The sequence below is a fragment of the Crinia signifera genome, chromosome 3 (genome assembly GCF_055691185.1).
Source record: "Crinia signifera chromosome 3, ASM5569118v1, whole genome shotgun sequence".
NCBI lineage: Eukaryota > Metazoa > Chordata > Amphibia > Anura > Myobatrachidae > Crinia > Crinia signifera.
Genome location: NC_139219.1, coordinates 225,219,812 through 225,291,900, shown reverse-complemented (window position 1 = coordinate 225,291,900; position 72,089 = coordinate 225,219,812). Strand labels below are relative to the sequence as shown.

At 42.7% G+C, this 72,089-nt stretch overlaps 1 protein-coding gene across 1 annotated transcript; it reads left to right on the top strand.

Moving 5' to 3' along the window:
* The first annotated feature begins 16,658 nt into the window (after positions 1–16,658).
* Positions 16,659–41,028, top strand: CLDN1 (claudin 1). The gene is made up of 4 exons (XM_083174733.1): positions 16,659–16,984; positions 36,915–37,079; positions 38,025–38,109; positions 39,141–41,028. Exons 1-4 carry the CDS (start codon positions 16,762–16,764, stop codon positions 39,301–39,303), a joined length of 636 nt encoding a protein of 211 aa, XP_083030859.1. The 5' UTR covers positions 16,659–16,761; the 3' UTR covers positions 39,304–41,028.
* The last annotated feature ends 31,061 nt before the right edge of the window (positions 41,029–72,089 follow it).

Here is a 72,089-nt window from a genome sequence, read left to right as displayed (position 1 = left end):
ATAAATAAATAATGGGGTTTTATATATATATATATATATATATTGAAATAACAGTAGTTCAATGTTAGTAGTCTTAGAAAGGGTTAGATAGGCAACATAAATTTCAGATCCATATGGAATATCCATAAAATATATAGAGCCTGATGTATAGCTACATGCCTAGGGTCAATAAGATGTATCTATTACTAGAGAGAAGATAAGGTAACATGAAACACATTGGGTCTGTATCTAATATCTCGTAACATATAGTTTGAGTTGTGAGGAACCCGGAGAGGTATTTAGGGCCAATGGAAGCTCAATCAAATAACACTATTGAGCTCCACGGCTTCATTTAGGCCATTCGTAAAAAGGGAGTCCATCCGGTACATCCAATGGACCTCTTTCTTGCATAAAGATTTGAAGCGGTCACCGCCCCTTGTTGTTGTTGGAATGGATTCAACTCCTGTTAGGGTTAAGGAACCAGGATCTCCATTATGTACATCAGCAAAGTGTTGTGAGACACTATGTGTGGACAACTTGTTTAGAATGTTCCGCCTGTGTTCTAGGAATCTCTGTTTAAGGGGGCGGGTGGTCCGACCCACATAACAGAGATCACAGGCACAGCGCAGAACATAGATGACATAACAAGTGTTACAATTTATGAAGTTTTTAATATGATAGGTGAGGTCCTCACCATTCATATAGATACTATTGCATTTTTTAGGTACAAATTGACATGTGAGGCAGCGATTTGTCCCACATTTGAAAAAAACGTTTTGTTTGGGTTTTAGCCAAGTAAGTCCATTGGGGTTCTCTTTCTTGGGATTGGAGGAGGGAGGTAGAAGGCTTGGAGCGAGGAGACTTTTCAAGGATCGATTCTTTTTAAAGATAAATTTGGGTTTTTGGGGTAATGCGTCATCTAATAGGGGGTCGTTTTAAGTATATTATAATTTTTTGAGATAATATTTTTGATTTTTAAGTAATGGTCATTAAATTTAGAGATAAAAGCTAACTCGTTATTATTTTGTTTTGTTTTGGTATTATTGATCTCAGTTTTCTTTTTTAGGAGACTTGATCTCTCTATTGTACCGGTCTCGGAGAGGGCTTTTTTCAAAATAAAGTCAGGGTAGTTTCGATCCCTGAATGCGCCAGTTAGTTCATTCGCTTGTTTTAAAAAAACGGAATGGTCAGAGCAGTTCCTTTTAAGTCGTAACAGTTGACCTTTGGGTATATTGCGTTTCCATGCTGGATGTTACGAGCTGGAAAAATTTAAGAAGTTGTTTGTACTCACTTCTTTAAAAAAATGTACTGGTGGAGATTGAGTTGTCTTTAATCTCAAGGGTCAAATCCAAAAAATCAATTTTATGGTTATCAAATGAGTGGGTGAAATGTAAATTAAAAGTGTTAGTGTTAAGGTGATCAACGAAAGAAAGTGCTTGTGACAAGTCCCCATCCCAAATAATAAACAAGTCATCAATGTAGCGGCCATACAGGACCAGATTCGCACCGAACGGTCCCCCCCATATGAGACTGTCCTCCACCTCACCCATATAGAGGTTTGCGTAGCTCGGCGCGAATCTGGTCCCCATGGCCGTACCCATCACCTGTAGGTAAAAAGTATCAAGGAAAGTAAAAAAATTGTGGGTGAGGATGAAATTAATAGAATCCGTGATAAATTGTCTGTGTCTCTCCTCAAGGTCACCATCTCTGTTGAGTTTGGCTTCTATACAACGAACCCCCAAATTATGAAGGATATGTGTGTATAGGCTCTGTACATCTAATGTCAGGAAGGCATATGTGTCCTTCCATATTATAGTTTGTATTTTTTCTAAGAAATGGGTTGAGTCTCTGATTTGGGACCACATTAAATGAAGCTGCTGGCACGTGAACCCGGGGCACCGCTACTAATTTATGCACAGTACAGCTCAGTAAGAAGCGACCCTCCCGCCCTGCACTGTGAAGAAGGGCTGTGTAGTCTGGTTTCCCTGCTGGGAGGAGGATGCAGATCTTCTCACTAGCTCTCTGAGAAGAAGCAGAGGAGATCTCAGGTGCAGTTGTCTGCGGGCGCCCGGCGGGCTTGGGGAAGCAATCCTCCCTCCCTGCACTGTGAAGAAGGGCTGTGGAGTCTGGTTTCCCTGCTAGGACAAGGAGGCGGAGCTTTCTCACTAGCTCACGGAGAAGAAGCAGAGTAGATCTCGGCTGCTGCTCTCTGCAGAGAGCCACGGCGGGTCCCAGAACAAATAAAGCCACATGCCGTAATGCCAATTACACATAAGGGCACACATGATGAGCATTACATACTATATAACAAACCATAATGCCCAAAACACATTTGACACATAAGTGCCATTTACCTACATCTTCATTGCTGGGAACTTCATGCTCGATTCCAGGGGCTTCATGCTGGATGCCAAGGGGCTTCATGCTCCTTGCCAAGGGGAACTGAAATTGCTTATTGCCAAGGGGGAATGAAATAGCTTGTTGCCAAGGGGGACTGAAATAGCTCATTGCCAAGGGGGACTAAAATTGCTCGTTGCCAAGGGGGACTTAAATACCTTGTTGCCAAGGGGGACTGAAATAGCTCATTGCCAAGGGGGACAAAATAGCTTGTTGTCGAGGGGGACTAAATAGCTCTTTGCCAAGGAGGACTGCAGCCTGCCCCCCCTCCCCGCTGTGCCCAGCTGAGCTGCCCTGTCTGCCGCTATTTTCAATTAATTCTTCCGCTGAACTGATACACAATAGGCGCTCGCAGTCCAGCAGCCACCAATGCTGCTTTTGATTGGGTGCTGGACCGCAAGCGCCTATTGGCTAGGAGTCCAGTGGGAAACTTAATTGAAAATGGCGGCAGACAGGGCAGCTCAGCAGGGCACAGCAGGGAGCGGGCGAGACGACGGCACAGTTTGCCGTGCAGGGCTCTGGTGTCCTGAGATCTTTCGGCGCATTGTGCTCTGCGAGTTATATACTGTAGGCTTGATTTTGTCATGCAATAAAAAAGCATTGATACAGCTTGAAACCTGTGTTTTAAGAATCTTTAGTAAATGTACCCATTAAAGTTTTGTTAAGATTTTATAAAAAATAACCTCAGCACTTTTGTTGAATGAACACGTCTGGTTAGCAATATCGGAAACACCAGTTCTCTCACTTGCTGTCCCTGTCCAAAGCTCTTTGTTGATTAACTGTAAGGTGACAGACAAGACAATTCTAAAAGACAGTTATATCTAATGGCAAAGCTGAACACTGAGGCCATTGAAATCTAACAAGTGAATTCTCTATCCTAAGAGAACATTAGCTGCACAACCTGTTATTGAAGTCATCAGTTTGATCCTTTTTGTAGGTGTACTTGAACAGTGATTCACTTTCTGAAAATAAGCTTTCTGTTCGGGAATTTAAGTGCTGAGACTATGAACAACTTCATTTTAAAGTAACAATTTCAGCGCATCTAATTCTGGTTCACTTGCAAAAGCAAATTCTCTCTCTAATGGACAAAACTATGTGCACTGCAAGTGGGGCAGATGTAACATGTGCAGAGAGAGTTAGATTTGGGTGGGGTTTGAACTTCAAACTGATATGTATATTGCAGTATAAAATAAAGCAGCCAGTATTTACTGTGCACAGAAACAAAATAACACCCAAATTTAACTCTCTCTGCACATATTACATGTGTCCCACCTGCAGTGCACATGTTTTTGTCCATTGAGTGAATTTGGTTTTGCAAGTGAACCAGAATCAGGCGCCATGGCCATTCTGCAAATACAGCGCATTTACGTGGCTTGGACGGGCTAGAGGAAGGCAGCAGCTTCCCGGAGCTCCTGCTACATATCCTGTCAAATATCCTATTTTACCCCCACTGACGGCTCTGGCACTTGTCTCGACTGTGGGACCACTTATCTGACCATCCGGTGCTCCAGCTGGTGTGCTGCGACGACTTCTCTACACCGCCTAGGCTGATTTCTCATTTGCGGCCTACTGATACACCGGACCCCGGAAGCTAGGGATCTGCAGGCTGAGTTTCCCCGCGCCGGACACAGTCTCCTGCTGAATAGCGCCCTGCTTAAGGTGACCCGGCAGGCTGGGAGGGTGTGGGCTGGCGAACTCTCCGGTAAGTTTAGCGGAGGTAGCGAGAAGTCGTCTCTTCTGGGATGCACTGCTGCTGACTGCGCTGGAGGGACCGGCACCATCTTGCCTTGATCATCGGAGCGCAGAGCTGTGGTGCTTGATACAGACCGCCTAAGATCCAGTGGATAACAGCCGTGGTGGGGTTTAGAGGCATTTGTTATATCCCCCGTTTTCATCCTCTGCAGCTACCAGGGATCCCCGCAGTGACAGTGCCTTAATAGTATAATTGGTGAGCTGACACCATTTCACTGGCCTGGACATTGATCTACGAATCTGCTGACAGTGATCTACTTTAGGTGAATCCCTAGCCGGACCACTCTACATATTCCTATAGTAGATCCCCTGAGTCACTTGTTCTTTAGATAAAAATGGAACCCTTTGCTACACAAATCCTACATGCTACAGATGTGGCCAGGTACATCATGGTTTACAACGCGCTTTTGAGGGCTCTGACTCGCGAGTTGCAGATTGCGTTATGTCCTGCGTTATGTACCACGCCATGTAATACATAGTTTACCACTGGGTGACTAATGCTCCACGTTAAGACTTTACGCTACGGATTTTGTCCTTACTTTACGGACAGAGTTTTTGTATTTTATTCGCAGCCGCAGTGACGTATGGTCATGTATGTAATTGGTACAGAAGCCATGCTAACCTTTGCTATTGCTGGATGACTACTTAAAACATTATTTGAGGACCTACAGTATCATACTTTACACTACGGATTTTGTCCTTACTTTATGGACAGAGTTATTTTATATTATTCGCAGCCGCAGTGACGTACGGTAATTTATGTAATTGGTGCAGAAGCCATGCTAACCTTTGCTATTGCTGGATGACTACTTCAAACATTATTTGAAGACCTACAGTATCATACGGAGCATGTCATACAGTACGTACAATACTGTACTTTATGGGGCATGTCTTGTATTGGACGTTGCTGTACAGTATATCACACACCAAGGGAGCGAAGATAATCACAGGCAACAGTGGCCTAGCGGGTAGAGGCACAGCTTCACTATGTCAGTATCAGTAGTTCGATCCTCAGTTGGTTACAATATATTTTCATTTTTTAAACGTACTTTTTTTTTTTTTAAACCAATACAGGTACTGTAGTTACAGTAGTTGGTGCTTATCAAATTCTTTCGGACTTTTCCACAAACAAAAATTCACAATGGCAGGCCTCCATGTACACAATAGTTAATACCCATACATACTGCGCTACAGAGAACGTTTTTTATTTTTCGCAAAATAGATTTAGCTTTTCAGGTAAAAGTCCTTGCTTTGAGGACCGTGTTTCGGTATTAAATTCGCTTCTCCAGCTTTTCAAGGCTACACATGTCCCTGGTTCAGAGTGCTACTGTGTGAACTTACCTTTGCTAAACAGCCACGACTTTTCACTACGGATTTTGTCCTAACTTTATGGACATGTATATAGAATCTCTCACTGCTTGGATGATATGCGAAGAGGTGTCTCCTATTCTTTTCATGCCCCTGGCAGCTGTGATTTGGGAACTGCGTGTGATATTCCCAGGAAGGAGCGAGCCGACGGCACAGTTTGTGGTGCAGGGCTCTGGCGTCCTGAGATCTTTCGGCGCCCTGTGCGCTGCGAGTTATATACTGTAGGCTTGATATTGTGATGCAATAAAAAAGCATTGATACAGCTTGAAACCTGTGTTCAGTCATACAAGTATGTACTGTACTGGGCATATATGCAGGTACATTTACTAAAGATTCTACAAATTAAAAGAGATGATGTTGCCCATGACAACCTATCAGATTATGTGTATTATCTCCTAAAATGCATTAGAGAAATAATGGACATAATCTGGTTGGTTGCTATGGGCAACATCATCTTTTTTTATTTTAAGAATCTTTAGTAAATTTACCTATTAAAGTTTTGTTAAGATTTTATAAAATTAACCTCAGCACTTTTGTTGAATGTGGTGGGGTTTGGAGGCATTCTTTTCATGCCCCTGGCAGCTGTGATTTGGGAACTGCGTGTGATATTCCCAGAAAGGAGCTGGTGAAATATTTCGTTTTTATCCTTTCCTTCTACTTAAATGGATTGCACGATACTCCTGGATTTTGACTTTCTTATGTCCCAGATATTCCTCGAATGATTCTCATGAGAAACACAACCCACATGGGAAGATGGTTCATCAGGGTACTAAAAATTGGCCAGATTAGGGACTCATTTCAACTCATAGTTTATGTATATATTACTCCTTCTCATGTTCCCTAGCGTGTTCCCAAGTCATATATGCTTTATGTAGCTGTATTTTATTTTTATTGTTTTATTTTTAATTTTTTCTTATATTGTCTTGCTACAAGTGGCTCTGTAGTACAGACCACAAGGACAGCGCAGGAAATAGACGACGTGCGTCGAGGTACAAGTCACCACCTGCCTGATGGGAATTTTCGTGCCTGAGTGCGGGTGGTTGAATGTCTCACCCACTTCCATGAAGCTGCAGCAGGTGCAGCCTGTGCACCTGTAGCAGCCTGGCTTCTTGGTAAGAAAGTTACTGGGCTGGGCGGCTTTGTAGGCAGATATATCATTATGCACCAGCCAATCTTTCAGATTGTGGGTGCGTGCATAACTGGGCATGATGCTATACTCTCTGAGGCCTCTGATGTCCCTATCAGAGGTTACCATCAGGCAGGTGGTGACTTGTACCTCGACGCACGTCATCTATTTCCTGCGCTGTCCTTGTGGTCTGTACTACATTGGTAAGACCACAAGGCAGTTCAAGGAAAGGATGGCGATGCATCGCTCTTCGATCCGCCAATCACTTAGTGGCAAGAAAATCGATGCGGAACAGCCAGTGGCACGCCACTTCCGTGAGCGTGGCCACGGCTTATCCACTCTACGGTATAAAATTATAGAACAGGTCCCCAAAAAAATCAGAGGAGGAAATAGGCCCAAAATCCTCCTACAACACGAATCTAGGTGGATTTTTAAGTTGAGAACGGTAGCTCCTGAGGGCTTAAATGAAAATTTACCCCTATCATGTTTCTTGTGACCATGGTCTGCAATACATGTTTATTGTGATTCTTTTTTTATGCTTTGATCTATTTCCCTCTGCTGAGGTTCCATGTTTTTGTCATATTTTTTCATGTATTTCCATTTACTCATATTGCTTGCACTTAGTGCTTTTGCCCTTTGTGAATGGTTACTTTTTTCACTCGATTACTGCCAGTTAGGCACATCACGTGTTCCATGGACACGGTCATGCTCTACCAGTGGGCACTTTTGTTTTTGCCAGCTTTGCCTACACATAGGACAGTCCCAGTATCACCTTAAGAGTATTATTTAGACATTTATTATGTCAGGAGAATACACTGACATGTTCTATACAGCAGTGTTTCTTTGTTTTTCTATGGATACTAGCCATCCGATTTAATACATTGGCTGATTATTTAGATATAGTACTGTCCCGAAGTGCAGGTTCCTTGCATAGGTTATTGTATTTTACATGTATTTTAAATGTATGTATTTACGTATTTTCTGTTCACTTGTTTCAGTGTGGTTGCTAGGCAACCGGTCTCCGGATCCCGGCATTCCCTGGCTGTGCATTAGCACAACAGTGAGCGTCATCACGTGCACCCCGTTGCGTGCGTCGCCGGCTGGTGACGGAGATGGACTCGGAAGTAGGAGACGGGAGTTAACACACGGTGTCTGGTATATAAGGTATGTTTTTGCATTATTTGAACGATCTTGACAAAGGTTAATAAACCGAAACGTTGATCGGACGCTGTTGCTGCAGTTCCTGAGTTTATTGAGTCCACAGAGTGCCGCTCCCCAACCTCCGTTCATCGGACCTCTTTCCTGCATAGTAGCCGGTTAGGCTACAGAGAAGGCACCAGGGCGATTACCGTTGCACAGTGGGAGTGCCGGGTCATCTCGCAATATATATATATATATATATATATTTATATTAATCCTCCCCCTGCAGTTACCCATTGACCAAGTTTATACTGCCTTTGCTCTGTGTTTTGACAGTGTAATATTCTCCCGTGCAGTTTGCATTCACATATGACAAGTGGAAGGGGGCCCCACTGTCTTAAGTGACCCAGTCCCCCCGAAGGCTTAATTAGGCCTTGGATCTCATACAGAGACATAACTCTTAGATGATCTGATAAAATTCACATTATCATTTCAGTAAAAAAAGAAGTGCATTCATTGGCTGTAAGTATCACTGTTGATAACAACCAGATGGTGACTTTTTGATATACCAAAGCACCCAACAGAAATATGCTGCTTCAGACACAAAGTTGTCACCCAAAATGCTTAATTAGAGGTCTCCCTTAATGGTGTTAACCCTTAACCCTGACACTGTTTAAAAAAAAATTATATAAAAATGCATTTGTAGTGGTAATTCAAATTAATCTTTATTGGTGGCAAAACCTAAAGTTATGTAAAGTTATCTGGATAAAAAGTTCATGCGATCTAAAAGGCCCATCATTTACTCTGTCAAACTCAAGTTCCCTTGGGTTAATAAGTACGATGTGGCTTCTCCTTTAGTGAATACATCTTTAAAATAAATCCTTGGTCAATAGATGGAAAAAATGAGGATATGAATTTTTGTAGCACCAATCTAATCTCGAAATAATTTAAGGGACGAGGGACGCAATATTAGAGATTCCCTAATTAAAATGGATACATCTAAAAGTGGATGTATCTAAAATTGATAAACCATCTACTGTACCTTTCTTTTTTAAACTATATGAAAATTGGGTTTGAATTGCTTTAAATGTATGTGTGTTATCTGTACATTTTTAATTGCAGGTGATTAGATTTCTTATTTGCACAATGGAAAAACTGTAGATCCATCATCAATTAAGATATTATTCCAGCTAAGCAATCTATCATTTATTTTCCCCGTTGTGGGCAAACATATGTCAGCCAAATAGAAAGGAAAATTAATCAGTGGGTGGTGGCTCATTGTTCTGTCATCCAGAACGATGGTACCAATGAGCAGCCAGTTGCCCACAACTTTGCCTTGAAAAATCATCCTTTAGCGAGTTTGTGCTACAGGATGATTGATCACATTCTTCCTTTACTAAGAGGAGGTAACCACTCCCTAAAATTATTTCTCATTTGGATGTTGTTTACCCCAAATTAAAGTATTTCTTATGCCTGCTATTTCTGATTGCCGATTTACATCGAAAGCATTTTTATATATTGATATTTTAGTGCATTAATATTTTAGTATATAATTGCTTAGTAATAATATTGTTTAGTGCACATTGTGTTGTTTTATGTATCAGGTTCTTTATTCTCCAATATTTCTGTTACCTTTGAGTTTGTTTATGGTAACCTTGGTGATGGGTTTTACAGACTGGATACGCTGCAGTCACACTTTTGTGCAATTTCGTCATACAATTGCACCTCCGAATGGGTGATCAATTCTGGAATTTGGAGACTGCATTCAGGTGGTGCATCAAAATGTGTATAAGGTATATCATGTTTGCTCTGTATTTTCATCCTGATGACAGTTATAAAGCACATTGAAATAAGATCCATCTGATTCATCCGTCATTACTCTACACCAATCAATCCTCATCTGAAGCAGTCTATTTCACACCCCCTCCTTTTACGTGTCTGATGGCGCCATCTTTCCAGTGATATATTTTGAAAGATGGGTTTTTATAGCAAAAACTACATTGTGCCAAAGTTCTTGCTCTCTTCTGCAAATGCACCATCTTTGTAAATATATGACCAGAAAGATGGCACTGCCAGAACAGGGATGAAAAGCCTGCTGCAGAAGCCCATAAAATACCCCAGATTGTATTGTACTTTAACCCGTTGGGTGCCAAGTGAATTTGTCAAAATAGGTGTGAAAATTGCCAAGCAAACATTTGTATTCATCATAATGACCTGTGATAATTACATTATAAAGGGAATATAATCTTTTTTTCACACAACATGTTTTATTTGAATTTATATAACAAATGTGAGTGACGCTGGCATTTTCAGCTATTTTGCACATCTCTCACAGAGATGTTGGCACTCAAAGGGTCAAACACTTTTAAAAAAACACAGCTGGGTCAAAGAGTGATTATCTTCTGCATGCATACAGTACATTTGTACCTACAAAGGCAAAGAGACAAAAAATAAATACATATTTAATATATGTGTGGATGTTGTTTGGATCATAGTTTGTAATAAACACATTCACAAAAGGTTATACTTTATGTATTCCCATTACAGGAAAATTTACATTTAATGACTAATGTACTGTCATTCATAATGGTGACATATAGGGGTAAATCAACTATTATACGTGTCCATTAAACATTGCAGTTTCTGCGGCAGACCTGGGTCAGTGCCGGGTCGGACCCGGAATTGAGATCCCCGGTCCAAACTAGCATTGCGATATGAAAGGGGTAATAGACACATCTGTAGTATAATGTTTGTGGTATTTGTTTGTGGATAGCAATTTATATATTGATTTACTTGTGGCAGATCATGGTTGGTTTGTGGTTGTATTTTGCTCAATCATGGATGCCGGCTTGTGGTTCCTTTTGTTTGTAGTGTAATCATATGTTGGCAAAAGTAGCATGCTGGGACTTGTAATTCAACAATAGCTGGAGGGCCGGTTATTTCCCACCCCTGAATTGAATGGATAGGAGAGTGAATTACATCTGAATAACTTGTGGTAATGGAATAGTGAAAATGTAAGATGGACAGGAATGTGAATTATGTCTGCAAACATTGGCGCAATGGAATAGTGAGTACCCTGAGATGGACAGGAATGTGAATTATGACTGAAGTAGTTGGGGTAATGGACTAGTAATACCCTGACATGGATAGGAATGTGAATTATGTCTGAATAAGATGGTGTAATGGAGGAGTTTCGCTATGTGCTTGTTTCAGTGGTACAGACAAAGTTTGTGAATACTCAATGCGTTTAGTTTGTATAAAGTGTTATTGTAGCTTTAACCATATACTTAAATAGGAATGATGGATTTAGCTTATTCAAATAGGTCAAGTGTTACACGTTTGTTATCTACATAAACTATTAAATCATAGGAGCTTCCCTTAGTTTCAAAATGGGGTCTAGTCATGTGGTGTGGACACACAGGAATATGTAGGATTACATTTACTAAATTGGGAGTTCTATTGAAGATGGGATGTGCCCCAAAGCAACCAATCAGATTATACTTTTATTTATTTAGCACCTTCTAGATTCTAGAAGATAATAGAATCTGATTGGTTGCCCATAGTAACATCCCATTTTCAATAGAACTCCCATATTAGTAAATAAACCCATCTCTCTCTCTCTCTCTCTCTCTCTCTCTCTCTCTCTCTCTCTCTCTCTCTCTCTCTCTCTCTCTCTCTCTCTCTGTATTTCTCTTTATCTCTCACATCTTACTAATAGTGGATTATGATACATGTGAACTTTATTTTAAGTCAATTGCTTATGTAAATACATTCTTACTTTCTACATCATGTGTGCAATCTTTCCTGAATAGAATTATCCTACTGAATTTAAAGGTATATTATAATCTGGCAAGAAAGTTATTACATGATATACAAGTTATTCACTATAAAAATAGTACATTTGCTTCATGAATATGAAATTAATATTAGGAAAGAAGAAAAAACCTTTACAATAAATATGTAATATCCTCTGCACTACAAAGATGTGGTTTAACCCCTTACCGACATATGACGTACATTTACGTCATATGCCGGTTGCGGGGGAATCAAGCCAGCTCACGGAGTGAGCTGGCTTGAAAGAGAGCAGGTAATGGCTGTATATTACAGCCAGGTACCTGCTCTCACGGCCACGAGCGGCGAGTTCGCCGATCGTGGCCGTTTAACCCTTTAAGCACCGCGGGCAAAGCGCCCGCAGTGCTTTAATAGCTGATCGGAGGGGGGGCGCCCCCCTCCGGCGCCGATCGGGGCCCCCCGCGGCGAGATCGGAGGGTGCCGATCGGTTGCCATGGCAGCCAGGGGTCTAATGTAGACCCCTGTGCTGGCCATGTCAGCATTCCTATTACATCCTGCCTGAGGCAGGATGTAATAGGAAGTGCTGAAAATCACTATGTTCAGCCATAGAGCTCTATGGCTGAACCTAGTACAGGCGATCGCGCCCCCTAGTGGTCAAGTACACTAGTGGGCCTTGTAGTAAAAGTTTAAAAAAAAAAAAAAGTTTAAAAATAAAAAAAAAATAAAAAAATATTAAAAGTTCAAATCACCCCCCTTTCCCCATTTCACAAATAAAAATAAATAAAAAATAAAAAAATAAACATATTTGGTATCGCCGCGTTCCTAAAAGTCCGATCTATTAAAATATAACATTAGTTATCCCGCACGGTTAAAGGCGTAAACGGGAAAAAATTCCCAACGCCAAAACTAAGTTTTTTGGTCGCATCGCCTACCCAAAAAAATTTAAATAAAAGAGATCAGAAAGTCGCACATATCCCATAATGGTATTAATTAAAAAGTACACTTCAGCCCGCAAAAAATGAGCCCTCACCCAGGTCCGTAGGTGGAAAAATAAAAAAGTTATAAGCCGCAGAACATGGCGACGCGACGCAAATTAGAAAAACCGTAAAATTTTCTATTTTTTTTTTAGTGGTAAAACGTAACGAAAACTATATAAGTTTGGTATCACCGGAATCGTAACGACCCATAGAATAAAGATAACCCATCATTTTAAACGAACTATGAACTCCAAAAAAAACGTAACCAGCGCAAAATTGTGGAATTGCGTTTTTTTTCCTTTTTACCCCACATTGAATTATTTCCTGATTCCCCAGAATATTATACGGTATAGTAAATGGTACCATTAAAAAGTACAACTTGTCCCGCAAAAAAAAAGCCCTCATGCGTCTATATAGCCGGAAAATTAAAAAAGTTACACTTATTTGAACGCGAGGAGGAAAAAAAAAAAAAGTTAAGAGAAAACGCCCCGTCGGGAAGGGGTTAAAACTCACCTCTTCAAATGACAGCCCATTCACTATTCCTTGCATTAGGAGACTGTCAAAATCACTAGACAGCTCCTGCTTTCTAATTATTGAGTAACATCACTAACCCCATCCTCCCACAAACCAAAGTGGTGGAACCTCTTGACACTGCAGTTGCTTCTGGGTATGACAGCATAATTTGTGGCTTTGACTGCATAAGTCATTATTGCAGCTGTAGGCCAGAGGAAGATTCTATCGGCCTCTTGGAAATCTTTCCTGTAAGGTCTATGGCCAATCTGCCCCTGAACCCAACCATTAAAATGATGTATTGTATTATAGAATGGCAACATAGGATCCCCACAGATCAAAGCAGATGTGTGGCTGCTGGCAGCAGAGCCAAAAAGTACAGTATATAGCCCGACATTTCCTCACTTAAATGATATAGCATACCCTCCAACATGACCAGTATTTCACCCATGAAATAACGTGCACTAAAAGAACACAAAAATAAGCATTTACCAACCTGCAGCCTATTACAGTCCTCAGTTTTCCTTCTCCTCCAAATGAACATACCATATTATGTATACACATACAAAGCCTTTGCATGTGACTATATCATACCCTCCAACATGACCCATTCCATTAGGTACAAAATGCTCTGTTTCTGGACTTCCCTGCCAGTGGCAGTTACAGAGGTTGGACTCCAGCACAGTCCAAAATTCAAAGAGGGGGGGTCACATCAACTGTCAGTGAGTCCAGGTCAGTGATGTTTGAGGTGGCAGTAGGTGTGGCACTCCTTTTTGAATATTGGACAGTTGAATCCCTCCTTTAATGAGCTATGTTTAAAGACAGTCAAAAGAACAAAATATGAATTATTACATTTCAATTTCTCAAATGAAACAGCTATTAAAAGAAATGTTGTATTTTTTTTTTTTTGTCCCATTCTGACGTTCTTGAAAACATGTTAATACTTGCCTAGTCTGCTCTGGACTGGTTTCATGACAGCATGATACTCCTATCAGGATAGTTTTATTTTTGGGTCTTTGAATAGCCAGGAAATGATTCATGATTTCTACCAGCACTTACAGTCACATGAAGAGAAGATAGAGAAAAAAAACAATTACAATGAGGAGTATATCGGATTTGATTTTATTTTTGTCTTGTTTTGCAACAAAAAAAACCACATTAATGTTTTATTTTAATTTGACTGAATGTACCACCTTCAGTTGTGTGTACAGTAGGTCACTGACTGAAGAACTATACATAATTACATATATTCTGGCAATATTGTAATAGTTCTCGGTATGGATAAATGAGACGTTTCTGGTTCACTCTTAGCGAGCCAAATTCGGATCTGATGGTTGGGGTTTGTGCATGCGCAACACTGCGCATGTGCAAACCCAGACTGAAAACGACCCCTGCAATTTGCAATGTCCACGGGCCGTTCACAGAGGGAAGGGAGGGATGGGGGGGGGGTTTGATGGGGGTGGTGTCGGCAGTGGGCCATGAGAAAGATCAGCGTATCATGGACGTTCCCATGAAAACACTGGACATTCCCATGGGTATACGGACAGGACGAAGTCTACCGGGAGCTGGTGGCTGATGTTACATGGCGTCACCCACTCGCCCTGTCTTCGTCCCGGCACCTGCAAATATGTTAGTCTCCACTGACTTATATTTGCTAGGCAGGAGAAATCATTTGGGTACTTATGTATTAGCAGGGTGCCCATTATGGAGTTTGCGTAGTGGTGTATTGAGAATATTTGGAATACCAATACACCACTATGCTGGCTATGTAAACTACGTAACTTTCGCAAACTACGTAACTTACGTTAACTACGTAACTTAGGTAAACTACGTAACTTACGTAAACTACGTAATTTACATCGTTGGAGCTGTACTAATATCTAATGGTTCATATCCCCACTATCCATGTCATAACCCCAGTGTCCATGTGGGCGTGGAGTTAATTTTATAAAGTGTGGCGAGCGCAGCAAGACACCGAACTCGAAGCGTAGCGAGCGCAGCAAGCCCCGCGAGGGCTCCATGGCTTGCTGCGCTCGCCACACTTTATAAAATTAACTCCACGCCCACGTGGACACTGGGGTATGACGTGGATAGTGGGGATAATATACTGAACATCATAGGTAGAAAAAGCAAAATAGAGCATGGTGAAACTGCACGTTTGATGTCGCCATACATGGAGGGACAGAATTCGGTTTCACGGGCCATGCGCTTGGTGGCCTCCAGGCTGGCATGAACCTGGTGCATTTGCTGGGTGTAGGATGTCTGGAGGGCAGCCGGGATCACAAAGCGGTGACCCCGCATGATGATGTCATCAAACACGGTGAGCTCATCCCTCATGCAATAAAAAGGGCGCAGGCAGTGGTGCAGCTCCTTGGAAGAGGATGGTCAACCATTGAGGATGACTGCAGACAGAGACGCTGGGAGAGCTCGTCCGCAAGCGTGGCTCCACGCAGCTTCTCCAGCCGCTTGGTGGGGAGTACCTCTACAGCCATGACCTCGTAGTCGTCCTCTGTACTGCCCGCATCAGTAGATGATAGGAAGGCTCTGTTTGCCTGGGTGGTGCTGTGCTGTGCAGTTCCCAAATATGGGTGATCGGGGTGGATGAAAAGTATTCCAGAGTCAGGAGGTGTACAAGAAGCCTGCACTCCTCTACAAGCACTCGGGAAGCAGTGGACTTCAGAGAGGGCAGGGCAGCGGAAAAAGGGGGGGGGGCTGCAGCGAGTGAGTACCAAAAGGGCATTATGTATATAGGCTCTCCAGCTCGAAGGTTGGCTTGATCTTTTTTTTTTGGGGGGGGGTGAGGCTTTCTATTTTGTCAGTCCCGGGTCCCACAATTTCTAGTGGCACCCCTGACCAAGAGCCAATCAGCACTTAATTGGAATGACAAGTTGTTCTCTTCTGAACACGAACAGTGTGTAACAGCATCTTACAGTGATTAAAAACAATGACTAAAATTTGCAGGGTGTGTCTGGTTATTAATGATGTGAAAAGGAAATAATCCGTTATAGTTTACATACCTTTTAAAAGTGCTACACTGAAATACAGGCTATAATAGTGTATTTATCTTTGTACTATTTATTGTTTTGGTAGTTTATATCCTCTTAAATGTTATAACTCCAGGCTCCCCCAACCTAAGGCATAGTTGGAGTTAAATCCTTACTCATGTGGGTTTTTTAAAAGCAACAGAATAATAATTCTACTCAACCACTTGATATTTATGCAGCATAAACAGATGAAATGACTGCCTGATTCATCTATTTTTCCATGTTATTGTTCTAGCTGTTTTCACATTTCTATACTGTTCTTGTCTTTATGCGGATAGCACCTGGCTTTGTAAATATGCATTATGGATGAGAACCAAAACAATGGCTTTAGGGCTAAAATCAACTTAGCCACTAACCAGGGGCAGTCCAGGAAAAAAACATGTGGTGTCATAAGCAGTGGTGGGAGGTGTAGACAAAGAGTTGTGCAATGGGAGTGACTCCTGATTCTCTGTTTTTCTAGGGAATTCCTCTAGGAGGACATCTGAGAGTTTAAATAAAGCTGAAATACAAAATTGCTCATATAGTAGGTGTTAGACTGCCAAGCTACTCATCCACTCCTCTTCCAAACTTGTACAATAGGAGAGTGTTCTTCTTTTAGCAGCTGTTACCTGTTTTATATATAGTTATATATCTTGTTTACATTAGAACTACTTGTAAGCAATTCCAGTTGCAGAATATGGCCAATACAGGCTTACAGATTCTAGGATTTGCCTTGGCTTGCATAGGCTGGATTGGGTTCATAGTGGCAGTAGCTATTCCCCAATGGAAGATGTCCTCTTTTGCTGGAGACGCCATCATCACGGCACAAGTGACCTATGAAGGACTGTGGATGTCCTGTGTAATGCAGAGTACGGGACAGATGCAATGCAAATCCTATGATTCCTTGCTGAATTTGGGCAGTAAGTACCAGTTTACGGATGTTATTGTGATTTTGTTTTGTTAGAACTGATATATGTTTTATTATTAGCATATAGTTAAATGTAATTAATATGGAGCAGTTAAAAAATGTAAGGATGGATATCTGTAATGATATATATAGAGCTTCGGAGGGTCAGAGTTTGCCAAAGGTACGGGAAGCCGGGCAATCCCCGGCTTTCTTTAAAGCAGCAATCAACTTGGGTTCGCCATGTAAATTATTGCCGCTTTAAAAAAAAATAAAAAAACGAGATCGACTGGCATCCTGCACCACCAGCAAACTCCCACCCTATCACATATGCCCAAAACGGTTTATCTAGCCAGTTCGTTTTGTTTGATTGTTTGTGAAGTGAGTCATATGGAATCCAGATTATTGTATAAATAATCTAGATCCCGGATTAATCATGTGAGGCACAGGTAAAGTACTGTAGATGCTTCAGGGTGTTGATAGATGATTTGTTAAAGAAAGTAAGATAAAGGCAAACAATAGTCAATGTTGCTGAATCTATCATACCATTGTAATTCTGCATATAAAGAGTATAACGTGGCACAGTCTACTTCTCATGCACAGTGAAGACAGCGCACATACAAAACATGGAAAACATTGTCAAAATTGAGTAAGCCTTATCTAGAGCGGACTTTGGTTTTGAATAATTTTCACCCATTTACCCAGTACATATAAGAACAAGCCAGAGTCCTAGAGTATATTCACAGAGCAATGAAAAGAGTGGAGAAGTTGCCAATAGCAACCAATTATTAAGTGCATTTTATAAAATTATACATTAATTATACAAAATTAAGCAGCTGATTGGTTGCCATAGGCAACACATCTCCGCAGGCACACTTCCTCGGTATTTTCACAACTTCATGACTAGACCTGCTAGTGACCTCACAAGGTGTGGTTCAATCCCAGCAAGGAGCCATATGCTCCATAGCTGGTTTAATTTATGGTGGCCAAGGAATAAAAAAAACAGTACATATACACAAACAACAATTAAGAATCAGTACAGTATTGTTGCTTACATTATATCAGTAGTAGAACCATTTATAAATATGGGCCCTTATTCAGATCTGATCGCAGTACAAATTTGTTCTCAAAATGGTCAAAACCATGTGCACTGCAGGTGGGGCAGATGTAACATGTGCAGAAAGAGTTAAATTTTGGTGTGGTGTGTTGAAACTGAAATCTAAATTGCAGTGTAAAAATAATGCAGCCAGTATTTACCCTGCACAGAAACAAAATAACTCACACAAATCTAACTCTCTCTATACATGTTACATCTTTCCCACCTTTAGTGCAGCATGGTTTTGCCCATTTTGAGAACAAATATGTACTGCGATCAGATCTGAATAAGGGCCATAATACTTTTAAATTATTGTAGGCTATAATAGGATGGTCTTATACAGAGAGCCGAGCTGTAAACAATGTAAGTGAACAAATAGTGGAATAATGTATTACAATAACCTTAGGTAAGCCTAGAGTGTCTCATTAGGGAACAAAGGCTGTGTGTTACCCTTTTGTTTTGCTGGCTTTATGAGAGAGATAACACTGTTTAGTTGTTTTGCAAATGTAATAATTAATAAATGTCAGCAACTGTTACATTTACAGACAATGACCTACTTTATATGACAAAGGGGTCTTTTACTAAGCCTTTAAGAATGACACAATGGAGAGAGATAAGGTAACAGACAATCATCACCTAACTGCCAGGTCACAGGCTGCATCTAAATAATGTCAGGAGCTGTTTGATGGGTACTTTATCTTTTTCTACTTTATCTCTCTCCAATGCTTAGTAAATAGACACCATCATCTGTCTTTATCTGGAAACTGACATCAGGTACTAAATAAAATAGCTTCATGCATTGTGTGACAGTATTCATATAGTACAGTAAGTCCTACATTCATGACAGTGAATATAGTAATACTGTATGTAGCAGAAGTGCATTAGTGTTCAGGAAATACAGTGTATGAGCAAGTCCATTTCCTAATAGCGCAGTGAATAGCAATGATGTATTTACTCATAGGAACCAATCAAATGTTAGATTTGGGTAGTCATGTGGAAGGGGACATATCTTGGATTCTATTGTTTAATCATATAAATTATGATTATTAAACAAGTACATATCAAACAAGTGTGAAAAGAAATATAAGACAATTTCATACGAGAGGACAATTTTATATTTGAATCAATTGTGTAAAAAAAGAAAACATGTTGGTGGGGGTGATCATACTTTTTTATTACATACTGTATACTGTAGGGCCTTATTCTGGTTCATTCGCTCGGACGCGTGCACGCACCCTTGTGAATGACCCAAACCCTTCCTTGCGAATGGTTAGCCCGCACCACCCATTCACACTGCGAATTTGTTTGCAAGGCTTGCGAACGCATGTTTTACATGAACATCCATTCGCATGCCAGTGGGAACTTCCTCCATCATGATGAGAAAGGCGCATGCATATGTAAGGGTGGGCCAGACCACTCGTACATATTAGCAAAGAAATACAGAGAATTGGGCGGGCAGCTGACATCCGGCTACAGTATGTCAGCTGTCCGCCCGCTGCATGTGAGTCTTAACTGCATTAGCATATGTACGCCAAGCGTTTTAATGGGAACGCCCATGAAACGCAGGACATACACATATGGTAATGTCCCGGCCCAGCCACCCCCCACCGCTCTCCACCCACCGCTCGCAAGGCTGGGAGAGTGCACTCAGCGGCTGCTGCTAATGAACCAGAATAAGGGCCATAATGTACAGTATAAGAGATTTTTGTTACGATATAAAGTGGCATTATCATACCTCCCAACTGTCACGCTTACCGCGGGAACGTCCCGATATTCGGGGACGTTCCCACGTCCCGATATTCGGGGACGTTCCCGCGTCCCGCCCGGGCCGCCATTTTCCCGCGGTGGGGGGGACAGTTGGGAGCCCCCCCAGCTTGCCAAGAATAGACGCTGTGCGCATGCGCACAGCGTCTATTCAGCGCCGACGAGCGGTGAAAACGGGGGCCTGGCCGGAGTTCGCGTCACCCCGTTAGGCAACGCCCCCTTTTCGGGAGCGTCCCGACCTCCCAACTTCAAAAGTTGGGAGGTATGCATTATGAAAATAGTCCCCTATACCCTTATACATTTTAATCATTGTTTCCACAATGGTGAATTTCTGTATACTATTCAGCCAGGTAAAAAAAAACACAGCAGGGAAAAAGTGCCTAGATAAATGGACAGGATCTATCATGTTGAGGCTTTTGCTAAGCAGTCTAGGAATGAGCCATCATATTTTTTAATAAGAAACTTGCTAAACAAGAATTATTGCAGGAGACACAGAAGCTGTGGGCCAATTATACCTGCACATGGCAATAAAAGTGTCAGCCTAAAACATTCTCATGTGTATTATGCGTTTATAGAAACAGATATTAAACTTTATTACTGAGCTCTGTTCCGAAACAATTGTCAGGTGTCTTTTATCCATAAAATAAAGTTATTTGAGGCCTGAGACATGAAAGCTGGCTTTAGTCAGGATTGCTGATCCTTATTCACTAAGTGGCACAAACACTACAATAATGGTTGTTTCCCATCCTAATCTGTTTGAGGGAAAAACTGGGCAATACTGCACACGTCTCATCATATAGGTGTAGCTGAGCTGGAGACAAGATCAGACCCGTCAAAGCACTGAAAGCAGTCACCCTGGAGAACTGCATATTTTCTACAAAAGAGTTCTCCTCCCTAACACAAAATACAAGAATTAACAGAATACTGATTTCCCAGCAGAACATTCCACCAGGTATATAGCATGTTAACCTTTTCACTGCTAGATACAGTTAAATATATATATATCTACAGAAGTAGCAACTCTCATTAGAGCCGCTCCTGGCTATTCTATTGCCAATAGGTTCAGGTTCACTCATAAAAGTGTGTAAACCGTTAATAGGCTATTTCTGCACTTCTGTGCCGCTGCTCGCCATCTGCCTGAAGGGGGCGCGCACACGAAACGCTTGTGCGCCCTGTTCAGACAGAGCCGGTTGCCGCCCTCTGCCGCCTCCCCGCTGCTCCCCCGTAGCTGCCCGCACTCCGCACTAACCCTGCCTATCTCCCTGAAGCGGCGACGGGCAGAGAATCCGCTACCCACCACAAAAATGGAGAGTGATAAACCAGCAGCCAATTAGCTTCTAACTGCAATGTCACAGGTTAGGTTTGAAAAATGACAGGTAGGAGCAAAATGGTTGGTGGTCTATCAATCTCCATTTAATCACTTTTCTAGGCTTAGAATAACTCACCCAGGGTCTCAGTGATGACAGTAAGCTATCCACCATGCTGCCCATTACAGATGGGGCCGTTCTTATTGTGTCTGCCGGCGCGCCATCCGCTCGTATCTGGCAGATGGCAATCCGGCGGACGTGGACGTCCATTGCCGAGAATGGGGCACGTGAGCGTCCTGACATGTGCGCGCTCCATTTGGCAGATGGTGGATGGTGATTGGCACACCGGGAACCACTCAGATGAGAGTGGCTCCATCTGTATATTTATTTTTTATTTATTTTTACCTTTTCTGTGCATAATCTGGGCCATTTCAGGTTCACTCATAAAAGTGTGTGACCCGTTAATAGGCTATTTCTGCACTTCTGTACATGTGCGAACATCAGATTGCACATTTACAGTCTAAGGGCTTGTGGGGGCAGAATAGTGTTGCAGTGGCACAGTCTTGACCACTTGCATGGTGGGCTGCAGCAGTTGGGTGATGTCACACGCAGCCGTTGGGACTTGAAAGACAGCTTTGCATGTCAGCTGCACAGCCAGGGGGCTATCCTTAGGATGCAAGGACTTTACTATATATCGAAGCACTCGCATGATAGTGATGGGATTTTTAAAACATTGCAATTGCATTCCTGGGAGAGACCCAGCATGCGGGGCGGCCTTACCCTGTGCTAGTCAGCCTCCCACATGCTGCCGCCAGGAGCTGTAGTTTGGCGAGTATTTGAAAAACGACAACTCAACCAGGCCCTCTAGACGCTGCTAATGTCACTTTTCACAGTCTACATGGATAACATGGGCCTGTAGAAGTGTTTCTCCGTGTAGCTCTTCAGCTTATCTAGTAGTCTATAATGTGCTTTATTTGCTAGCAAAACATAAAGAAACGTACATATGGAGTCCTAAAATGACATTAAGGTCTGTGAAATCCATGACCATGCAGGAAAGACACAAAGCGTTTAGCAAACTACAGAGGCTGATGCATACACAGAGACTGGGAGACTTACTAAACTCAGGTAGTACACCTTGCGGTACTTGTTTCCTAGCACGGCCACAATCTTATGGATCGTGTACCTTTAAGTTAAGGTACACGATCCACACGATGGACCCGATTTCCTTTGAAATCAGGTCCATTTTGCCGGCTAGGACACAATATCGGGGGCATCGCGTCGGTCGGGACCATTAACATTGGTCCCGACGCGACCGACGCGATGCCCCCGATTTTTCCATAGACTTCAATGTTAAAAAATATTTTAACATTGAAATCGTGTCGGGAAAGGTAAAATATCGGGGGCATCTCGTCGGTCGGGACCATTAACATTGGTCCCGACGCGTGGCGAGCCACCGAGCCCGAAGCGTGGCGAGCGCAGCGAGCCCCGCGAGGGGACGCGTATAACTTCACAGGTATACGTGTCCCCTCGCGGGGCTCGCTGCGCTCGCCACGCTTTGGGCTCGGTGGCTCGCTGCGCTCGCCACACTATTCTATTCTCAACTCCACGCCGACGTGGATAGTAGGGGAATGAAAAGGTCGGAGGACGCGCACCGCCGCCCCTCGCGGGCTCGCTGCGCTCGCCACGCTTCGGGTTGGCGTCTATCGTGGGGTGGGGTTTACGCCGTTAAATTTGGGGGGGTTGGGAATATTTTACATTGAATCCAATGTAAAATCGGGTCCCAGGGACCCGATTTACATTTCATTCAATCAAAAAATCGGGTCGAAAATCGGTCGGTCGCGTCGATCGCATTGCATGCGACCAAATCGCATGCGATGCGATCGACCCGATTTTTCCGACACGACCACCCCGATGTAAATAGGTGTGGCCGTGCTAGGAAACAAGTACCGCACCTTGCTCCTGGGACAGTAGACCAGTTTCCTGGTTCCCCAGTGAAATGGGTAATTCAGATGGGGCAGGCCTCATCCTGGTTGGCGGATCGCCAGAACGTCCCCGCTGGCGATCCGCCAACAGCCTCGCCATCCATCAGACTGAAACGCGCGTGCGGGGCGACGGAAACCCTTTCCGTTTTTGCCTCAGGGAGACGGACAGGGTTAGGGGGGATGCGGGCAGGCGGCGGGGACCCCGGGTTACCGCCGACAAGTTGGCGGGGACCCGGGGGAGCGGATGGAAGCGCCGTCGGAAGGGGACGCGCGCGCCTCTCGTGCGCGTGCGTCCCCTCCTCGCCATCTATATGGCACTGGCGGGGGATGGCGGCTGGCGTCGCCATCGCCATCCCCTGCCAAGATGGGACCTGCCCCATCTGTATAAAGACATGATGACACCATTTGTGGTAAATCATGCCACCATAGCCATTGTTTTCTCTAGTCCATGGCACAATTAACTGTATGGCACAGTCAGAGCTGCAATTATGTTATTTTCAGTGCCACCGACAGGGCCGGCTCTACTATTAGGTAGCTAGGGGCTCAATAATCTGGGGAATGCCCTTGAGACTTTCACAAAATTAAGGATTACCATGAAAGAGGCATCCTTGTTGAACTTAATGCAAACGGCGGGTGTTGAACTGCCAACACGCCACCTCCACACTTTTAACGGAGATTCTGGCCTGAAGTTTTGCCTACGTGCTGAAAAACCTTGAACCAAGTCCTGCTTGTGGTATAATAGATGTTATATGTGTGGTACAGGAGATGCGATACGTGTGGAATAGAAGATGTTATATGTGTCGTATCTGAGATGTTATACAGTAAGTGTGGAATAGAAGATGCTATAAGTGTGGTATAGGAGATATTATTGGTGTGGTATAGGAGATGTTATACATGTGAGATAAGAGATGTTATACGTGTGGAATAGGAGATGTGGTATAAGTATGGAATAGGAGATGCCATATGTGTAAGGTATAATTGATACTATATGTGGTACAGAAGATGCTATATGTGTGGTATATAGAAGATGCTATACAGTACATGTGAGATATGAGATGCTACAGTATACGTGTGATGTGTGAGATGTTATATGTTTGGTACAGTAGATGTTAGAATTGTGAGTTAGGAGTTGCTATACGTGTGGTGCAGGAGATTTTGCTTGGAAAATAATTGATTTGATATAATCCAATAATTTCCTTTCCACTGTCTGCTTGGTTCCATCTGGGATTGCGGTGAGGGTTTCTGGATAACAGTCAGACATCAGTACTGTACTTAAAACTAATTACTGGCTCTAAAAGTGAACAATTTACTCACTTAGTAGCTGACTCCAAGGAAGGCATATGACCCCCTCTATATTTCTGTACATCTGCTAAATCCTATCACAACAAAGTTCTACGTCTTCAGACATAAAAGTAGATGTGATGGAAATGCATACAGCACTCCAAGATTTCTGGAACATTGACAGTGTAAATTTACACATGTGTATTCTGGTAATTGGTGAATGTTTACCTCTGCATCCAACCCTTATTTTCCAGTGTACATATAAGTGTGTTGTCTTGGAGAACTACCATAGACAACATAGCTCCCAACTGTCCAGATTGACACTTTCTGAAACGGGGGAAAGTTTTGAAGAGCACTCAATCACCGGAAGTTGCGGAGCATGACACGAGAGTGATGATATGATGATGTGACATGTAGCCATGCCCCTTCTAGGTAGGCCACACACCTTTTCAGGTGTGCATGGATTCCCTACTAATGAATGCACATTGATAGGAGGTGTGATAGAGATTCAAACTATTTAATATATGCTATTGAGGCTGATCTATTTGATTATTTGTCACAATTATTTTGGCTGCTAGTGCTAGAGCACTATTACATGTTGAGTATCCCTTATCCGAAATGCTTGGGACCAACCTGTATATAGAATAAAATAATAAAAACTGCATTAAAATGTTCAGCAAAGTTCTCACAGATAACAACTTGCCAGTTGCATGTATGTAACCTATATAAAAAAAATATTATTAATAATTTATTATTATTGAGGCGTGGTCACGGCGGCGTGCGTGAGTTGAGGGAGGTTCCTGCCCTCCGGCGTCCCCATGCAGGAGAGCTAACCCCCGAACCGTCCCCTCCTAGCTAAAATCTACCCGCCAAATGAGAAGCGCAATGCTGCCGGGGTAAGAAACAGCTCCCGGCGGGATGGAGTGTGATCGAGACGGCACCTACTGTTTTTGAGCTCAGACAGTGAGGGCGACGTGGCGGTTTCCCGTGTTCACCGGGGGTGAGAGTTCCGGGCGCACGGAGGTGACCTCACGCCTAAGCCTGAGATACGAAGGGCGCGAGGGAAGTGAGCAATTGGACCTGGCGATTGGACCTGGCGGATGCGCTGGAGGTGGCGCTGCGGGATAGTTCCGATGCTCCACGAGACTCTGGTGTGAGTGTCTAAGCTGAACGGAGGACTGACCTGTGAGGGAACCGGCGAGTGGTGAGCATGAGACCCGGCCTCTGTTGGCTGTGAGTCAACAGCACGTGTTATTGGGAGCGTTGGACTGTTTATATAAGAAAGGGAGGTGTTGGCGTGCAATAAGTGCAATAAGTCTGTATAAACTACTGCGGTTGCCTGTACAAGTCCACACACACACACGGACTGTATTCTTAGGTCTGAGAGGGGTCGTGGTGTGGAAGGGAGTTGATGTGTGAGGAAGCTGTACTTGTCCTAGTACTTGAACAGTGGCAGTGAAGACAACTTTTGGAGTGCCCTTAATTGTGAGCGGACTACAGCGGGGTCCACTGCCGGTCAAATTAGTGGGTGCAAGAGTGGTGTTGGAGCTGCACAGCCCTTTATGCCCTAAGTCTGCCCTGACTTTCCTTTCTGTTACCCATAGCATCTGAGGTGTACTTCTTTTGCTGGACTGCTAAGTTTAACTCCAGTTCACATCCTGCTCAGCCTGCTCTGTGTATGTGTGTGTGTGGTGAAGTCTAACAGGCAGGCCATTCCCTCTTGAAAACAGCAGTACATTTCCTTGGATTAGGATGGGGAAAGCAAGTCAGAACTCCACGGCAGCTAAATTGGAAAAATTTGCACGCTCCCAACCGCGCAATACTAGCAGCTCAAGGGATACTACCCCACTCAGCACTCCTACAAAAGAGAATAGGGGCGCTGAGGCACTGAAGGAAGTCACCCTGCAACAAGTATTAGATGCAGTTAATGCCAGTGAGGCCCGTTTGTCAGTTCAATTGGGCAAGGTCCAATCGGATATAACCCTGTTAAGAGAGGATGCTCAAAAAATACGCACCAGGGTGACCGAGGTCGAGGCCAGGGTTTCGGATATTGAAGATACTCTTCCCCCACTGCAAACCCAGGTCAAAATGCTCGAGAAAGCAGTAAAAGAGCTCCAAAGCAAAAGCGTTGATTTGGAAGGGCGGATGCGCCGCAATAATATTAGAATTGTGGGCTTGGAAGAGAGTGTGGAGGGACCCTCGCCAGAAAAGTTTGTGGAGGAGTGGGTAAAGCAAAATCTTGGGTCAGAGATCCTCTCGCCCTACTTTGCAGTAGAGAGGGCGCACCGCGTTCCATCCAAACCCCCGATACCTGGCGGTCAACCGCGAACACTTATTGCTAAAATTCTCCACTTTCGTGACCGGGATAACATCTTGAGAACTGCTAGAAATAAAGGGGACTTAATTCATAACGGGAATAAAATCTCCATATTTCCCGATTTTCCACTGGATGTACAAAGGGATAGAGCTCGGTTTCGCGATATAAAAGCAAGATTAAGGGAGCTTAACATCAAGTATTCGATGCTCTATCCAACGAGACTGAGAATAGTTACGAATGATGAGTCAAAGTTCTTTCTCAGCCCTGGCGAAGCTGCGGAGTGGCTGGACAGATACCACCCTGCGGGGCGGCAGCTTTCTGCATAAGGATTCTGGTTTCTTTGTAACTGTATTAGCTATAACGTTTGGCTAAATCATTTTTCATGTCCGGATATCACACTAGGCTAATACGAACTATGGAAGCCTTTAGCACTTATAAATGTGGTGTTCTTATTGCCTGCAAAAAAAAAGATTTCTCAATAGCGTTGTTTATCCGTACTGCTCTCTGTTTTTCTCCATCCTTGTTCTCTCTAGCCGCTTTTAAGCGTACTAGGGTTTAGAGAAACTGAGGTGGTTGTATAAGCAAGTGTTGTTTCTTATGTATAGCGCGCTGGAAGTTTGGTGGCAAGGTAATCCGTCCGAATTGAATGTGAGGGGAGGAGGGGGGGGGTCTCTGGTGGGGTAAACGGAGGGCAGGCACGCCATTGGGTTAGTGACCTTGAGTAATTTGCCTCTGGCGATTGAATTGAGTGGGTTCCGTTTTGTTTTTTTTCTGTGTATGGTAGCTGGAAGAGGGTGGGTATGGGTGTAGGTATACCTTACAGGGGAGGTTATACAGGGTGGGGGTGGGAGAGGGGTATATGTCGTGTTTTGTTTGTTGTGTTTACAAGTGCTTACTTTGTCTCTAAAGATGTAGATGCCAGGTTCGATGTTGGAGGGACTAACTCCGACTCTGAGGGAAATGTACTACCATCAGAACTATGATATCGATCCTGACATGGAATGTTAGGGGGATAAACGAGAGGATAAAGCGCTCCCTGGTATTAAGACACTGTAGGTCTTTGAAGGCCGATATAGTTTGTATGCAGGAGACTCACCTGGTTGGTGAGAAGGTGAAGGCGGTAGATAGATCATGGATAGGAGCGTCCTTTCACTCTTGTTTCTCCCCCTACTCCAGAGGGGTATCCGTGTTAATCAGGAAAAATGTTAAGTTTGAGACGTTGTCCTCAAAAATTGATCCATATGGTAGATACGTGTTTGTTGAGGGATGTATTGACATGACTAGATACTGTATCCTTGCTATATACATCCCTCCTCCTTTTTCGTTTGATGTGTTGAGGCTTGCGGTTGAATTTATAATAGAAAGACCCGATAGTTCAGTAATATGTCTCGGGGACTTCAATGTAGTCATGAATCCTAGTCAGGATAGGTGGAATTGTAAAGGGGGTTACACTCATACCAGCAGCAATTTTGCCAATTTCATCCGCGAAATAGGGTGGAGAGATGTTTGGAGGGAAAGATACCCCTCAGCCAAGCAATTCTCTTGTTATTCGGCAACGTTCCACACTTTTTCAAGAATCGACATGATTTTGGTCTCTGAGAATGTGTTGAGGGTTGTTGAATCGATTGAATATAAATCACAGGGCATTTCTGATCATACTCCGATTGTAATGCTGTTAGATACTAGACAACAGCGTGGGTTTACTTTTTGGAAATTACACCCGTCCTGGATCCCCCAATTGGGTGGTTGGGAAGACTTCGGTGAGCTGGTCGAAGAATTTTGTAGGTTTAATGAGGGAACGGCTCAAACTAACATAGTCTGGGATACCCTAAAGGCCTATTTGAGGGGTAACTTGATTAAAAAAGTTGCAGGGGTTAAAAAGAAAAACTGTGAAAAAGCATTAGATTTGGAAAAACTAACACTAGACAAAGAAAAAATATATATAGATGAAAAGACTGACTCTGCACGACAGGAATGGTTGATGGTAAAACAAAGGTGGGTAGAGCATCTACAGGTAATGGTCAATCAGAAGCTGCTGAGACAATCCCATCAGTTCTACCAAAATAGTGACAGGGCGGGTCGTTATATGGCCTATTTGATTAGGGCCGATAAGCCCTCTAATGTTATAGTTAAAATCATCTCAGAGTCAGGTCAATTATGTGTAACTCCAAGTGACATAACTCAAGCCTTTGGGGAGTTTTATCAACACTTATACCAAACAAGAGTTAATACCACGACGGATTCCCTGGTTAACTATTTTAAGGATATTAATCTTCCCACACTATCAGATGAGGAGAGGAGTGTATTGGATTCCCCCTTCACGTTAGAGGAGGTGATTGAGGTGATAAACTCACTACCGGTAAACAAGGCATCAGGGATAGATGGGCTCCCAGGGGAACTGTACAAAGCCCTGGTTGGCAGCCTTGCACCTAAATTATTACAGCTCTTCCAGGAAATGGAAAAGGGAGGCGCTATACCTAACTCCATGTCAGAAGCTATTATTACGCTAATTTTAAAGAGTGGTAAGAATCCCTCCCGGGTGGATTCTTATCGGCCAATCTCCCTGATGACGGTAGATGCCAAGATTTATGCTAAAGTGTTGGCAAATAGGCTCAACAGGGTGATTGGCACTATTATCCACCCGGATCAGAATGGCTTCATGCTGGGGAAGTCCACGGCTAATAATCTTCGTCGGGTATATACATATCTACAAATGGCAGATATGGTCGGTCATGAAGTGGGGGTAGCATCGTTTGATGCAAATAAGGCCTTTGATTGTGTAGAGTGGCCTTATTTAAAACAAGCTCTATCGGCCTTTGGTATGAGTAGTAAATTTATTGATAGAGTGTTTCTTTTATATAGCCACCCAACTGCACGTATATTAGTTAATGGGTATGTTTCAGAGTCATTTTCGTTATCTCGTGGTACGCGACAGGGCTGCCCATTATCGCCCCTTCTTTTTGCAGTGGCTATGGAACCGCTGGCCTGTAAATTAAGGCAAGGAATTGGGACGGTGGGCATCGGTCATAATATTATTTCCCTCTATGCCGATGATCTCCTAGTTGGACTGGTGGATTATGTTATAAAACTCCCTGAAATAATGGCGATTATTGGTGAATTTGGCCTCTATTCAGGTCTTCAAATGAATTATAGTAAATCTCATTTATTGGTGCTCGGACCAGCTGGAAGAGACGGGGCTTTGTCTAGTCTAGGAATTCCCTTAGCGGAAAAAATTAAATATCTGGGGATTACGATCTCTAGAAATTCTAGAGATTATATAATAGATAATGTTGATCCACTCCTGGAGGAAATAAAAAATAAGTTTAAAAGCTGGCAGAGACTCCCACTTACATTACTAGGGCGTGCCAATTTGGTTAAAATGTCTGTCTTGCCTAAATTGCTCTATTTTTTTACACATTCCCCCATCTATATTGGCGACAGTATTTTTAGAAGGCTTGATTCAATGGTCTCCACATTTATTTGGCGCAATAAGGCCCCTAGAATTAAAATGCTCACGTTGTGCAGACCTAACACTAAGGGTGGGATAGCTCTGCCGAATTTCAAGCTTTATTATCATGCGGCCCAAATGTGTCATCTTGCTGGCTGGGTTATTAAAAATGAGAATACTGAGGACCTGTTAGAATTTATAGAAAAGGCTGTCCCAGGGGCAACTCCACTTCAGGCCCTCTTGATGAGAACCACTTCAAAGCGCCTCCCCCCATTATTGAAACAAGCCAGGAACATCTGGAAAGGGGTAGAGAAAAAGTCCCAATTTGAGGGGATGGATCCAGAATGTCATATTTTCCAGCTCCCCCAACTCCAGAACTTGAAAATCCAACAGGGAAGTAGGATATGGGCTCACCATGGGATCACTAGGTTGGGTCAGATTCTTGCGGATAATAATTTAAAATCCTTCTCCCAGCTACAGCTAGAATTTGGGGTTCCACAAGGAATGTTTTTTAGATACCTACAGCTGAGAAGCGCTATTCAGTCTGAATATCGCAAAGTGCCCTTTCAAATAGTAGAATCCCCTGTGAAAAAGTTTCTTGGTAAGTTACCACGTGGTAAACGGTTATCGAGATGTTATAGATTCCTGATGGACCTTACCTCAATAGACAACCTGGAGGATTTAAGGGTTAAATGGAGTAAAGACATCCCTGAAGTAAATGAGGTTAATTGGGTAAAAGCCATGAAAGTTTTGGTCATGGCCACTAAGTCACTTAGGATCCAACAAATTCAGTTGAATATCTTTCACAGGATATACTATACACCAGACCGAATTAGTAAGTTTTCAGATGGATCAGGTAATAGGTGTCCCAAATGTAAGATAACGGGGGGCAATTTTTGGCACTTGATATGGGATTGTCAAGCCTTACGGTACTTCTGGCAGGGCGTGGGGAGGACCCTATCTGAACTTGGGATACCAAGATCATGTATTCACCCTAGTGGACTTCTGTTGGGTATATGGCCTACAAACGCATTGAAGCAAGAGGACAGTCGTCTAGCGATTAATCTATGCTCAATTGCCAAAGCAGTTATTGCTAAATCTTGGATGTCACAAAAGGGACCTGATATACAGGCATGGTACAGCATGGTTAATAAAATGATTGAGCATGAGAAATATATTTATGTTACGGGAAATACGGTGGAAAAATTTTACGGGATATGGGGGAAATGGATTCACTCTCAATATAACACAACACTGTAATCCTCTAGTCATATTCTAGAATTTAGGTTTGAAAATGAAAGGCACATGCACGTGGTATTCACTGAATATAGGTTTAGTAACTTACTTTGCAATATAATTAAAGGCCTCTTATAGAAATAGTTAGAAGTTTGTTCTGATGGCCCCTACACTTTAATTTTCTTTTTTTTTTTTTCTTCTTTATGTGTTTCTCTTTTATTAGTTCGCTGCTATTCTGGTTGTCACAAAAAATCTAGTATTGGTGTTCGTTTATAGATATGGACCATGCTTGGCCACTGACGAGTTTGAGGTGTTCAATGCGAAAGCAGGATTAATTATGTGTCTTTTATCAGTTTGCTGCTATTCTGATTGTCACAAAAAATCTAGTATTGGTGTTCGTTTACAGATATGAACCATGCTTGGCCACGGACGAGTTTGAGGTGTTCAATGCGAAAGTAGGATTAATTATGTGCCAGATATCGATCTATTCCCTACGAGATTAGGTATAATAGCTGCTGTGAGTCGATGAGTTAGGACCATCTTAAATGAAACTTGTATGCTGGCCTCTGCACTTGGGAACGTATTGTAAGCACTTTTTGTATATGTATTTTATGTATTGTAATGATTGATGATTGATGAATGTTGATTGGCTATTGTCTTTATATGTATTGGGTACTGTCGCTGTATGTAATGTCCGCCTTTGTTTTTTTATATATGAAAATTCAATAAAGAATGAATAATTTATTATTATTATTATTATTATTATTATTATTATTATTATTTATAATAATCATCATCATCACCATTATGTTATGGCTATAACAGTGGTTTCCAAACTTTTTAACGGCACTCTAGAGCATCAGAATTTTTTTCACGGCACCCCTAGTCCAAAAGTTTCTTATTCTGTAAATCGATTTGTATGTCATACATGGGTTTATTTATGGGTGAGGGACAGGCTTAGCTTCTGTTTGTCCACATATTTTACGATTGGTAGCCCACCAGCAATGTTTTTGCCTTTTACAATGACCATAAATAATTTCAATTGCCTCTAGACCACTAATCCAAGGCACCCCTGCAAGTGTCACGAGGCACACAGTTTGGGAACCACTGGGCTATAACATTTATAATTAACTTTTTAGGGACTGTAGTACACCGACAACTACAGTATAGAATTTAATAATATCTAATTGTATTTAGTCATAAATTATATGTACTTTCAACTCCCTAAACGATCATCCTATACCTAGATCTGAACAGATTTTATGTTTTCTTGGGATAAAATAATGTTTCATATCTATACATGATTTGTTGCACTATTTATGAAATGATAATCGCATGAATAGTGCTTTCAAGTGATTCAAAAAAGAATGAATTATCCATTTTCCCCCGTAATGTTGGAGAATTGTAATATAACCTACTAGTAAGCTATACAGACTACTTCTCATACGTTAATGCATGCATGAAAAGTATACACATATACGTTCAAATGTACCACGTACCAGATTAATGCATGTAAAAGATTTCAGGAACTTTTCCCCATTTTTTTATATGCATATTTAATAAATGATCCCCAAGTGATGTGCCATAAGATCTCCATTAGCTACAGTAAGGGACAAAGTGATGGGCCTGATTCATGGTTGATCACAAATGCTAAATATTTCTCAAATGGACAAAAGAATGTTGCATTGCAGGTGGGGCAGATTTAATATGTGTAGAATGAGTTAGATTTGGGTGGGGTGTTTAATACTCAAATCTAAATTGCAGTGTAAAAATAAAGCAGCCAGTATTTACCCCGCACAGAAATAAAATAACTCACCCAAATGTAACTCTCTCTGCACATGTAACATTTACCCCCAGGTAGATTGTGCAACATGGTTTTGTTCATTGATGTTGCATTGAACTCTGAAATATATCTGGTACTTTTGTGCCCAAAAAAAATACGATACAAGTAATAGTCTTTGAATTAAATTAATCAATTAAATTTATTTTTTCAAATTTTGGGGTAAATAATTAAGAAAATGTATACGGTAGTAATAATTTAGCAGTTTCGTATAAAATGTTATTTAATAGCTCATAAGTGCCAACTAGTTTTGCTGTCTTTTCCAAATCTATCAAAATGTTTCTCTTTCAGTTGTAGCCAGTGGTCATGATACTTATAAATGAGAGCTACAACTTTTTTTTTTGTCTTTAAAGAAAATATAACCCATTGTAAAGTCTGAAAAGAATGTCTTTAGATACAGTATATACCTGAATGAAATGATTGATAATTCCAGGAGTAGGTTTGTGTTATACTTTGGAGCAGAACATTTGGATGAACTTACAAAGAAAACACATAGTCAGGTTTAAGCTTGCTTATAATTTAAACATGTTGCTACTTTTCAAGTCAGGACTTGGCTGAGAATTCAAAACAGGAACATTTTCAAAGATGTTATGACATGGTCACCGAATCTGGGATGAAACATACTGTAACAACAGCAGCTAGCTACTATAATAATAAGGGGAACCGCCAAACATAATAAAGAGTACAAATCAGGTCCAATGACCACCAAGCTCAATGCATAATTGGGACTGCAGCCTTACTATAAGCAGTGCTATGGACATGTAAGAGGCAAAATGCGGAATCAAGACTTTTACACAATGCTTACCCAATTCATACAATGATTTTATTGTAAGTAGGCAGAATGCCTTTGCATGTAACACATCTACAAATCAATGAATTTCACATCTTTTGGATAATATTTTATATCTCTATGTACGCTGGCATATGGACTGTACAGATACACATTTTGCTTGTATCAAGAGTATAGAGGCAGAGGGTGAGGAAATAGGTGCTCTCTATAGCCACTAGGAGCGTGTTCATGGAAATACATATCATGCAGACTGGCATGTACCTGTAAGTGTATATGCACGTGTTCAGGGGCACATTTTTTGCAGATGTTATAGGGCAGAAGCAACTACACGCTGTAGTAAAATACATATGCTGCCACGCCCACTGCAGTGGTGTTAATATCTCAAGATGCATACTGTACATCTCTGCATATGTTTGGAAATAAGCTGTGGACTTTATGCCTACTATACTTGCAACCCTGCACCAGTCTTAGTGTTCAACTCCAGCCCCACTAAATCTGTAACAGATCATTCTCTTAGCACATGGGCCAGATCATTTTTGATCATTCAGCACTTCTGACATCTATCTGTCTTGAAGCCACTAATTGGATTCTGCTGAAGCAGAATCAGGGACGTATCAATCCCTGAGTTGCCCACAATGCACATCATGCACCCATGTTTATTCACCTCCCCAGATGTAGTGGCGGACAGGGTCGGATTTCCCACTAGGCATGTGAGGCACGTGCCTATGGGCGGCACCTGCTGGCGGCGGCACGGTATCCCCCTTCTCATTCGGGAGGGGGGTTGCGCGAATCGTGGGAGGGCGTGATAGCGGAGGGGCCGCTAAATGCGGGACGGGGGGGTCTGGAATCATGGGAGGGGGTCACAGGTGGGGGGGGTGAGCTGCTGCTCCATATCACAGCACCAGCTGAAGTGGCAGCAGTGACATCTCCAGCACTGGGGAGGAGGAGAGGACAGGGTGCCTCTTCCAGTCCTGCGACTGTGACAGCTATTCATCAGCAGGTACGGGGGGGGGGGCACAATGTTGTGCCTATGGGCGGCCTGTCACTTAAATCCGTCCCTGGTGTCGGTGCTGCACAAATCTTTGGGTAAAGCTGCAGCTTTTTTCCAGCAATGTGTGCATGCTCTGTAGCCAAGTCAGTGGAATTATGGCATGGGTGCCATGTGCCCGTAGACATGTGCGGAGTATAATCTGGTTCCAAGTCTATTCACCTGCACCGGCCGTTAGGGAGAATGTCCCTCTTCTCTGTATGCACCCCATACATGTCCCTCTTCTCTTTATGCATCCCTGAGCAGAATGATCTATTACTTTGGATTAGAAATGGTACAGATATTTGTTAAAATGACAAGTTTATTGCCATTCTGCAGACTTGAGTAGACATCTATTTATTTATTGCGTTGATCTTATGATGTATAGAATGGATTCAGCTAATACAAAGTATAAAAGGAACTACAACAGGATGTGTGATCTACAGATACCATGTGACATGTAAAACAGGAATGATGTATCATCATCATGTGTGCAAGCTCCGGGTGTTACATTTTCAAGGATGATGCTGTTTGCCTATTAAACTTTGAACAAATATTGGGCCAAATATTTTCTACTACTTACTATTTTTTAATATGCAGGGCTTTTATTTGAAGGTAAAAACAAAAACGAAGTGGAGGATTTAAAAATGGATGCTTAGGGGACAATGTAATTGCCACATGTGTGTTTGTGTGCATTTAGCAGGGTACTTGTTTCCTAGCATGGCGCCCACGATATTCAGTCGCATGGCATTGTATTCAATTTAAAATTGTATACCATTGTATATGGCATACAATGGCATACAATGCAATGCGATGCGATTTTAAATTGTATAAGCACCTTAATGTTTTTTTTTAATGTTAATTGGTCCCCCTATACGATTTTTAATTGTATAAGCACCTTAATAGGTGCTTACAATGTTAAATGCACCCCCACGCCACCGCCACTATCAACGCCAACCCAAAGCGTGGCGAGCGCAGCGAGCCCGCGCAGGGCGGCGGTACGCGTACTCCGACCTTTTCATACCCCCACTATCCACGTCGGCGTGGAGTTGATTTTATATAGTGTGGCGAGCACACCGAGCCCAAAGCGTGGCGAGCGCAGCGAGCCCCGCGAGGGGACATGGATTACTTCACATGTATTCCGCGTCCCCTCGCGGGGCTTGCTGCGCTTGCCATGCTTCGGGCTCGGTGGCTTGCTGCGCTCGCCGTACTATATAAAATCAACTCCATGCCGACGTGGATAGTGGGGGTATGAAAAGGTCGGAGGGTGCGTACCTTTAGCAGAAATGAATCCTTGTACATATACAGGGCTGCCACTAGGAATTTTGGGGCCCGGGACTGATTAACAGTCAGGGCCCCTCTGGGACCACCCATCTCAGCAGGTCCCGAAGCACAGGCTTCTTCAATGCAGGATGCTGGCGGCCAACTAAAATGCAGCACAGGCTGGTGAGCCAATCAGAGCTTGTGTACCGGCAGCCACTCTGATTGGCTAACGGTACACAAGCTCTGTTTGGATCAAAAGCCTGTGCAGCATTTTAATTGGCCACCGGTGTCCTGCATTGAAGACGCCTGTGCTGCGCAGGTGGGCAAAATGAGCTGCTCTGGCCCTTCCAGAGGCCAGGGCCCAGGACACCTGTACTCACAACAACCCCCTGTCAGCAGCCATGTACATATATAAATACAAACTTTGACCCAGGAAAGATTTAATCTATCCTTACAATTGCTGATTTGTCTGTGTAATTGTATAGAATGTTCCCAATTCTTATCAGCTGGAAAATGTACAGAATTTTGTCATGAATTTTATGTAACCAAATAAGAATGTAATTTCCTAACAACTAACCTTTGTTCTTTTATTCAGGCACTTTACAGGCCACAAGGGCACTCATGATCTGTGGGATTCTTCTGGGCTTCTTTGCAACTTGTATTGCTGCTGTGGGGATGAAATGCTTAACTTGCCTTCAAGATGATGAGGTGAAGAAGGCCAAGGTTGGAATCGTAGGTGGTGTTCTCTTCATTATTGCTGGTAAGAATAATTATTTTGTAGGATCTATGCATAGATAGATGGTTAAACAGTAGAAGAGGTTCATGCATACAGTTTATGTTGGTCTTACAATGACAAGTATAAAAAGGGATGGCCTGGCCTGGCTCTCAGGGGCTTGAGGGGGGGGGGGCACCTCCTCCTCTAGGGATCCACTTGAATTACACATTGGCCCTCATTTTAATCGTCACGTTGGCCAGTCCCAATGTTAGGCAACTGCGTATGCGCACAAACTTGTATGCACATGTGCAGCCGCTTTGTGCGAATAGGCACGGGGAATTGCTTATTCGCTGGCCGCTCGCACCTAGCAGTGCGGGCACGGGGTATCACCCATGAAAACGTCTTGCCTTTCATCAGTGTCCCGATGAAAATGCTGAGCGTTCCCATGCTAATGCGCCCGTGATGTTGCGAGCATTAATGAAATCATTTGATGGTCCTTATTTTGCATATTGTACCTTATATTGCACAGGATTATGGTGTATGCTGTAAAACGCTTTGACGTTATTAATCTGGTACATTATTATGCATGCACTAGTAGTATTTAATATATGTCAAGGGGCCCAGCCCATGCACTCTCTAATGGTTAGAAAAAAACAATGTGGCATCTGACCACACCAACTTTGAAGACTGGCCATATATGGGCCCCCCAACTGCATTTCCCTGGTGGCCCCTTCATGCCCTAGACCGATACAGGGTAAGGTATGGCTGAATTATATGTGGAGTTATACAGTTGTATGATGTTTAAAAGTAGGAAACTCATTTATGAAAGGGTCAGAACTATTTTACATATAGCCAAAGAGCAATATGCAGTAAAACTAACAAAGATTTAAAGAAATGAATAACTATTTGGTTGATGGTGAATAAAGGTCAGAGATGTTTGACTAATTATTTTGCATTGTCACATGTACTGGAATGTATTTTCTCTTTTAGGTCTCTGTGTTCTTATTGCAACAGCTTGGTATGGAAATAAAATTGCCAAGGATTTCTACAATGTATTTACACCAAGCAACTCCAAGTAAGTTTGTATGTGTATTAGTATTAGGAATATTACGCATAGGAAATAAAGTATGTGCAGCCTATGCTTTTTGAACTAGCTAACATTTTGTATTTATGTTTTACAGCGTTCTGTTTTGGATTAAATTAGACTCAATTCTGAATAGATGCCAATATTATAATTCCACAAAAAAGAAGTACTTTTGTATCTAGAAAGTAATCATGTATAAAGATTATATATATATATATATATATATATATATATATATATATATTTAAATATTAACTAGCTTCGGATTGCATTGCACTCAAATGGCATGCAAATCGCATGCCATTTGCATGCAATGCGATCTGGTTCAAAACGCACCAAAATAGTGTACCGTGTATGGACACCTTAATGTGATCCTGGTCCGGTGGGAGATGCGTGGTCCAACTGAGCCAAGATTAGAACTGAGCAGTGACACTGGACGTGGGGAGAGGAGAAGGAGAGGGGGATGAGGGGAGGAGAGGTGGAGGCTACTTAGGACCAACCCGGAAACAGCTGCTGCTGTATTCTCCAATCTCCAGAGCCCGAGCATCCCCAGTAGATGTGTTTCACCCCCCTCTGTATCTGACCCTGAGTAACTCCAGGATAGGGGTAAAGGAGGAGGATCGGGGAATAGAGGGAGGAGAGGGGGAGGCTTCACCTCAGCAGAGGAGAGGTGTTTTATAGCCTAAAGGGGGGGCATTGGTCCCTTCGCCCCCCACTGTATTCGTCCCTGGGCTGAGCAGGATGTATTATCATACATGTGACTAGGCACTGGAACTCACACTGTCATCGCTACAAACCCCTAACCATCCCATTCTAAAAATCAGAAACCATTCCTAAATACAAAAGGAGTTCTGCATGTTTTTATCTGGGTAGAAGTACTGAGAGTTTATAAGGCTATGACAGAACGCCATACAAAGTGGAGGATAGATAATGAAGATACAGTAGGGAGGATAACTTTCAAACCTTATATTTGGAGGATAGAACACTGATGAAAAAAACAAAACATTTTGTTTCTCTTCCAGGTATGAGTTTGGTCCAGCTTTATTTATTGGTTGGGCTGGTGCTGCATTGGCAATTTTAGGAGGGGCTGTGCTGTGCTGTTCCTGTCCCAGAAGAGAAACATCTTACCCACCACCCAGAGCCTACAACAAAAATGCACCTTCAACAGGAAAGGACTACGTGTAATTCAAAAACAGGAAATGACGGGCTGTGTATTCCATCAGACTTGCCAATCTCCTTTCCCACTGACATCATGATAACACATCCACTTGGAAAATGAACTGCTCATTGATAGCAACTCAATATATTGGTTTAATAATGGTGTCACAGAACTATCTAAGCGAGAGGATAACTAGAGGGCAATATTCAATATATAAACTGATTTGTGGTTGAACATTTGAACTTTAGTCTTACAGTAGTGAGATAATGCAGCCTTTCTAGATCACATACTCCCCCAGAATCTATATTGATATTATACCAAGATAATGCTTATTAGACAAAATGAGCTTAGAAGCCACGTTACGGAGGTACATTACATCACGTTGCACATCCTGCTTAAGCCATTAAAGTGTATTTCTACATTAATTGTATGCACAGTATCAGTAATTACTGGCCAATACACAAATTTATAAGTACTGTATTAAGCACATTTTACATATTAGAATTTCAAAGGTTACTTTTTGCATAATAAGGTATTACGGGACACACAGCTCATTCTTCATAGTTAAAAGGAGCTAAGTAACTATTTATTGCATTTAATGAAATGCTATGTAAACCAGCAACATTAATTTGTGGACTGTAGCCAAGAAAACATGCAGTACTGAGAACTATGTTCTAAGAGTCTCAAATCAAAAAGGGAGACAATTCCGGAGGGGGTGGAGGGTGTTGTTTGTAATTTAATTACATTTTGTGTGGAGTTTGGTATAAGGTATGACCTTGTAAAACAGTAAAGTACATTTATCAAGAGTTGGCCCCAATTAAATTTTCTTTTCATTTTTTTCCCCCAGAAGCCATCACATTTGTCAGGGGAACCTTTGAGCTTTAAGTCATTATTTAGCAGTTGTTTCTGTAAAACAAAGCAGTCTTTCAGTAGTACAGTATATGACTGCTCAGATAATTCTAGGATATTTTGTTCATGTTTTTGGTAGAAGAAATGTTCCTTTATTTAAAGTACTGTACATTCTTTTCTTGCACACCAGATTTTCTTTGTGACAATCTAAGGTAGCAAGGGAAATTAAGGGCGATTCAGGTTGGTTTGCAATAGCAAACTCCTTATTGAATGGACAAAATCATGCTGCATTGCAGGTGGGGCTGATGTAACATCATGTTACACCCAAATGTAACTCTCTATGCACATGTTACATCTGCCCCATCTGCATTGCATATGGGTTTGACAATTAAAGAAGGTTTTTGCTTTTGCAAACCAACCTGAATTAGGCTCATTGTGTGCAAGCCTTTTTCAATGTCTGTCCTTATTTTCCTGGAAGAGGGTTGACACTCTCACCTGGCATTTTACTTGCTGATAAAATAGCAGACTGGTGTTAATACTGTTTGCCAAGGATCACTGATGAACGAATGAAACAAGAGGCTTCCCAGATGTTGGTGAACTACAACTCTAATCATTCAGCATCTTCGTAGGACAGAGTACAAAATCTGACGAAACACAGGTTTTTTGTTTCACCAGTAGAGTTTAATCATTTCAAAGACATCACTGTCATTATAATAATACATTATGTTATTTCGTTTTCTTTTTTTTTTTTTTTTTTTTTTTTTTTTTAGAATGTATTAGGAATTTATAATGTCTGGTTCAATTTGATAATTTGCAACCTTTTTACAAGGCAGAATGAACAAGCTATTCAAATTTCAGTTGGGGTTTGAACGCAGTCATGTTACCATACTGAACCAGATTTTATTATTGTTATTCTGATAATCTTTTTTACTTTCAATAAAAAAAATTACAATAAGGAAAATGTGTTTTATTTATTTGTGATAGTGATACCTTTGGTAATAACTGAAATATATTCCCATGCACTCCCACTTGTAGTTCCACCCCCTGGCTCTGTTGTAGCACCTGCCAGGTTCAGAGTGCTGCGGGCAGGTCTGCTGCTGATACGGTGCTGGTGGGAAGATGGAATGTCCTGGCTGGGTGGACTTCTGCTCCTCTATCCTTAGCATAGCACTGGTGGCTGAGAGGCTATGAGCTTTGGGCATCATGGACACAAGTGAGGAGCGGTAGTTAGAGAGCGTTGGGGCTCTAGAGTGTGAGAAGTGGAAGCTACTGACAGAGATACAGTAAAACAAGCACTGCTGACATAAAATGTGAGAACGCCTGACAAGGAGAACGTGGGCACTGCTGACAACAGGTAGTGACTAGTGATAGAGATAAGTAGAGATTGCTGACAGAGAGCATACAGGAACTGCTGATAGAGACTGTGGGGACTGCTGATAGAAAGTGGGGACTGCTGAAAGAACACAGTTGTTGCTGCCTATGTGAGACCACTTCTAGCACATTTTCCAGGGACACTTTTAAAGTAATTCACAATCAGCCCCTTATTTTAATGAAAGGCTAACCTGGTTCCTCACCTCTATGGGAATTCATGTGTTGTGCACACCAGTGGCCACTAGATGATAACCTAAAGAGCAATTCAATTGTTGCTCTCTTTTACGGCTTTCAGACTGTAAATGCAGGGTCGCACCGGGACTTTTAAACGATCCAGTCCCGGTGCAACCCTGCATTTACGGTCTGAAAGCAGATCACAGCAGTAAACCGGCAATATTGCCGATTCGCTGACGTTAAGAAGGGGTGTGGTGGAGCATCGGCACATCATCGTGGGCGGAGGAGGAGGCAGCGCTTAGGGTACTTGTTTCCTAGCACGGCCACTCCGATTTCCATCGGGGTGGTCGTGTCGGAAAAATCGCGTCGATCGCATTGCATGCGATTTGGTCGCATGCGATGCGACCGACCCGATTTTTTTATTGAATCAAATGTGAATAGGGTCCCTGGGACCCGATTTTACATTGGATTCAATGTAAAATATTCCCTAGACCCCCAATTTTTCAGCGTAAACCCCACCCCACGATTGACGTGAACCCGAAGCGTGGCGTGCGCGTCCTCCGACCTTTTCACCAGCTCACCACGCTTCGGGTTCACGTCAATTGTGGGGTGACGACGGGGCCATATATAATGTGAAATGGGTCATATTGGCCCATTTCACATTTTTTACTATGTGAGATGGACTTAATCAAGTCCATCTCATCTTGTGCCATTATAATGGCACAAGACCGACGCGATGCTCCCGATTTCAATGTTAAAAAATATTTTAACATTGAAGCCTATGGCAAAATCGGGGGCATCGCGTCGGTCGCGTCGGGGCCAATGTTAATGGTCCCGACCGACGCGATGCTCGCGATTTTCCCTTTAATGCCAAAATGGACCTGATTTCAAAGGAAATCGGGTCCATCGCGGCCATCGTGTACCTTAACTTAAAGGTACACGATGGCCACGATTGTGGCCGTTCTAGGAAACAAGTACCGCGCTTAGAGCTCCAAGCACTGCCTCCTCCATAGTGTGAATGGGAAATGGGTTGCTCGACCCGTTTAACCCATTCACACTGCACAGCAACACAGCAACGAACCAATAAGAACTCTGCTTTTTACCCAGTTCACATTGCCGTGTTGCTACCGTTAATCCCTTTCACATCGCAATTATTACCGGGTCAAAACGGCAAGAAACCGGCTTGTACCCAGTAATGAGGTACAATGTGAAAGTGGTATTTGGGAATGCACAGCTGCTGGCACTGACATTAATGTTATGCTGTTCCATCATTTTGGCAGGCTGGTAACTAATGTGTTCTATAGAATTATGTATTTATTGTTTTGACATTGCTTTGAAATGTATACATATTAGAAAGCATCTTAAAGCTTGTGGAGAGGAGTGTCTCTCTGGAATGTAGTATAGTAACGTCATGTGTGGAAACATTTCATAACGGAACACACCTGGGTAGAGAATCACCTCAGCCAAGTAATTATATAAATGTGCATTATAACAAATAATGTGCACCTTTTGCAAAATACAGTATAATGGGTGGTCTTTTACTGTTCATTTATTTGGTTAATAAACAACTCATAACTTATAATATTTATTTTATTAGTCTAAAAAAATACTGTTTGAACAATTAATTTGCATGCAATTTAAAGGAACAATAAAAGTTAAGTTAAGTAGGCTATTATTCTGAATACAATCTTAGTTCTCATAAATTAAATATTACTGCAATAATGAATTAAGGTACTTGTGTATTTTGGCGGCGCCCATCGCATCGCATACCATAACGCATGCGATGGTATGCGATGCGACGCGATTTCGGTGGTTAGTGTACGATGGCATACAATTTTCAAATTGTATGCCATTGTACATGGCATACAATGCCATAATATGCGATGCGATTAAACATTGTATAAGCACTCTAATGGGTGCTTATACAATGTTAAGCACCCTAATGGGTGCTTACAATGTTAAATGCACCCCCACGCCACCCCCCCACTATAAACGTGAACCCGAAGCGTGGCGAGCGCAGCGAGCCCGCGAGGGGCGGCGGTACGCGTCCTACGACCTTTTCATACCCCCACTATCCACGTCGGCGTGGAGTTGAGAATAGATTAGTGTGGCGAGCGCAGCGAGCCACCGAGCCCGAAGCGTGGCGAGCGGACGCGGATACCTGTGAAGCCCGCGAAGGGACGCGTTTACCTGTGAGGGTATCCGCGTCCCCTCGCGGGGCTCGCTGCGCTCGCCACGCTTCGGGCTCGGTGGCTCGCTGCGCTCGCCACACTAATCTATTCTCAACTCCACGCCGACGTGGATAGTGGGGGTATGAAAAGGTCGTAGGACGCGTACCGCCGGCGCTCGCCACGCTTCGGGTTCACGTTTATAGTGGGGGGGTGGCGTGGGGGTGCATTTAACATTGTAAGCACCCATTAGGGTGCTCAAAAGCACCCTTTAGGGTGCTTATACGATTTTTCATCGTATAGGGGGTCAAAATCGCGTTGCATCGCATCGCATGCCATCGGGTACATGGCATGCGATGCGATACGATCATCGTACGATGCACAAATCGGGCGCCGCCAAAATACACAAGTACCTGAATTAATTTAAATTCCATAGTCTTTTATCCAAGAGAAATCCCACACATTTCTAATGAAAATCTGAAATATTGAAAAAATTTATGAACATTTAAACTTAGGGGGATGTTAGTGGTGGTTAATTAATGCCGCTAACAATTGCACCAGGTCTATACTAGTGCCCCAGATCAACAGCACTTTTCAGGGTTTCATTCACCTGCCTCACCCAGGAAAATTCCCTTTTTACCAGCTATTCATGGGACCTAAATATTTTTGCACAAATAATGGGGGTCTGTAAAGGATAATTGAATAGGGGTAAAAAAAAAAAAAAGACAAAGATCCCGCTCAATATTTAATAAATATTTACACAATATCAAAAAATGTAGTATGAATTCAGTCTGGGTATAAATGGGCAAATTACATGCTGTGTAACAGATTGTTTTGGTCTGTGATACAGGGTAAACAAAATATTGTATTTTTAAGAATTTACATTGCTGTCAAATCAGCCAGAAGCAGTTGATATAAATCAGCTTTTCTAGTGCTTATCAATCCTCACCTATGTCCAATTGGAATCTGATGAAACATTTCATCTTTTATACTGAAGTTATGTGTGACAGAATTCAAAAGATCTTTTTCTAGTAAAAATTGTGCTTCATGTCCAGAATACTAAACAAAATGATGACAAATACATGCTGGAAAAAGTTGTCACCATAAAGTAGGTTAATATTTCATTATTTATTTATGTTAAATACTTTACATCCAATTTTCTTAAAGACATCCAATGTTTCTATTTAAAATGTTATTTAATTATACCAATCACATAAAACAGATAATAACTCAATTAAACTGTCAAATATAAGAGATTCATCTTAAGAGGTGGGGGGGATTTTGATGACATGTTTCATTTTTTTAACTCTTGAGGCTTCCAAAGTCTGATTTGGCCTGTTTTCATTCAATTCCGACAGATCAGGTAAAGAAATCGGGTGAAAACAGTCCAAATTGGATGTGTTTGACATCTGATCCAAATGGATGTGCGGTCCCATGCAGTCCCATGCGCATCAGAGTCCCAGGTCAGATCTGCTAGAATTTTTTAAAACCGTCTTGTCTAAATTATTGGTACAGCCAGCACTGGCACATTCATATATTTTCAATCATTTGTTTTTAATTGTCTGACAACCCTGTGCCAGCAGCTGCTGATTAGCGCACTCCACAATATATCTGTTCAGATCTGCTAGAAGTCCACTTCGACCCCTCCTCCCGGCAGCGCGGAATGGGATCACTCAATATAGTATCAAGGGTACTATAATGGAAACTACTGAGGAGGAAAGGGATCTAGGAGTCACTATTTCAAGTGACTTAAAGGCAGGAAAGCAATGTAGCAAAGCAATGAGGAAAGGTAGTCAGATGCTTGGTTGCATAGGGAGAGGAATCGGTAGCAGAAAAAAAGACGTAATAATGCCACTGTATAGGTCATTAGTACGACCTCATCTAGAGTACTGTGTTCAGTTCTGGAGACCATATCTCCAGAAGGATATAAATACATTAGAGAGTGTACAAAGAAGGGCAACTAAAATGATGCATGGCCTACATCACAAAAAACTTACCTGGAAAGACTAAAAGATCTTAACATGTATAGTTTGGAGCAGAGAAGGGAAAGGGGGGACATGATAGAAATATTCAAATATATGAAGGGTTTTAACATAGTACAGGAGGGACATTTTCTTCAAAGGAAAAGAAGTAATAGAACACGAGAACATGCACTGAAACTGGAGGGAGGTAGGTTCAGGGGAAATGTTAGAAAAAAATTACTTCCCAGAAAGGGTAGTGGATAAGTGGTATAGCCTCCCATCAGAGGTGGCAGAGGCTAAGACAGTAGAACAATTTAAACATGCTTGGGATAGGCATATGAATATCCTTACAAAGAAATAAGGATCCAAAAGGGTTGAGATTACCTGAAGGATAAAAAAAGGGGCAGACTAGATGGGCCACATGGTTCTTATCTGCCGTCAAATTCTATGTTTCTATGATATACGCCACACGTAGAAGGACCCCATGCAAGGTATTAGATGCAATCCTGCCATCTGAGAAGGTCCCGGGTGGCTCAAGGAGGATCGGCTGGTCATACACTGCTGCGAGAAGTAGTGTATGGTCACCTTTAGTAATTCAGATTTCAGGTCAAATCATATACGTGCTATATGAGCTCTAGGTCATTTGGGTCTTCGATCATCTGGCCACCAACATTGAGAAGTCTATTCCTGAATGAGTGAAGAACCTTATGGCTTATTATTATAATCACCCTATATTATTTAAGATTATTACATATGAATGAGAAATAATAATAATCATTTTATTTATATAGCACTCTTTCTCCAGTAGAACTCAAGCCGATTTATCTAGTACAGACTCTGTGGATGGTTATTACAAACCAAAAATATACAAAATTACACAACTAAAGTGTTATTGCTGTGTAGGATGATGGCACATGAGACAGAGATATAAAACGTATCATTTTCTGTTACACTTAAAGTAGAGTACAGTATATATCAAAGCTCAGAGAGAGATAAAATTGTGAGAGATAATGTGCTAGCCAATCAACTTCTACTTTAATTTTTACAGGCTGTGTTTGAAAAATTACAGGAGGTGATTGGTTGGATTTTTATCCCCTAAACACAAAAGAATGTATAGTTTGGGAGTCCTTAGATTGAAAGTTATATTCACACACAGGAAATCAAGATAGAACACTAGAGGCAGGATATCATGAGTTCAATGCTGGTTGAATTCCCCATATCTAAAAATCTGATATGCAAAATATTACAAAATCCTCAAATTGTTGAGTATGACTGAGGTAGTGACATCTTTCCTTGCTGAGATTTCAATGTTACAGTAAACTTGTTTGTTTCATGTGGAAAATTATCAAAAATATTATATACAATAAAATTACCCTCTGGCTGTGTGTATAAGGTATATATGAGCCATACATACATTTATGTATATAAACTTTGATTCATGCACAAAATGATTACAAATATTGTAAAAATGTACCTTCAAGGTATATGATAGATGAAACATAACTGTATTTCATAGTAACTTTAATAGTACACATGGACGTGATTGGGAATTTTTGGGCATGTACTCCACTCACACTGCAGAAATAACAGATGTGTACATAAAGGTATCTTTTTTGTATATTTAGCTACTTGAGGGAAGTGCACCAGCACTCATGGTTAAACATCATTTGTAACACATATCAAGGTATCTTTTCCTGAAAATAAATTGTGGTGTCCACCCGATTTAAAAAGTTTACTCACACCCATATGACAAAAACGTAGGATAAAATACACACACACACATAATTTTTTTTAAAACAGAGTTCCTGGTTAGATGGATGCAGGTAGTCCTACTACACTTCCACATACCAAAGGACACAATCCGGACAGGCCACTGTCCAAGTGGATTGCAAAGGATCTTACCTTCCTCCAAACTGTGCTTGGTGCCTCTGAATGCACAATCCCTAGGTCCACATGTTTCAAAGCATATCGCTCTTTTTCAATGTGGAACATGGAAGTCCTATACTTGGCTCCAGAGACACCTGTTAGTAATGGCATTACCACCAGAGAGCTTCTACTACAACTAGAGAACATGGTACTGCTTACATCCTGCTGAACTGCTGCACTGCTATTTAGATAGTCACCAGTATGTTCTTCTCAAGTTCTGCTCCAAGTATGTACATAATTGTGAGTACAGATGTGTAGTACAATTAGAATGCTACTTAGTACATCACCCCAATGTTTAAGTTCAGGACTGTTCATTGTCTTATGTCCAATAGTGTGATCACTCACTCTGCCATACCACCGCGACCTGTACACACATCTTTACTGAGGCGAAGCAGGATGAGCCATACTGGCTGTTCGGGCTAATCTCAACAGAGGCTGGACAGATTTTGATGCAGTTTTTACCTTTTATCGGGCATTTGTTGAAAAGTTTATGTATATGAAACATTAATCTATGACAAAGCTGCAGAGTGAGGATTTTATTAAAAGTTTCAATTTCAGTTAGAGAAGAATGGTAGTGCAGGCTTGCCGACTTTAAGATTCACCTCTCTGGGAGAAGCCCGGAGAGGAGAGTTTCAGCAGCCGCTCAGGGGGCGGGGCTTACGAGTGACATCACTAAGCCCCGCCCCCATGCTGGTAAAGCAGGGAATTCACGTATCTCCATGGAGGGGGCGGGGCTAAAATGACGCGATTGAGACCCGAGGAATGCAGCATTTAAATGCCGCAATCCGGGGGACAGCGGGGGTCCCCCCTGAATCCGGGAGGGTTGCCCACCCTTTCGGGGGGCCGGGAGGGGGTCCCGATTTTCGGGTGACTCCCGGAAATTCCGGGAGGGTCGGCAACCCTGTGGTAGTGCTCTACTCTGCACAATATGGGCAAGAGTGGTACCGCAATCATACCAGCCCATTCTCCATATATGTCCAGGGCCGGCCCAAGCCTATTTTTTTTAGTAAGCAAACATACAGATGGAGCGATACTCGTTTATACTGTGGGCGCACCATAGCTTTCCATCTTGGAGCACCAGTCAGGAGCCACCACTACCTAATTGGCTGCTGGGCCACGATTGGCTCATGAGGTGGCACAAGATCTGAAATAGCCACAGACCTGCTTTGAATCTGCCACTGCTCTCCGCCAGCTGTCAGCAACTCCTCATTACTGCGAGCACACAGTAAGGCATCATACAGTAGTAATCAGGGTTCTGACAGCAATGGAGAAGACATTGTCAGCTCCGTGATAACTATGGTGACTTTTATTGACTTTTTGAGTAAACATTCTTTGACAGCTGGAAAATGGCATATCCTGTCTTGAGCTGATGCTGAAAACATCCCCCTTACAGGCTTTGCCACACCTTGCATTTTCCCTGTCATTCCCAGCATTTTTCTCAGAAATGCTTGCATTTGTGTTAGCACTTCCGCTAAACGGCCGATTTCCATACCCAGATGCCTACTTCCTGTCAATCACTGTGCAAACAGCCAGCAATCAGAAAATATTGCTTTTCATTGCTGGCAGGCATCATACATGCAAATTATGGCCTACTGTATATGCATCTGCGGTTCATCAATAATAGGCTGTCGTGCAAATTAGAAGGGTAGATACCTAGGTATCTCTAATAGGCGCCAGTAGGGTGTGCTTTGCCAAGCTGCAACCTGGAAAAAGGGGCGTCACACCCTTACAAGAAAAAAAACAGATTGGGATGGTTGCGCTATGTAATAATATTCAATTGTACATGATTTAAAATATTATTATTTATTCAGATTAATAAACACTCAGAAAAATAGATATAAGTGCACATACTCACCTAAAAAGCTGTTAAAATATTTTTTTTACCATAAAATATGAATATACAGAAAAAAGGTGCTGCGAAAAATTGAAAATGGGGTTGTATACCCGAAGTCACCTCAAATCCAGTAGTGTCCTGTCCTCTTTTGGGCCCAAAAGGAAGGTGACCCCAAAGGTGGTGGGTAGGCAGTGGGATAAGGTGGATCTACCACTGTATTCTCTCCGCTTATTTTGGATGTAGTTGGGTCACTCCACCGATGGGTTTTGGGAGATTGAGGATGTGGGGTCCTGGTTTGGCAAAATTACAGAGGTGGCGTTCCTCCACAAGAATGGTGATGCCTGTCCTGGGATCCCTCACTCCAAGGGGTGATGTGGTCTCAATGGATTTTTCAATTCTGAGACAGTGCTGGCAGACACAAACAGGAGAGGATGGTGGGTTGTTTAAAAAGCAGCTGGATGGGTGTACCAATGGCCAACGCGCTTCTCTGCCCCTGCAGCTTTTTCAAGGACCTTGAAAAAGCTGCAGGGGCAGCGAAACGCGTTGACCTGTATTGGGTCTGTATTGGGTCCTATATTGGAAGAGCAGGTAAGTATTTCTGCATATTGACTTTAATGCATGGTATGCAGGCAAATAGAGGTGAGACTTATCACAATCAGCTTGTGACACAAGATACATCCTGCTCATGATACTGAACCTGAGGTCTGTAATTTGTATTATGCTTTTATAAGGTCACAGAGCTTTGTGGTGACCTATATTAACATCATTTACAATACATTGTATATTATCCCATATATAATCTTTTAAACAGTGTTAGTACATATACATACCTCCCAACATTTGTCCTCTGAAGCGGTACACTAGCGCCCAAAAAAGGGGTGTGACTTATGGAAAAGGGGTCATGGCCAGGTCCCTGTTTTTCATCACTACGGAGGCATGGCCAGTGATCTGAAAGCTGTTGGCCATGCTCCCAACCCCTCTGCATCTCTGAATAGACGCTGTCTATTACCAGCAGGCAGGGAGGACTCCCAACTGCCCCCCCCCCCATGGTAAACTGACGCCCCTGGGTGGGATGCGGGACCATCCCAAAAAAACTGGGACAGTCCCGTGGGAGGTATGCATTTAGATAGGTATAATAGTTGTATTAGTTTGTATAGAGACTGAGCCGCTGTCATCTGAGCGGCTACTGGCACCTCATCAGCCAGCCCGCCGCAGTGCCAACTGGCAAACGGGCACACACACATCATTCTCAGCAATGGACGCACGAGCATGTGAGACGCTCACGCATCCACGCTCGCCGGCCCGCCCTCCGCCAACAGCTGCCAGATTCTGATATCTGGCACTCTGGCGGCAAAAGGGAGAGTGGCCCCATTTGTATCCTAGACCCAGTAGATGTCCCATACAAGACTCCTGACTGACAGTTTTATAGATTCCTTTACCATCCTTATGTTGTTAATGTTTTTTCCCTTGAAAATAACTGTTTACTTAAATATAAAATTACTACTTTGTCTAGTGTAGCGGTGTTCACACTGAGTCACCCCAGAAGATAATTAGAAACATTTCACAGAGTGAAAGCTCAGAGCTCATAGTTTGTTTTCATGGTTCACAATCAGTGAACACAAACACGTACTGTAATTGTGGGTTGTGCACCTCCATAGACATCGCAGGAATAGCTCAGTGTCTGGTATCAGAATCTGAGCATGTTGGGACAGAGCCGGGAAACGTTATTTGCCTCAGGTAGTGTGTTTGGGTTTTTTCAGAAAATTGTCTGCTGGAAGAAATAAAGCCTGAGTCTCATCTTACTAATTATGAGTTACAGTGCCTGGATCTCTATTATCATTGTTATCGGAGTGATTCTCTCTACACAAATGTAATTCCTTTGTCAGAGGAGGCTCCACAAATACACTATCAAGTCTGCCGTTACTATTTTTCCCCCACATACTGTATAAGTATGACTGAATATAGGAGAAATAAGCTTGCATTAAATTAGTAATATTAAAGAGTTTTCACCTTGAAGGAATCTCAGCTTTATTGAAAAAGAACTCTTGATACAAAAACTCCTAAGTTGCCCAAATACTGTACGTACAGTAGCAGCACTGATGGCGTAACTGAAATTATTCCAAGTTGCCAATATTTGTAGTAAGGGCAGAACCAACAACATATCTTTGCATTTTTTGCCCACAAAATATTTAGATCTCGAATGACAACTAACAAATATATTACAGGGTTGCCTACCCTCCCAGAAAGGTGGGCAACCCTACCGGATTCTGGGAGACCCTCGCTCCCCCCTCCCTGTTTGCGGCTTCCTCCCCCCCTGACCGCGGCACTTAGATATCCTGATTTGCCGATCTCCGAGAGGGGGCGGGGCTATAGTGTTAAGTGTCATTATTGCATCATTTAGCCCCACCCCCTGCATGGAGATAGGCAAACCATGTAATTTCCCAACATGGGGGGTGGGGCTTAATGATGTCATGCTCAAGACCCCCCCCCCCCCCCCCCCCGATATATCAAGACCAGTGGAAATCGCAGTTGTAGGGCTATGCTATGACAATGTGGTGGAGATGTACTGTTCTAAGCCTTGGAGAGTGATAAAGTGCAGTGACATAAAGTACCAGTAATTCAGCTCCCAAAGGCCATGTTATACAGGCTAATGATAGTTAGAAGCTGATAGGTTGGTACTTAGGGGCCGATTGAGACTTATTCATTATGGGCCGAATTCGGCACTGTCCCTGATGTTCGGGGTTTGTGCATGCGCAAACCCCGGGAGTAAACAACTTAGTTGAGTTTCACGCTCGCCGGGCATGTTCGCTACGGGAAGAGAGAGCCTGAGGGTGGGCAGGGTAAAACAGTAGGGGAACGCCCAGCGTTTTATGGGCATCCCCATAAAAATGCTGGTGTTACCCTGCAGATGCAGACAAGGTGATGTCTGCTTGGGGCTGGAGGCTGACATCACATTTTGTCAGCGACCGCTCAAATTCCGAGAACAGCGGCTGCAACAAAGGACAGTCCAGGCTGACTTTTCTTAGCGATGGTAGAAGAAATCATTCTATGGTGAGCGACCATCAAATGCTTTCTCCTTCTTGCGGCCACATGTGAGGCGATGTGTTCGCAAACAGGTCTGAATCAGGCCCTTTATCTTGTTCAACTTTTACTCTATGCAAGGCTTAGTACATCTGCCCCTGTATGTTGGTACTGCACGACAGGATGAATTGAGAACCAAAGGATGCATCCACATATTTGAACAAAACTATCTTAATTTGCCCATTAATAATACCATCACAGTAGTTTTACTATATGACAAGCTAGCAACTTTCTAGAACTAGGGGGGAAATTTACTAAGACGGCCATGTACGGCCGATCCCAGTATGAACGGGATCGGCCATATACGACCTGAAAATATGAATGGAGAATACGACAAATTTACTAAGCTGTCGTATTCTCCTGATGTTGTAGCCGTTTGTATCCATTTGTATTTATACCTATTCATAATCGTATTTGTTTCAAAGATGTATGAAGCAGCAGCATCGCACGGATCAGTCGGATCTGTGCAATGCTGCCCTGTGTAATAAATAAAAATAGAAAAAACTTAATTAATACGGGGACAGGGCCGCCATCAGGGGGGGTCTGGAGGTACTTGTGTCCTGGGCCCAGACAGAATGGGGGCCGAGTGGCAGTGTTGTGGTTAGTACGGGGCTGCCAATGTATCAGATGATGTAACTAGAGATGTTGACAGCAAAAGCGGCATTCCGAATGCGGCAGTGGCACTACCTATTCAATCTCAGTAAATTTCCCCCTAGGAGTCTATCTTTCATATGTTTCAAGTCCTTATAGTCAAAGTCAATCATACAGGGACAGATCCAGAAGAAAATGATAGGGGGGGCACCATGATAGGAAAGGGTTTGGGAGGGGGAGGGGGGTTGTTAGTTGGGCCCGTGTACATGCTAAGAGAGTGGCAAGAGATTGCAGAGCAGAGAGTGGGTGAGATTGGGATTAAAAATAGGCCCTGTTGTTAAAAGTACACAGGCCCAACTTGGCATCAAAAGTGAAGGATGTAGTTGTGCACACGCCAAAGGCACGGGGGGTGTGGCCACTCAAAAGGGGGTGTGCCCTTGAGTGTAGTGTACTACACCATATACTGTACCACTTCTACACATTATGCAACAAAATACTAGACCCCATTATACTTGCCCCTTACACATGATGCCAAATGGAATGAACCAAAATTCACATAATGCCACACGGTTTGAGCCAAAATTCACATAATGCCACATGGATTGTGCCAAAATTCACATAATGCCACATGGATTGAGACAAAATTCAAATAATGTCACACGGATTGAGCCAAAATTCACATAATGCCCCATTGATTGTGCCAAAATTCAAATAATGCCACATGGATTGAGCCAAAATTCACAAAATGCTACACAGATTGATAAAACAAAATTCACAATATGCTTCACAAACAGGGACATTGCGTCAAAGATTTGCATTAAAAATTTCCTCCATAATGCCCAATACATGTTAAGCCATACTGTACACCCTAATGTCAATTACGTATTATGAAAAACACCATGCCTATTAAAAATGCTACATAAGTGCTGCTTACCTACTGTACATGCTCATTGCCAGAGGTTCCGTAATCATTGTCAGGGATTCCATACCTGTTGCCATGTGGGATTACATATACATTGCCATGGGGGAATACATGCTCGTGGTAACTGGGGGACAGCTACTGCTGGGCAGAAGTGAGAGCCCTTGATAGTCAGGCAGAGAGTGGGGGGCTGCCCGGCTGTATTCAGAGCAATGCAAGTCCCGGCTATTTGAACTAATACCCCTATCACACCTGAAAATGCAGGAATTTACCTGGGAATATGGTCCCAGGATCATGCAGGGGCAATTTTCTGGGTTGGTCTTTTTTACACCAGCCTAGTCCCTGCATTTTCTGGTGTGAGGGGGAAAGATAACAACCCCCCTCTCCCCCCTCCTTTAACTGTCTATATCATTTAACCGGCTATATATTCGGAACCAATTGACCTATTTACATGAGACCATATCATATTGAACAACTTTTGAGTGGGCTTCAAATGATTTTGGGCCCCGTGAAACTGGGCCCTTTGGTCCAAGAGAAATCTGCCCTCAAACAACATGAACAGCCATGAAATTACATTTCAGAAATAAAAAAATCGGGTTACCTACAATATCTCCGAAACCAATTGACCCATATGATCCAGCCTGCTATCAGATTGAAGGCCCAGCTATTTGGGTTTGAATGAGATCAACCACAAGCTTCTGTGATGCCAGGGGAAGGGGAACTGGCAGCCATCAGAACCGGGTGGGGGGTTGGAAGCAGGTCCCATATTATCCCATGGGGAAAACGTTCCAGATTTGCCTGGTGATATCTCCGGCTCCCGGGGGGGGGGGGGGGCTAGCGATGTGGGGCCGGGCTCTTGGGAAAGCTCCAGTCCTCAGCTACATGAGTGCTTAGGTGCCCCCCACCTAAATCTGCCACTGCAATCATATATATAATGCTGGCTATAAAAGGTGTAGCAAAAAAGTAAGACAACTCCGTAAACTACAGTACTATTATACTTGCATATGATTCTTTCCTTTTTACTTTATTTTGGTAGGAGTTCTTGGACACACAGGACCTCATTCAGAGTTGGTACACAATTCTCATAAAAATGTGGCTCTAAGAAAAATGTTCATTCTGATTAAGCAGAGCTGGTAATAATCTCTAGATGGAACCAAATCCAACAGGTAGCAAAAACCACTCTCTCCCCATGCATGGAAAAGGAACATACTGTATGTGGGAGTTATACAGCAGTAATTGTAGCCTCACTGTTAGTTAAAAAATACTGCAAAACACCACTTATATACAATACAATAAATGGCAAGGTATCCTAGCTTGGAGACTGTGAAACGCAGACTGTACAAGATGCAAATATAGCATCTTAACTTTTAAAATCCTCCCTAATAAACATGTCTTTAGGTTTGCCCTTCACAAATAGTATTAAATATTAAAGCACATTTTAATCCTGCTATTAAGTTGCAGTGGCGACAGTTTTATTATATTATATTGGCCCAAATCTTTGTGTCTCATATGGATTCTGTGAATTAGACAGCCCACAGCTGTCACCATCATTATCAGCTGACAACTTACATTCAGGTTTGAAAATTTGCACATATATATTTTTTTATTATAGAAGGGGTTGGGCTATTGTAATATATATATCAAAATCATTTCCCCCTCAAGATTCTTATCTTGAGAGGAAATGATTTTGAGATACATATTCCAATAACCCAACCCCTTCCATAATAATAAATTCCAGTTTCAAATACACACAAATTCCAACAGCCCTCTAACAGGCAGATATACAATCTTGTACTTAGCTACACTGATAATCCAATAGCCTCACTATTGAACTGTGCCCAGCATGGTATTACTCCACATTATCTTCCCTAAACACAGACATCTTCCCCTATAACGGAGGTTCCCAAACATGGTCCTCAAGGCACCCAAACTGTCCTGGTTTTAAGTATATCCATGCTTGGTTACAGGCTGGAGGGACATGTGGTCCGGCCCACTGGGAAATGGCCTGGTTTCCCGTTGGGCCAATCCACCTCTGGATACAGGTGATTTAATTAGTACCTTAGCCAATATGATATAACCATCTGTGCTGAGCCATGTATATATTAAAAACCTGGACTTTTATGTATAATTATATACACTGCGCCAATGTTATTTAGTACCACCTTGGGCAATGGATACTGTTTAACACCTACTATACCCTAATTGTACTATTAAAGAAATCAATACCATGTAAGTTCCTCCATTAGGGAATGTGTTATTTTGTGTTTGTATTTAAAAGTATATGTTATTGTTTATATAAAGGACCAGATTGTTGTTACTATTTAGTGAATCTATGCCTTGTAAATGGGTGGTCTGCTACTGTTCTGTTTCTTTTAACCACCTGTCTTAGAACGGTGCTGAGATCTATCACAAGGGAGTAATTTATTGCAGAATGAAGCTCAGGCAGCACTATTTCTGAACATCCGCCTGCATCTACTCTAGGGTAACTGTCAGGTCAGAATAAACAGATGTTAAATCCAGATATTAAGTCTACTAAAGGCACTCCTTAAATTTTACTCAGTTAAGAGAAAACACAGCAAATCATGGGGTATGACCTTGAACCACCCTACCCATTAAATCAAAATATGTAAAGAAATAACCCCCCCCCCACACACACACACACACACACACCTATTGATTCTCAAGAGATACTTTGATGTTATTGTTATAGTGAAGTATAATGGCATGAAGAAGAAAAACATTACAGACAGTACTCATATGACAAAACAACCAGTCTGAGTTGCAGTGTAGTTTGCGTTCTCCGTATCTTAGTATGATAACTGAGGTCCATCTGGGTAACTAGCAACAGGGGTTGAGCATGCAGGAAAGAACAACATAGTTTATTTGGGAGACGCATTGTAAATTACAATTTTTTTTGTTTTTAGAAAATAAATAAAATTGTGCAGTGTTCCCGTTTCTTTGCCTCAAAAAATATCTTCAAACACCATGAGCTCTGTTGTTGCCAGGACAGTCCTCTTTTTTAGGGCTGGAAATCTTTAGCTGAGTTTGCTGACTTTGCTAGAGCCCAGATACTGCAGCATTTAAAGAAGAGAGTACTTTAAATGATGGTAATGGCTACTAAGATCAGGTGTGATGTAATAAGACTCTTATGATACAAAATATTTTTTATTTGATTACGTGTCAATGTAGAACTTAGATCTTACCAATTACCCAGAATCTGAAAATTTGGTCTATTTTTTTTTAGATGTTTATTTTTTTTTATACATTTTCTTCATGAACATGTATCAAGATTCCCTGTCATCTCCTGACATCTGATAACTCGACAAAGAGTTTAGCAAGTTCACCGGACATGGATGAGCAATTTTTTTTTTTTTTAATTCATGATTCATTTACAAAATGTGGCCTTTTTTATACCCAGCCCAAGCTCAAGTACACAACCAGAGTAATTAGTTGACTGTCTTTATCCCAGCTCTAATTCAGCATGGATTAAATGACTTTGCATGGGTACCATATACATTGCACATGCCAGAGGGGAAATAGTGACTGAAAATGCATATGGATCGTAAACACAATGCGGACAAAGATTGACTGACAGGAAGTTGGTGGGTGAGTCTGAGGTGGTTTTGAGGAGGGGCTGTGACGTCAGCACTGACCACTTCCAGCCTGTCTCAGGTGCAGATAAGTGGAAGATTTAGACCTACTGACATTTGCACAGACAGCAAAGTCTCTGAGATGTTTTAGGAATTGTGAATGAATTCCCGAGTGGACGGCGATTAGTTATCCATTGGCAATTTTGCATGGGGTAGTTTTTCTTTCTGTTTGGGCGGCGGCTTTCTACTAGCAGTCCACTGCAAATTGTCTAATTAGCGATCCATTCTGAATTAGGCTCACAGTGCAGAATGGCTTTCTGCAGAATGGTTGAGCAAAAGTATTGCAGGAATATTGCAAAATTCATCACTAACATGGGATTGTATCTAATTTTGCTTATGCAATTACTAGCACTACAAAGAAAATGTGATATTAATATTGAAAGCTACATTTGCCATTTTGCCGCTGAAAAGGGGCAGGGCCATGTTAGGGGTGTGTAAATACACTTCCCAGCAGGCCTGGCCCTACCCTCCTTCTCAGCACTGATCATTTCTTTCTGTAGCAAATCAGGGATGCATTTTAATACTATACATCTACAAACTATATTCTTTTTCTCAGGACCTGTTTCCTTCTTCTGTGTGACGTGCAGAATTGCTTCTAAGTCAATGGTAACCCTCATGTATGCTTTAATATTCTATTCAAAATAAATAAATAAATAAATATTCACATTATACGGCTGCAGTAGTAGACATTCACCAGTGCTCAGATTGTACATGGGCCCAATCTGACATTATAACTGAACGAAAATGGGTTCTTTATTATGAGGCAGATGTTAAAGTGAGAGTACATTGAATTTACTTTGGAACATAAAGGGAATATAAAAATGTGTTTTTCTCTGTAATGTGGTATAAAGGCAGAGCAGGACTGCTGTATATACCCACACTATTTATGACAGCTATAGTAGTTCAAAGTATTTTGAAACAAGAGCAGATGCATTCCAATGTCAAATAAAGGAAAGAAGCACTGTAAATATACTGTATACGAGTTTCCTGGTGCCGCTGTTTGCCAGCCACATCTCACAACTTCCTGAGGGGCTAATCACATGACAGGAACGTCATCGACATTCACTTCCGGAATCCATTCCATCAACACAGACCCCAAGGGCGCTCTAGGAGCAGAGAGACATATAAATAGTAAACTCAACTCCACTGACAATGTGATGCCTGGAAAATGGCTTATTATGTAGAGTTTGTGTTAGCAGGTGATAGGGCTAGTGGTAGAGTTAGCAGACATTGGGGGAGATTCTCTAACCTTTATCGCAGCGGTGAGCCGTCTTTAACGGCGCCGCTGTCTCTTCTCTGTATGCTCTTTCGTCCGGCGGATTAGTGCTTCTCTCAGCACTTCCGCATTCCTCTCCTTTTCGGTGCGCGCTTCTTTACCCATAGACTTGTATAGGAGAGGCGCGCACACCCTATGCTGCAAGACCCGCCGCGGTAAACTAAGCAGCGTTATACCTCACCTCTTCTGGGTAGCGAAGTGGTAGTTTTATCCTTTAGAAATATTTTTTTTTATGTGTGTACAGATGTTTGTGGTGCCTTTACTATGTATTTCAATTAATAAATTTTGGTTTATTGGGTGCATTTTTTTTATTATTGGCAAAGTCCTTTTTCTGTGGTAAACCAGTGCGCATGTCCACCCAGCATGCAGCCGGCGCATGCGGAGGAGATAGATTACCCGACACCGCTGCAGGGGGACAATACTGCAAAGTGAATGCGGTAAAGAAACTTTTACAGCATATGAAGAAAAAAAAAACATAACGCCACGGAGGAACAGCGCTAAACAAACGGTAAATAACTACATTCGCACCGATGCTTAGAGAATCCCCCCCTCCCCCTACCATTAGGGCTAGTGATAGAATTAGTGTAAGAAGGCATTAGGGCTAGTGGCAGATTTAGTGTTAGTAGGCGTTAGTGTTAGCAGGCATTAGCGTTAGGGCTAGTGGTCAGGGCAGCCCGATAAAAATTTAGGGGAGTGGTGGGAGGTGTGGCTACCTCCTGTGCAAGGCCACACCCCCAAAATGTTTAAAGGGGGGAGAAAGAAAACTCTAAAACCTCTAAACTCAGCAGCAGCACACACCTACAGCATGTGCTGTGCTTACACTGACACGCTGTCAGTGATACGCTCATGCTGAGCCTGCTGTCAGCACAGCACATGCTGTAGAAGTGTGTACTGCTGTTGCTGCCCGGGAGGGACAGAGGGGGAAGGGAGAGGTCGGACCAGGGCCCTTGCCGCAAGCAAGCAAGCCCCGGGTAAATAGTACCCGCTCCCGCCCTCCTCTCGGCTGCCCTGCTAGTGGTAGATTTAGTGTTAGCAGGTGTTAGGGCTAGTGGTAGATTTAGTGTTAGCAGGCACTAGCATTAGGGCTAGTGGTAGAGTTAGTAGACATTACCGTTAGGGCTAGTGATAGAGTTAGTGTTAGCAGGCATTAGGGCTAGTGGTAGATTTAGTGTCCGTAGGCGTTAGTGTAAGCAGGCATTAGCATTAGGGCTAGTGGTACAGTTAGTGTTAGTGGGTATTAAGGCTAATGGTAGATTTAGTGTTAGCAGGCACTAGCATTAGGGCTAGTGGTAGAATAAGTGTTAGCAGATGTTAGCATTAGGGCTAGTGGTAAAGTTATTGTTAGCAGGTGTTAGGGTTAGTGGTAAAGTTAGTGTTAGCAGGTGTTAGCGTTAGGGCTAATGCAAGAGTTAGTATTAGCAGGTGTTAGGACTAGCGGTAGCGTCAGGGGCGTAACTATAGCACCGCAGCCCCCGCTACCGCGGGGGGGGGGGGGGGCGCTGTGCATGTGGGGGCGCCGGGGGCTGCGGTGCTATAGTTACCCCCCCCAATCCCCCGCACACTTACGTATCTCGCTGGTCCCGGCGGCTCCGTTCTTCTGATGAGGACCACCACAAAATGGCCGCCCCCATATAGCACACTGTTCTCTGAAACTGTCTGCTGTATGGGGACGGCCATTTTGTGGTGGTCCTCAGCAGAAGAACGGAGCCGCCGGGACCAGCGCAGCGCGATAGGTAAGACTGCGGGGGAGGGGGTTAGCATAGGCGGCGGGGCGACGGGGCGGCCGGGGGGGGTGCTTGACGGGGCGGCGGCGGCGGGGGGTGGGTATGCGGGGGGGGCGCCCAAAAACTTAGCTACGCCACTGGGTAGCGTTTGTGTGAGGTGTTGACATTTCAGCATTTTGACATGATGCCTATGTTGCCATGCTGACACAGATTACATGTTAGTAGTTTCTTCTGGTTTTGATTGTCCACCTTATAAAAGTCAACAAATCATATAAAAAGGTGGTATGGGGATCAGAGGTGTGTAATAGGGGTCAGACAACACAATGAGTAACTTAGCCAGGATTGGTATATGTGGGTAACATAGAAACATAGAAACATAGAATTTGACAGCAGAAAAGAACCACTTAGCCCATCTTGTCTGCCCCTATTTTAAACAAGAGTAAGTAAGAGTAAAAGTGAGAAGGCAGTAGTAGACAGTCCAGTATGTTCTACAAATCCAGTCAGCATCGGGGAGGTGGGGAAATATACCTTAGGTCTACTATTTCTATTGCGATGGTAGCTTATTTTCAATATTCTATATTAAAAGGTAAAATACTGTAAGGCACCGGTGTATGAGCCACCAAAGATTATTATGGAGAGGTTAAATCAACCACAAACAAGAATACGCAGCTTACAGAAGTGTGGACCAATCACTGCTAGTTTTGTATTAAATCATGCAATAACTATTAGGAAGGTTAAACCGGATTGGTTCCTATTCACTGCACATGAACATTCAGTATTGATTAAAAGTGCCCAAAACTGAGAGACCTATCCTTGTACAGTACGACAAGCTGTAATGTAAACTAGTTATTAACTCGCAAACATTTTACTACAAAATAATAGGGCATCAGCATCATCCAAATAAAACAACAATATTGAGCTTCTAGTATGGACTAGGCATAGCAAATATTGTACATGTTACTAATATCATGGGGTGAGTGCAGGTAACTAACCTACATGTTGGTAATTATTTTCTGCTGATTTCAAACTTATCAACTATTAGAACAATGTGCGATATCAATTGAATACATCATGTCCTCATAGTATCGGAAACAAGTGCAAAATATCATTACCTACAATAACCCAAAACTGGGAGATAAGGGTTTATATGTAAGATATAACATACAAATGTGTGACGTTACATTCTGTATGTATAGACAGGGGCGGATCCAGGGGAAAATGACAGGGGGGGGGGGGGGGCAGATGGGAGCGGGAGGTGTTAATGGTGCCAGTGTGCACGCTCAGAGAGGGAGCCGGAATGGGATTAACCCCTTCCTGACAGAGCCAGTTTTTGCGTTCCTGACAGAGCCCTTTTTTTCAAATCTGACATGTATCACTTAAGTGGGGATAACTTTTTTTTGCTTTTACTTATCCCAGTGATTTTGAGATTGTTTTTTCGTGACACATTGTACTTCAAATTAGTGGTATATTTGGTCGATACAGTCTGTGTTTTTTTGTGAAAAATACCAAAATGTCGTAAAAAAATGGAAAATTTAGCAATTTGCAAAATGTTAAATTTTCTGCTTGTGAGACAAATAATCATACCACTCAAAATAGTTAATAACTAACATAGACCATATGTCTACTTTATGTTTCCATCATTATTTCAACTTCCTTTTAATTTTTTTGGACACTAGGAGGCTTACAATATGAATAGCAAATTCTCAAATTTTCAAGAAAATTTCAAACACTGATTTTTTTAGGGACCAGTTCAGTTCTGATGTGACTTTGAGGGACTTGTATGTGAGACACCCCCATAAATGATACCATTTCAAAAACTGCACCCCTCACAGTATTCAAAACAGCATTTTGGAAGTTTGTTAACCCTTTAGGTGTTTCACAGGAATTAAAACAAAGTGTAGGTGAAATTTCAAAATTTCATTTTTTTTGCAGATTTGCAATTTTAATACATTTTTCTAAGGAACACAGTACATTTTACTAGAGAAATGTGACTAAAAATTGATTCCCCCAATTCTTTTGTTTTCATAAATATCCTAAATGTGGCCCTAGTGTGCACGTTGACCAAACCACAGGCTTCATAATAGAAGGAGCACCTACTTGATTTTGGAGCCTCCTTTTTATGAGATTATTTTTTAGGCACCATGTAGGTTTCTAGGCACCATAAGATGCTAAAATTTAGGAACCCCCCCACAAGTGACCCCATTTTGCAAACTACACCCCTCAGGGAATTCATCTAGGGGTATAGTGTACATTTCAAACCCCCAGGGGTTTCACCAATTGTGGTACAACTGGGCAGTGAAAATGAAAAATTAATTTTTTTACACAAAAATGCAGTTCTGGCTCCAAATTTTTCATTTTCACAAGGAATGAAGGAGAAAAAGCACCCCAAAATCTGTGCCCCAATTTCTCCCGAGTACGGCAATGCCTCACATGTGACCAAAAAATACCATTTGGGTGCATGGCAGGACTCAGAAGGGAAGGAGTGATTTTTGGATTTTGCAGCTCAGATTCTGGTGGAATGTTGGTGGGTGCTATGTTGCATTAGCAAGACCCCCCAAGCACCAATATAGTGGAACCCCCCCACAAGTGACCCCATTTTGCAAACTACACCCCTCAGGGAATTCATCTAGGGGTATAGTGTACATTTCAAACCCCCAGGGGTTTCACCAATTTTGATACAACTGGGCAGTGAAAATGAAAAATTACATTTTTTTACACAAAAATGCAGTTCTGGCTCAAAATTTTTCATTTTCATAAGGTATGAAGGAGAAAAAGCACCCCAAAATCTGTGCCCCAATTTCTCCCGAGTATGGCAATGCCTCATGTGTGACCAAAAAATACCAGTTGGGTGCATGGCAGGACTCAGAAGGGAAGGAGTGATTTTTGGTGGTGGAATGTTGGTGGGTGCTATGTCGCATTAGCAAGACCCCCAAAGCACCAATACAGTGGAACCCCCCCACAAGTGACCCCATTTTGCAAACTACACCCCTCAGGGAATTCATCTAGGGGTATAGTGTATATTTCAAACCCCCAGGGGTTTCACCAATTTTGATACAACTGGGCAGTGAAAATGAAAAATTAAATTTTTTTACACAAAAATGCAGTTCTGGCTCAAAATTTTTCATTTTCAGAAGGTAAGAAGGAGAAAAAGCACCCCAAAATCTGTGCCCCAATTTCTCCCGAGTACGGCAATGCCTCACATGTGACCAAAAAATACTATTTGGGTGCATGGCAGGACTCAGAAGGGAAGGAGTGATTTTTGGATTTTGCAGCTCAGATTCTGGTGGAATGTTGGTGGGTGCTATGTTGCATTAGCAAGACCCCCCAAGCACCAATACAGTGGAACCCCCCCCCACAAGTGACCCCATTTTGCAAACTACACCCCTCAGGGAATTCATCTAGGGGTATAGTGTACATTTCAAACCCCCAGGGGTTTCACCAATTTTGATACAACTGGGCAGTGAAAATGAAAAATTACATTTTTTTACACAAAAATGCAGTTCTGGCTCAAAATTTTTCATTTTCATAAGGTATGAAGGAGAAAAAGCACCCCAAAATCTGTGCCCCAATTTCTCCCGAGTATGGCAATGCCTCATATGTGACCAAAAAATACCAGTTGGGTGCATGGCAGGACTCAGAAGGGAAGGAGTGATTTTTGGTGGTGGAATGTTGGTGGGTGCTATGTCGCATTAGCAAGACCCCCCAAGCACCAATACAGTGGAACCCCCCCACAAGTGACCCCATTTTGCAAACTACACCCCTCAGGGAATTCATCTAGGGGTATAGTGTATATTTCAAACCCCCAGGGGTTTCACCAATTTTGATACAACTGGGCAGTGAAAATGAAAAATTACATTTTTTTACACAAAAATGCAGTTCTGGCTCAAAATTTTTCATTTTCAGAAGGTAAGAAGGAGAAAAAGCACCCCAAAATCTGTGCCCCAATTTCTCCCGAGTACGGCAATGCCTCACATGTGACCAAAAAATACAATTTGGGTGCATGGCAGGACTCAGAAGGGAAGGAGTGATTTTTGGATTTTGCAGCTCAGATTCTGGTGGAATTTTGGTGGGTGCTATGTCGCATTAGCAAGACCCCCCAAGCACCAATACAGTGGAACCCCCCCACAAGTGACCCCATTTTGCAAACTAAACCCCTCAGGGAATTCATCTAGGGGTATAGTGTACATTTCAAACCCCCAGGGGTTTCACCAATTTTGATACAACTGGGCTGTGCAAATGAAAAATTACATTTTTTACACAAAAATGCAGTTCTGGCTCAAAATTTTTCATTTTCACAAGGAATGAAGGAGACAAAGCACCCCAAAATCTGTGCCCCAATTTCTCCCGAGTACGGCAATGCCTCACATGTGACCAAAAAATACCATTTGGGTGCATGGCAGGACTCAGAAAGGAAGGAGTGATTTTTGGATTTTGCAGCTCAGATTCTGGTGGAATGTTGGTGGGTGCTATGTTGCATTAGCAAGACCCCCCAAGCACCAATACAGTGGAACCCCCCCACAAGTGACCCCATTTTGCAAACTACACCCCTCAGGGAATTCATCTAGGGGTATAGTGTACATTTCAAACCCCCAGGGGTTTCACCAATTTTGATACAACTGGGCAGTGAAAATGAAAAATTACATTTTTTTACACAAAAATGCAGTTCTGGCTCAAAATTTTTCATTTTCATAAGGTATGAAGGAGAAAAAGCACCCCAAAATCTGTGCCCCAATTTCTCCCGAGTATGGCAATGCCTCATATGTGACCAAAAAATACCAGTTGGGTGCATGGCAGGACTCAGAAGGGAAGGAGTGATTTTTGGTGGTGGAATGTTGGTGGGTGCTATGTCGCATTAGCAAGACCCCCAAAGCACCAATACAGTGGAACCACCCCACAAGTGACCCCATTTTGCAAACTACACCCCTCAGGGAATTCATCTAGGGGTATAGTGTACATTTCAAACCCCCAGGGGTTTCACCAATTTTGATACAACTGGGCAGTGAAAATGAAAAATTACATTTTTTACACAAAAATGCAGTTCTGGCTCAAAATTTTTCATTTTCAGAAGGTATGAAGGAGAAAAAGCACCCCAAAATCTGTGCCCCAATTTCTCCCGAGTACGGCAATGCCTCATGTGTGACCAAAAAGTGGCAGGACTCAGAAGGGAAGGAGTGATATTTGGATTTTGCAGCACAAATTCTGGTGGAATGTTGGTGGGTGCTATGTCGCATTAGCAAGACCCCCAAAGCACCAATACAGTGGAACCACCCCACAAGTGACCCCATTTTGCAAACTACACCCCTCAGGGAATTCATCTAGGGGTATAGTGTACATTTCAAATCCCCAGGGGTTTCACCAATTTTGATACAACTGGGCAGTGAAAATTAAAAATTACATTTTTTACACAAAAATGCAGTTCTGGCTCAAAATTTTTCATTTTCAGAAAGTATGAAGGAAAAAAAGCACCCCAAAATCTGTGCCCCAATTTCTCCCGAGTATGGCAATGCCTCATATGTGACCAAAAAATACCAGTTGGGTGCATGGCAGGACTCAGAAGGGAAGGAGTGATTTTTGGATTTTGCAGCTCAGATTCTGGTGGAATGTTGGTGGGTGCTATGTGGCATTAGCAAGACCCCCGAAGCACGGTGAAATGATGAACCTAATAATCCATAGATGTGTGGTATATTTTAAAACACTCCTTTATACATAGGCCGGGTTTGTCGGGGCAAGTTTCACAGTGGAAAATAGTTTCCTTTCTTATTCCCTTTTTATAGCAAACTTTGCACCTTTTTTGTGTCCTGCCCTTTCTTGCAGTGGAGGGGATTTCGTTCGGAAAATGCTGCCCTGGTACAATACGGGGGCCAGTACTAGAAGTACTGGGGCCCTCTGCCTGCTGGTTCCCAAATACTAGGCCCTTTATGACTTCCTCTTGAAAGTGCATAAATGTCCCCCTCTGGCCGGTAGAACGGAATAGCACGTAAGCGTTATACAGTGCCATCTGGATGATATACACGGCCAGCTTCTTGTACCAGATTTTTGTTTTCCGCAGGGCACTGTACGGCTTCAGTACCTGATCTGAAAGATCCACTCCGCCCATGTACCTATTGTAATCCAGGATACAATTAGGTTTTGAGGTGTGGGTACTGGTACCTCGTACAGGGACGGAGGTGGTACTGTCTCCGTGAATTGTTGTCAGTATAAGGACATCCCTCTTGTCCTTATATTTGACCAACAACATATTTTTGGTGCATATTCCCCTGCTTTCACCCCTTCTCATTACTTGGGCAATGTGCGTTTTTGGGAGGCCTCTTTGGTTCTTGCGCACAGTACCGCAAGCTGCTGTACCTCTTGAACCAAGGGCCTTAAACAGGGGGATGCTAGTGTAAAAGTTATCCACATAGAGGTGATAACCTTTATCCAGGAAGGGGTGCACTAAATCCCAGACAATTTTTCCACTAACACCTACGAGGGAGGGGGGCATTCTGGCGGTTCAATTCTTGAATCCTTCCCTTCATATACCCTAAACCTGTGGGTGTACCCTGAGGTGCTTTCACACAGCTTATACATTTTTATGCCATACCTTGCCCTCTTACTGGGAAGGTACTGGCGGAATTTAACCCTTCCTTTAAAATGTATAAGGGACTCGTCTATGCAAATGAATTTATCTGGGATGTACATCTCTGCAAATTTGGCACTGAAATGATCAATGACCGGCCTGACTTTGAATAGCCGGTCAAAGGTGGGATCATCTCTGGGTGGGCACTGTGCATTATCGTTGTAATGCAAAAATTTAAGGATCGTCTCAAATCGAGCCCGGGGCATGGCCATACGGTAAAATGGGGTGCTGTACAGAACATCTGTACTCCAATATTGCCTAATTTCTGGCTTTTTTACTATGCCCATATGAAACACCAGACCCCAAAACGTCATCATCTCTACTGCATCTACAGGGGTCCACCTAGCAAATGATGACGTGGGGTTTTGAGCAATAAACTGCTGGGCATATAAATTAGTTTGGTCCACCATTAAATTTATAAAATCATCAGAGAAAAATAATTTGAAAAAGTCAATTTCTCTGAGACCTGTGGAATCAAATTGGATTCCTGGCATGGCCAAAAACTCAGGAACCTGGGGCTCAAAATTGTCTGGTGGTGGGGTCCATACGAGATCAATTATTGGGGGGTGGGTCTCAGCTGCTCTACGGGGGCGTCTTTGAGGGGGTCCCTCATCACCAGAGGAGGAAGAGGAGCTTAAGACGAATCCTTCAAATTCCCCGCTTGCCTCACTGGCTGTGTCAGAGTCAGAGGCAAGCATGGCATATGCCTCCTCCACTGAATACATTCTTCTGGATGACTGGGATGACATTTGGGATGACATTTGGGATGACATTTGGGATGCCATTTTTATTTTTGTGTTACTGGTAGTGAAATGTTTCAACACGTGTATAGTGTAGGGGGGGGTACAAACTTTATTTCAACCCGGGGGGTATGTAGTGTGTAGTGTGTATGTAGTGCAGAAAAAAAAATATACTTTATACAAAAAAAAAAATTGAAGGGGTTAAAAAAAAAAAATTGAAGGGGTTAAAAAAAAAAAATTGAAGGGGTTAAAAAAAAAAAAAAAGGTCCTGCGCCAAAAATTGAGCACAGATGTTGGTCAGTAACGTCCGTCACTGAACAGCGCTCAAAGGCAACAGGAATTTGATCAAAAAAAAAAAAAAAAAATAGATCAACCCTGTGCCGAAAAAGCTGATCAGTGATGTACGTCACTGATCAGCGCACAGTGGCCACAGGACACCCACAAAATCACAGTGTGTGTAAAAAAAAAATTAAAAAAAGACCCCACAGCACCCACAAAAAAAAAAAGGTGATCAGTGATGCGACACTGATTACCAGTGAGGGGCAGCAGGTGCACAACCTTTGGTGCAACTGACAGTGCAACTGGCAGCAACTGACAGGTATATATAAAAAAAAAAACCTCTGCACCCCCAAAAAGTTGCTGATCACCTCAGATATAGTGATCAGCACAAAAGGCGGGGGCAGCAGACACAAAATTTAGCACTCTCTATCACTCTCTGTCACTATCTCTCTCTATCTCTCTATCTCTCACTATCTATCACTCTATGACACTGCAGCAGCAGCACTGACAGTTATATATATGAAAAATAACCCCTGCACCCCCAAAAAGTTGCTGGGGGTGCACAAAAGGGGGGCAGCAGACACAAAATATAGCAGTCTCTATCACTCTCTGTCACTATCTCTCTCTATCTCTCTATCTCTCTATCTCTCACTCTATGACACTGCAGCAGCAGCACTGACAGGTATATATATCTAAAAAAAAAACCTGCGCCCCCAAAAAGTTGCTGATCAGTTAATTTATACTGATCAGCACAAAAGGGGGGGCAGCAGTCAGTTATATAAAAAATATATAGCACAATCTGTCACTATCTCTCTATCTCTCTCTATCTCTCTCTCTCTATCTCTCTCTATCTCTCTATCTATAGCTCTATCACACTGCAGCAGCACAAAATATAGCACTCTCTGTCACTAGGCCTCTCTATCTCTCTCTATCTCTCTCTCTCTATCTCTCTATCTAATAACTCGCAGCAGCACAACACAGCACAGGATGTCACAGGATGTCACAAGAATAAGCAAGATCCAGGCAGTGATCAGGTAAGTATTTAGAGGGGTTCTGGTCAGTATATCGCGGCAGCTGGGTACGGTGACCGCACTGCACGCAATTCCAGACCGGAATGGCGTCTGCAGTGCAGTCACCGTTAGTTTAAACCCCCCTCCATGGCTGTGATTGGTCCGTCGGTCCGACGAACCAATCACGGCCTTTGGGGGCGGGCGGGGTGAGGTGGGGTGACACCAGTGTCACCCTTACACCCCGCGGTGATTGGTGCTGTACTTTACAGCACCAATCACCTCCGATCCCTGTGTCACCGGCGAACGTTATTCGCCGGTGACACAGAAAACGCTGTGAATGGCTGTTCACACTGAACAGCCAATCACAGCGATCGCCGACGGGGGGGCGGCATCGCAGCCCCCCCTGGGCATGCAGGGACATGTCTGCTGTCAGGGACAGCAGACATCGTCCCTCTGTCACTGCGTCTCTAGACGCAGTGACAGTTAGAAGCCATGACGTATATATACGTCATGTGTCGGGAAGTACTTCCCGGCCATGACGTATATATACGTCAAATGTCGGGAAGGGGTTAAAAATAGGCCCTGACATTTAAAGTACACAGATCCACCTTGGTGTCAAAAGTGAAGGATGCAGTTGTGTGTGCGCTGAAGACGCGCAGGCTCTGGAAAAGGGGGCATGGCCATTCAAAGGGGGTGTGGCCTTGAGTGTAGTGTGCCACACCATATACCACTTCTACACATTATGCAACAAAATAGTAGACTCCATTATAATTGCGCCTTACACATGATGCCAAACAGATTGAGACAAAATTCACATAATGCCACATGGATTAAGCCAAAATTCAGATAACACCACATGGACTAAGCCAAAATTCAGATAACGCCACATGGACTAAGCCAAAATTCAGATAACGCCACATGGACTAAGCCAAAATTCAGATAACGCCAATGGATTAATCCAAAATGAACATAATGCTGCACAAACAGGGACATTGAGCGCTGTAGGCCCGCCAAAAAGTTGCACAGTAATGCCCATTACACGTTAAGGCATACACCATAATGTCCATTATGCATTATGCCAAATACCATACCGAGACTCTGATGCAGGAACTCTTAATGATCTGCCAATCCTATTTCACCAACAAAAGATAACAATAACATTACAATAACAATGGGAGCATGGGAGCTGCACAAGGGGAAGTCTGATACACTGTACCCATAGGCGTGCGCACATTGAGTGTTAAGGGTGCACAGCCACCCCCTAATGCTGTGCCCCCACCCCCACACTTATTGCTGCTAGTAATACCAGCAATACCTTTTACCAAAGACTTTTGCTTTTTAGACCTGTATTCCATTAAAATAAGCGCCCATCAATCAATTATGTGTGTTTTGCATTATTAATTGTATTACACCATTGTCATATGACTACATACCTGTGTCATCCAGATATGATTTTGACTATATTTGCATGTACTGTTACACAGAGTAATTAGAAGATTAAAACTGAAATAGGCAGGATATAATGGTGTGGCTGAGAGACATTTTATATTGTAGTGAGTGCACGTCTGATTGGCGGTGTTAGACATGCCCAATAGGTGGTGCTAGGCACACCGTTTTGACAGTGCACCCCCTAATAAATAGTGCTGCGCACGCCTATGACTGTACTGTGCATGAATCACTGAGTCTCACATATACACATAGATAGTGGGACAGGGGGGTCACACATTGTGGATGAGAGGGGTAAAGGGCATCACACATACACAGATGTAGGGTGGTACTAGGTCTCACACACAGGGAAAAGGGGTACAGGGGTCACATACTGGGAAAGAGGGACACATAGAAAGGAAAGGGACACATGGAGTAACACTAGTGGGTAGGTGGGTACAGGTGCACTCACCAATCTGTACAGTGTGCTGCAGGCTCCAGGGTGTCAGTGATAATCTTGTGCTGCCTGGCTGGATGCACCTAGTCATCCATGGCTGATAACAGGAGTGGCCAACCTCCTCTTCTTCATCCATGTGGAGAAAGGGTGCAGGGCATCCTGGTAGGGGGAGAGGGTGCAGGGCTTCCTGGTACATGGATTGAGCCAAAATAAACACTATACCAAACGGATTGAGCCAAAATTCATAATATTCTTCACAAACAGGGACATAAAAAATTTACACTATAATGCCCATTACATGTTAAGCCACACGCCATAATTTCCATTATGCCAATTAAAAATTATGCTACATAAGTGCTGCTTACCTAAGTGCTCATTGCCAGGGGTACCATGCTCGTTGCCATGTGGGATTATATGCTCATTGCCAAGGGGTAACTGGATGACAGCCGCCACCGGGCAGAAGTGACAGCCATTGACAGCCATGTAGAGAGCCGGGGGCTGCCCGGCTGTATTCAGAGCATTGCAGGTCCCAGCTATTTGAAATAATACCCCTTTCACACCAGAAAATGCAGGAACTCACCCAGGAATCTGGTCCCAGGATCATACAGGGACATTCTCGGGCTGGCCCCTTTTACACCAGCCTAGTCCCTGCATTTTAAGGTGTGAAGGAGAGGAAACCGGCTATACTGTATCTTCGGAACCAACAGACCCATTTACATGAGACCAGTATCATATTTAAGAACTTTTAAGTGGGCTTCGAA

Coding starts and splice junctions, on each gene's coding strand:
- CLDN1 (XM_083174733.1), top strand. CDS start 16,762: ATGGCCAATACAGGCTTACAGATTCTAGGATTTGCCTTGGCTTGCATA. Junction 37,080..38,024: donor TGTTCTCTTCATTATTGCTG/GTAAGAATAATT, acceptor TTTCTCTTTTAG/GTCTCTGTGTTCTTATTGCA. Junction 38,110..39,140: donor TTTACACCAAGCAACTCCAA/GTAAGTTTGTAT, acceptor TTTCTCTTCCAG/GTATGAGTTTGGTCCAGCTT.